This window comes from Abrus precatorius, unplaced genomic scaffold (genome assembly GCF_003935025.1).
Source record: "Abrus precatorius isolate BTA unplaced genomic scaffold, Abrus_2018 Scaffold3, whole genome shotgun sequence".
Taxonomy (NCBI): domain Eukaryota; kingdom Viridiplantae; phylum Streptophyta; class Magnoliopsida; order Fabales; family Fabaceae; genus Abrus; species Abrus precatorius.
Genome location: NW_020874373.1, coordinates 27,469,941 through 27,542,029, shown reverse-complemented (window position 1 = coordinate 27,542,029; position 72,089 = coordinate 27,469,941). Strand labels below are relative to the sequence as shown.

At 29.2% G+C, this 72,089-nt stretch overlaps 4 protein-coding genes across 8 annotated transcripts; 1 reads left to right on the top strand and 3 right to left on the bottom strand.

Annotated features, from left to right (window-relative positions):
- Positions 1-7,922: 7,922 nt before the first annotated feature.
- LOC113862409 (wall-associated receptor kinase-like 20) lies at positions 7,923-12,344 on the bottom strand. Its single transcript, XM_027495496.1, has 3 exons — positions 11,552-12,344; positions 10,803-10,865; positions 7,923-9,001 (listed from the first exon to the last, which is right to left on the bottom strand). The coding sequence occupies exons 1-3, from the start codon at positions 12,342-12,344 to the stop codon at positions 7,923-7,925; spliced, it is 1,935 nt and encodes a 644-aa protein (XP_027351297.1).
- Positions 12,345-22,661: 10,317 nt separating this feature from the next.
- Positions 22,662-23,059, bottom strand: LOC113863416. The gene has a single exon (XM_027496986.1). It carries the CDS (start codon positions 23,007-23,009, stop codon positions 22,746-22,748), a length of 264 nt encoding a protein of 87 aa, XP_027352787.1. The 5' UTR covers positions 23,010-23,059; the 3' UTR covers positions 22,662-22,745.
- A 33,826-nt stretch (positions 23,060-56,885) lies between these two features.
- On the top strand, positions 56,886-62,949 carry LOC113862780 (transcription factor bHLH155-like). 2 transcript variants are annotated; one of them, XM_027495976.1, is made up of 11 exons: positions 56,886-57,146; positions 57,400-57,883; positions 58,435-58,623; positions 59,208-59,301; positions 59,405-59,446; positions 59,670-59,729; positions 60,164-61,348; positions 61,430-61,531; positions 61,807-61,938; positions 62,045-62,170; positions 62,379-62,949. In XM_027495976.1, the coding sequence occupies exons 2-11, from the start codon at positions 57,786-57,788 to the stop codon at positions 62,466-62,468; spliced, it is 2,118 nt and encodes a 705-aa protein (XP_027351777.1). In that variant the 5' UTR covers positions 56,886-57,146; positions 57,400-57,785; the 3' UTR covers positions 62,469-62,949. The 2 variants fall into 2 exon arrangements, with proteins under 2 accessions (XP_027351777.1, XP_027351778.1); XM_027495977.1 differs by lacking the exon at positions 58,435-58,623 and having other exon boundaries at positions 56,913-57,146; positions 62,379-62,856.
- Positions 62,950-64,293: 1,344 nt separating this feature from the next.
- LOC113862781 (ultraviolet-B receptor UVR8-like) lies at positions 64,294-71,799 on the bottom strand. 4 transcript variants are annotated; one of them, XM_027495979.1, is made up of 11 exons: positions 71,440-71,796; positions 71,139-71,212; positions 70,956-71,040; positions 69,627-69,758; positions 69,296-69,526; positions 68,890-69,123; positions 68,621-68,664; positions 67,460-67,642; positions 65,432-65,522; positions 64,956-64,999; positions 64,305-64,880 (listed from the first exon to the last, which is right to left on the bottom strand). In XM_027495979.1, the coding sequence occupies exons 1-11, from the start codon at positions 71,651-71,653 to the stop codon at positions 64,758-64,760; spliced, it is 1,455 nt and encodes a 484-aa protein (XP_027351780.1). In that variant the 5' UTR covers positions 71,654-71,796; the 3' UTR covers positions 64,305-64,757. The 4 variants fall into 4 exon arrangements, 1 of the variants encoding a protein (XP_027351780.1); XR_003504490.1 differs by having other exon boundaries at positions 64,294-64,880; positions 64,956-65,522; positions 69,627-69,755; positions 71,440-71,786; XR_003504489.1 differs by having other exon boundaries at positions 64,296-64,880; positions 64,956-65,522; positions 71,440-71,786.
- Positions 71,800-72,089: the final 290 nt, after the last annotated feature.

Sequence of the window (72,089 nt, the reverse complement as noted above, 5' to 3'; positions counted from 1 at the left end):
TGCAGTGACATGAAACTATGGTGATTTGGTCAAAGTAATTCCATAAGTTAAAGTACCACATAGATATTGAAGAATTCGTTTTACTACTTGTCAATGGGGTTCTTGAGGGGTTTGCATGAATTGGCACACTTTATTTACAAAATAAAAAATCTTAGGTCTGATAATGGTAATATACTGTAGGCTGCCCACAATAGATCTGTACAAGGAAGGATTTTCAATCTCAATGACTTCTGTAGCACTTAGTTACAAATCAGCAGACATAGGTGAGTGAACACTTTTAGTGTCGAGCATATTAGTTTTCTTGAGAAGATCAGTGATATATTTTGTTTGAGACAGAATGAGTGAGCCATCAGTTTGGAGATTAACCTTAATACCGAGATCTCATACAGGAAATTGAGATTGGAGATGCTAAATAAGACTTTCAATAGCACTGGAAGAGGACCCACAAATGATGAGATCATCAACATATACTAGAATGTAAGTGATATGATCCTTGTGAAATCTAAAAAATAAGGAGGGATCACTTTTTGTTGATGTAAAACCCAAGAAGATGAGACATTGATGCAACTTTTCAAACCAAGCTCTAAGGGCTTGTTTGAGGCCATAGAGTGACTTCTATAATTTACAAACAAGGGTAGAGTCATGAATGAATCCTAAAGGTTGAGCCATATATATGTCTTCATGTAAGTCGCCATTCAAAAAGGCATTTGCAACGTCAATTTGTCTTAAATTCCAACTTTTTTGAAATTGTAATAGAAAGAATTGTTTTGATAGTTGTAGGCTTCACGACCGAGCTAAAGGTCTCTGAAAAATCAAAATCATCTCTTTGGTGAAAGCCTCGGGCTACAAGCCTAGCTTTGTACCGATTAAAAGAACCGTCAGAGTGGGTTTTCACCTTAAAAATCCAATTACATTCAATTTGATATCGGCCTGTAGGTAGCATTGTAGGGGTCCAGGTGTTATTCTTTAGTAATGCTGCATACTCATCTTGCATAGCCTTCTTCCAATGAGGTATAGCGTGAGCTTCTTGGACAGTTTTGGGTTCATAAAGATGGTCATGGATAGAACTGTTGGTTGTCACAGTAAAGGATTTTGGTTTATATATTCCAAATTTGGCTATATTTTGTATAGGAGGAGTATTAGTGGTATTAGGAAGAGGTATTGGAGATTGCGGAGCAAGAATAGGTGAAGGAGAAGTTGTCTGAGGTGTATCAGCAATAAAAGGAATAAGTGATATAGGAACTGAATTATATTCAATGCACTACTAGAAAACTTGAAAATATAGACGGATTTACAGACAGATTTTTTCACTATTACAGATGAATTTTAGCATTACAGACTGATTTATAGACGACTACAGTCCGTCTGTAATATACGCGTTGATAAATAATTATAGACATATTTTTAAATCTGTCTGTAATTTACAGATGAAAAAATCTGTCTGTGAATTACAGACAGAAAAATCTGTCTGTATTACAGACAAAATTCATTTATGAAATTTCAAAAAAAAATTGTTTCATATTTTTATAAACATAATTATTTCTCGCTGTTCCTAATTATCACAATTTATAAAGATAATAAAAACTACAAAATTATATATTTAAAATTAAAAGTTATTTATAAAATGTAAAATTAAAATTTCATTACAAAGGAAGAAGTAAACATCTAGAAAAATAATATAAAAAATAAAATAACATTGTATATCACTAATAATCGACGTGATTATCTTTTGAACAAGTATCGCCATCAGTAGAGGAGGAGTCAAAGGAGGAATGACGCATGGAGCTGAAGATTGGTGGTGTTGGAGCTGGTGAAGGAGGAGGAATAGGTGTAGAGGTGCTTGCTCTTATGAGCTCAAAGTATGCATGCATCTGCTGCATCTGCATATGTTGCTGCTGCACCTCCCTCTGCATCCTCGATGCCACCTTCTTTTCCATTTTCTTCGCCCACTTCTTCTTCCATGTACTTTCCTTACTCTTCCACATCTCTTCATTTTGCTTCTGCAGTTCTTCATTGAGGGCATGGACCTGAGTGCGGACCATGTCCTCCACTTCCTCAAGTACAAGAGAAGGGGCATCTCTAGTGACAGATGCAGGGGACATAGAATTTGCAAAGTGACTTCCCATGCCGTAAATGTCGCCTTTATAAAGGCCACCCACCGTCTTTAACCATATAGTATCATCATCAACTGACTCTGTATTTTGAGAAGAAGCCTCATCAAGCCTTTGAACATAGTCATCCTAAAATTTAATGCAGATAATTATATATTAGTCTCGAAAACTATATAATAAATCATTAATAATAACATATAGTGTCAATAAGGATAACTTACATATGTGGCCTGAGATCGTGTATCAACCCACAAGCTTTTGTCTCCCTTGCGAGTATGTGTCTCCTTGAACACCTCTCCATGTGTAGGTGGTCTCTTCAATGACTTTTCCTGCAATTTCAATTAAATCACCGTCTCACTCATCAATTATAGATTGAATAAAATAAATTTTAAAACAAAATTAAAAATCACATATCAAGTTCGCTTTAGTGCCAGCTAAAGTCATAGAACCACCAGTATGCAATGATCCTCCTTTTAAGGATGTCCTGTTTGTCTTGTTCTTTATGGAGAGATTTTTAAACTCATCCGTACCCCAATACTCCTGCAAGACATGAAGGAAGTTGGGTGCTATCCAATCAGCAGATGATGGATCTTGACGGGCCTCAATGTACATCTGTCTTAGTCGCTTTGCAGTGCGACTCTTCCATGCCTTGAAAATCATCTTTTCATCCTGGGGGGAATAGAGAAGTTGCTCTACATAAATACAATTTCATTAGAAGAATTACAAGAAACAATATCTAATTACACTTAGCTGGAATTAATTAACTGTTATTACCTTCTAATCTTTGAACTATTCCATCTTTGTATCCTTAGGCACCTTTGCAAAACTTGTGTAAGGCGTATCAAACATCTTCTTAATGGTATCTGTCACCTGGTGGAGACCCTTCTGTGGTGAAATCCAACTTAACACACAATAAAATAATACAATTATTATAACTTATTTAAAACAAATAGAGTTATTATTCATATTTTAAATTTAACTTACCAAGTAGACCCATCCCATCTTAAAGTTGGAAGCGATCTAGATGATGCTTGGGTCTATGATGATTGCTACCCACTTACAGCTGGGACAACAGTGGATCCCTCACCTGTACCCTATGTAGAAGGAGGTTGTGTGGCATGTGTAGTCGGCAATGAAGGGAGAGGAGCAACGTACCCAGGGTTGGACACCATGATAAACTGTTCTTGTCCCATATCCTGCGAGGTCTGCATAGTAGCTGGTGTGGAAGTGGAAGTGGAAGTGGAAGTGGAAGTGGTCGGTGAAGCAGTGTTGCCACGATTAGGACCCTGAGTAACACCTTTCTTACCTTTACCTGCCATATCTGAAACAAATATAATACATGTTTAGAGACCAAATACACAATATTGTATCAACCTTTTATTTTACATTACACAAATTTCTAATATAAATTTAGGTAGAATCTCCCCTAATATATGAATATTTTCTTATATTTTTTTACACTTAATAAAACAAATTTCTAATGTAAATTTTGACAGAATCTCCCCTAATATATGAATATTTTCCTATATTTGTTTACACTTAATACAACAAATTTCTAATGTAAATTTCGGCAGAATCTTCCCTAATATATTAATATTTCCTTACATTTGTTTACACGTACTTAATACAAAAATCTAAATTTTCTTTACACATAATCTATATATTATGTAATAATCTATTAATCAATGCATAAAAAACATACACATTACAATCCTAAACCGTTCTAGAGTACATCCCTTTATAACTTCACAACATGCATATTCTACAAACTCTGCAAACACAAATAATCCAATTTAACACAATAATCAGGTTCGGAAAAGGACCTCTACGCCCTTCCCCCTAGTCATACAATCTCCAATCCTACAACTCTATCATAGAAATTTTAAGTTTCTAAAACACATTAAAAATAAAAAAAAATTAAACCGATTAAAAGTTAGAGTATCATACCAGGAATATAATGATGCAAATTATCTTTTAAATGGATGCTCCAATCACTCGCAAAGGCCAAAAAACTGAAGCTCTTTGAGAGAGACAGAGAGAGGCGAGTTAGACAAAGATTTATGAAAAATGAGGAAGGGGAAGGGGGAGGCACGAATTAATGAGTTTTAGACATTACAGATGGGAAAATCCGTCTGTAAATGGTTTAATAAAACAATGCATTTTAAAGATCTAGTTACAGACAAATTTTTCTGTCTGTAAATTCGTCAAGTCCATTTACAAACGAAAAAATCCTTCTGTAAATTGCCACATGAAAAATCAGTTAAAAAGGGCAATATTTACAAACGGAAAAATCCATCTGTAACTCCCACTCCAAATTTCCCTCCCTTTTTCAAATTACAAACTAAAAAATTTGTCTGTAATTTCTGTCTATATTGTTTCGCGCCAAATGACGGACAAACTATAGACAGATTTTTATCTGTCTGTAATACAGATGGATTTTTCATAAAATTAAAAAAAAAAAACCACAAATCTGTCTGTAAATCCGTCTGTATTACAGATGGATAAAAATTTGTCTGTAAATTTGTCTATAATATCTGTTTGTAAATATGTCTGTAAATCCGTCTGTAGTCAGCGCTTTTCTAGTAATAATGTCTAGTGTAGTAGTTCGTAGTGTAGCATGTTGTTGGTGTGTAGTATCAGGAGGAACAATAACAGTAGGGATAAATTGTGGTAAAGATGAAATATACTCAGCGTTGCATAATTGATTGTCCTTGGAAAACTTAGTGTTGTCTCAAATGAAAAAATTGTCTCATCAAAATCAACATGTCTACAAATGAAAAGTTGTTTAGTTGACGAAAAACACATGTATTCTTTGTAAGAGGGCTTATATCTTACAAAAACACATTCTTCATATTGAAAACTCAGTTTATGTTTATTATAAGGTCGTAGGTAAGGATAACATGCACAACCAAAGACTTCCAAATTATTGTATTCAAGTTGCTTGTTAAACAAAACTTCAAAAGGAGATTTAAAGTCTAAAACAGGTGTAGGGAGCCTATTAATGATAAATACAGCAGATTGAAAAACCTCACCCATAAAGTTTAAAGGCATAGAAGCATAAGCCAGTAAGGATAGTCTCATCTCAATAATGTGTCGATGTTTCCTCTCAGCTGAGCCATTCTGCTCATGAGTATAAAGGCAACTAATTCTATGTATAATACCATTTTTTTTGCAAAAGTTTAGAAAAGGCAAGATATTCCCTACCACCATCTATTTGAAGACATTTGATTTTTTGGTCTAATTAGTTCTCCATCATATTTTTAAAGTGAATAAAGCATTGTAAGGCCTGTGATTTATTAGTAATAGGATAAATCCATGTAATATCCACTTCTTGTAGAAGATGGTATAGGTGCTGGGCCCTAAATGTCAGAATAAACAAGTTGAAGAGGAGTATCATAAATAAAAGTAGAACTAGAGAAGAGTTGTTTATGAGATTTACTAAAACAATATGTCTTAAAACCAATGTAGAAGTTTTAGAAACAAAAATATTATATTTTTGAGAAAATCTTGAACAACCTTGTAATTAGCATGACCTAAACGATCATGCCAAGTTCTATACAATTGAGATTTATAACAATACGCTGAAAGAGGACCAACATTTGTTTGTAAAGATATAGTGTTACACAGATTACTTAAAATATCTTTAGGTTGAATAGAAACATTGTCAAAAGCATATAACTCATTCCGTAGATATCTACGCAAAATAGGTTGTTTAGTGTCTTGACATTTAATACATGTGTCAGGATAAAATTCAAAAAACACATTATTATCACGGGCAAACTAAGATACGCTTAGTAGATTTTGCAAATAGATGGAACGTGTGATAATTTATTAAGATAGAGAGGTTTCAAAGAATTAGATGGAAAAAAGACAGAATTACATATATATTTTTTTATGGTAGATGACTCACCATTTGCCACTGTGAGTTTAGCATTACCTGTGTAAGGAGTTTTAGTCATTAGATTTGAGGGGTCAGCAGTGATATGATTGGTGGCACATGTGTCAGTATACCAAGAGGTATCATAGAAAGTTTCTAGAGCAATCATTAATACTGACATGCTAGATTGATCATCCAGAGATGTCTCAGGCATCATAACTTTATTAGTGGAGTCATTATAATTGGATGCTTATTGAGAAGACGTGTCTTGAAATTGAGGATTGAATCTGTGATAGCAATTAAGAGCTATATTGCAAGATTTGTTACAAACTTGACATTAAGGTCAGTTTTGGCTTCTTTCATTGCCACGGGCACTTCCTCTGAAATGTCCACGACCTCGAGAGTTGCCTTGGGCTTTGCCTATGAAATGACTTTGGCCTCTACCTCTATAGAAACCTTGATGTTTACCTTTGTAATTATGTTGAAACTGAGTATAATTGGCTTGTATGTTGACAGTATCTTGTTCCTCATGTTGTTGTCTTTCAAGCCTATTCTCCATAGTGATTAATAACGTTTCAATCTTAGTAACAGAGTAAGGGTCCATTCTTGAGATGATAGACATGACCAAAGAGGTTATATTCACTGGGAAGACCATCAATAATGATTTGAATATGCTCACTAGAATCAACGGGAGAACCCACAGACACAAGAGTATCTACAATTTTCTTTATTACAAGAAGATAATTATTCAAAGAACCTATCTTCTTGATCCCTTTTAATTGAATCTTGAGTTGAGAGATGCATGCACGAGTTTGAGTTTCAAAGTAAAAATGCAACATTTTCCAGATTTCATATGCATGATTGCAACCAACCATGCAGGAATGAAGACTTGAGGAACAAGATAATATTTGATCTTGTTGCTCCCAGGTAGAACAAGATACTATTTCAGTCTTGTCATCATCAGTCTTGTATTTCGAAGGTGTTCCACCATTATTGTCATGATCAACGTACTTCTGTAATTTGAATGATTTCAAAGCGCCAGTGGCTTGCATTTTCCACACTAAAAAATTATCATAATCTAGTTTCACTGAGAGTGGAATCATGGATTGCATATTGCTAGGTTAAGTCACGACCGCTATGGGTGGATCATGAGCTTCTGATATCATAAAGGAATCAGAGTACTAACATAAGAGAGAGAGAGATATATGATAGAGATGGAAAGAATTGTGAATGAATATTGTATATAAGATACAAAGAAGAGAAATATATATAAAGAAAAAATAAGCGTAATAACTGAAACTAATGGAAGATGATTATGTAATTGTATGTACATAAAATAGAGGAACTTAAGTGATAGAGTTCTCTCTTACAATTACCGATGAATTTCAACCCATTGGTATTAACTGGTTAGTTTTGTTAGATGTCTTGATCTTCTGGTCTTTAAACAACATGTAGCGAAGTCATCTTATATGACAAATCATTAACTTTATTTACACATCGTCAAAATTGAATGTATATATGTTTGCAGACATTAAAATTAAAAGTAATGACAATTCAAACGTCTCTAGACTCAAAAAGTACTTACTATGACAACACATAAGGGTTGGAAGATATTTCAAAGATTTGTATGCTTTTGCTTATTTTACTTGTTATTTGAGTTTGAACAATTTTAATCACAATTCGTTCCTTCTTGTACTGTAATTAAATTTGGATAGACTTTTCCTTATATAAAATAATTACTATAAAAAATAATAAAAAATATAAGTTATTTTTAATCTATAAAAAAAATTATTCTTTATACTATTTTTTATATATAAAAACTTCTTTTAGTAGTTTATCCAAATTCCAAACTAACAGTATCACAATTTATTTTTGGCAAAAAGAAATCAATTGAACTCAAAAGGCATAGAAGTATGAGTGATGAGTTTCCAAAATTAAGCCTCAACATCCTCAACCTTAACATTAGCGACAACACAAATAATGTACTCAATCTCATCAGCGACATCTTTCATTGAGGGTCTATTCTGCCTCCGATCATCTAGGCAAGCAACAGCAAGAGATCCGAATGCTTTCATACTCTCCAACTCCACTCTACTAGCTCCATTTTTCAGCATAGGATCAACTGCATCCATCAACCTCCCTTCCTTCAAAGCCCTTTTGATTAGAACCACCAAGTTCACATCCTCCTCTTCTCTGTTAAAATCAATAGCCTTCTTAGAAGTTAACAACTCCAACAAAACCACCCCAAAGCTGTACACATCACTTTTATCTGTAAGCTGAAAGTTCACATAATATTCAGGGTCAAGATACCCTAAGGTTCCTTGAGCACACGTTGTGATGTGACTTGCTTCACTCACAGCCAACCTTGAAAGGCCAAAATCAGAAACTTTGGCATCAAGGTTATCATTCAAAAGAATATTACTCGACTTGATATCTCTATGAAAGATTCTTGGTATAGATGCATTGTGAAGATATGCAACCCCTTCAGCAGTTTGGTGTGCAATTCTCAGCCTTGAATGCCATCCAAGACGGATCCATTTGCCAGAGTTGGTATTATGAAGGTGCTCAAAAAGGGTTCCATTTGGGACATATTCATATATAAGAAGAGGTTCAGGAAGCTCAACACAACACCCCAAGAGTCTCACAAGGCTCCTATGGTTTAATTGGCAAAGGATTCTAACCTCATTGAGTATTTGGTCAATGCCTCTTGTGTTGCCAGGTTTGGCTCTCTTGATAGCTGTGATGGTTCCATCATCAAGAGTTCCTTTGAAGACCTCACCAAAGCCACCAGCACCAAGGAGGTTACCTTTGGAGAAGTTGTTGGTTGCCTTTGTGATGTCTTTAATGGTGAATATCTTCGCTGATTTGCCACTGCTGTCAGCACTTAATATGTTGCGTGCTTTCCTTATGATGCTCTTCTGAGTTTCTCTTTTGATTCTTTGCTTCCGAAGGTAAAACATCAAAGCAAAAATCAAGCCTCCTGTTAGCGTGGCAGCCCCAACCAACGCCATGCCTAACATTTCATAATATTTAGATTTTCTTCAAGTTATTAATTTTTTATATACCATTTGAATTCATTGAACACCTAAGAACATTGTCAATTAACTAAAACGCAGTGCCAAAATTTCGTGATTATCACATGACAGTAGCTTTCCCCATCGTTTTTGTGACTATTTAGTATTGTGTCAAGAGTTTTGATTTTAGATCTTTTTAATAAATTGATACATATATATATATATATATATATATATATATATATATATATTCTTATTTTTACACTTTAACAATTTTATTTTATTATATTTGATTGTTATTTTATAAAATTAATAAAATTATAAAAGTAAAATATTAATATTATAATTAAAATGTACAAAATTAATTAATATATCAATTTATTAACGATATCTAAAATCAAATTAAGAATAATATTAATTAATATATTGAATAAATAGTACAATAAGAAGTTAAGTAATAATATGTTATTAAATTTAGCATACTAATATTTTTTTATTTTTATGCAAATTAAGTGATACTTAATTATGGGATGAGGAAATATTTACATATTAATTTAAATATACTTTTAGTATGTATAAATATAACAAGTTTTGTTTTTAGTCTGTGCAATTTTTGTTTTTCTATTTTCATTTTTTTAATTTTAATTTTTGGTTCATGTTGGTAACTTGTCATTAAATAGTCGCTAACCTTGTTTACAAATGTCCAGTTAAGCTTTGTCACACATGTAATAACTTCTCTTATATATTAAAGAGTCACACATGCAATTAACTTAGGAGAAACATAAAAATCATCTTTTATGTCACTCAACAATGAAAATCTTAATTTATATTATTTGTGTGGAATTTGTTTTACTATATACCACTGGCAATGCTCAATTAGACATTTATTAAATTAGTCAACAACTATCTAATAGCAAATTGATGATAGAGATCAAAAGTAAAATTTTAAAAAGCAAGATGAAAAACAAATTACAAGAAAAATCAAAACTTGCTATATTTATAGGACTAATAATACGTACTCCAAGAATAAGTCTTAATATATTGCCAAAAAAAAAAAAGAATAAGTCTTAATAAATTTGTGTCTGAATCAAAAATATGTTACGACAAAATAAAATCATTTCTATTATAATAGATTATCAAAATTAAAAGCTTTTAGAAGTCACATAATTTAAAAGGCCACGTGATTTAAAAAAAAAAGTCAAATAACTTGTATATTTTAATCTTAATAATTCATAATAACATTTAATAACTAATGTTTATTTTTCTTACTCATGTAACAAAAGGTGCAAATGAGAGAAGTTTTAAATGTAACAGTAAGAGCACAAAGTTAACTATTAAGTCATACAATATTTTAAAATAATCACATAACAATTAAAAAATTTTAATCTTAATTATCAATGTATAGTTAAAATTTATTTCTCTCACTTAAAAAATCTTTTGTTATATATATATATAATTTCAAGGTGGTATGCTATTTAGTTTAATGCTTTAAGAAACTTTTGTGGATGCCAAGGTATATTTTATTCACAACTTATTATTCGTGATAAGCTATATCTCATATAATATAGATTTATGATTTAATTACACCCTAAAATTTGAAACTGGTTATATGTTCATACTATATATATATATTGAGATGGATGCATTTCTTGCACATGCATGCTCAAAATTCGATAGATTTCAATGTCTCTGTCGAGGACACCTTGGGCAAAATATATATGAATTGTCAATTTATAATTCGTGGAAAAGATGTTTAATCTCTATAATTAAGTGTGTGGAATCTGGATCTGATGAAGTTACCTCCGGTAAGAGGAGTTTTCTTCTTACGACGATTGCATCCTCTTCCATTTTCGCACTTGATATCTGAAGGAACAAAACAGTAGAAAGGAAATATTGTTAGATCTATATAATAGACATTATATATATATAATTGTGTGTTAATTAAGGTAATAATATATTGAATACTTGACATATGATACTATTGAGTTTAAACTCTGTTAACTTAGATAACTCAAAGATAAATGTTAAAGTCATAAATAATTTTGTTATTCGTTTAATTTGTTATAGTCTAAATTTTAATAATAATTTTTTAGAACTAATTCAAACACAATAAATTCTATAAAGATTAAAAATTTTGTTTAATCTTTTATTTTAAAATATTTTTAGGGTCTTATTAATCATTATCCTAAATCTAAAATGACGAAAGCAACTGCATTTAAGAAATTGTTTTAAAAAAAATAAAATTGATTCCTTAATGCGTTGAAGGTGTTGGTTAACATTTGTCATAATTTTAAATAGTATGTATTGATTAGGTTAAAAGCTTGTCTAACATCTATTTGAATTTTATTAGCTAACTTAATATTTAACAAACAAAAAATAATGTCAATAACTACAGTTTTAGGCATTTAATTTACTACAGGGATGTGATACTTAATCAGTATCAATATTGAAATGTTATTAGCTAAAAGAAATTTAAAAAATTACATAAAATTAAAAATATTTAATAAACGTATAAAATGTTTATTAGAAGTTCCCATGCTTGTACTTACTTTGACATATGCCGTTTACAGGATCCCAGTGAAAGCCAGGTTTGCACAAGCACTTCCTCCATCCGCCGGTCACCGGATCCGGCAAACAACCAGAGTTAGCCAAATCCAAGCAATCTTCATTCACTTTACACAGCGGTTCCTCCGGCAACTCCCACTCTATCTCCACCCCAGGCTGCCACATACTCACAGGCAAAGAATAATCCAAATTGGGAAAGCTAACATACGCCGCACACCGTTCCTTCCTCACCCTTATTCTATAAGCAGTGACTGACCCACCAGTTTTGACGTGGCAGCATATCGGCGATACACGGTTGCTTGTCCCACAGATTTTTGCTGCCACGTCATTGTCTTGCACGTACTTGTGGCAAATGCTAGATAACGAGCAATTCCACAATGTCGTAAAGACGTCTTGATTGCAGTTCAAGAAGACCAGGGTGTTGCTAGAGGTGATGTTGAAGGGGGAGCTAGTGTCTAGCCACAACCCTTCGCTTTTGAAGTCGGTGGAAACGCAAGTGTCGTTCAAGAAACTTGGTGGGTGGAGAACGAAACGTTGCGTCGTGGGGTTGATGGCGGTGATGGCGTAAGAGGAACCGTTGATGGAGTCGAAGAAGAGTGTGCCAGCGGTGCAACGAATCTTGTAGGATTGGTCACCGCAATTTGCGGCAGTGCTTAATGGGTATGGCACTTGGGCTTGGCCACAATTTGGACAGCGTTTGAAAGCATTGATGGAGAATGATAGGGGGAGCATTGTTGTAACTGTGAAGACCAAAAGAGAGAGATTTATGATCCTCATGGAGGAATGGAATGGCTAGATAGGCTAATAGTTGTTGCTTGTTGTTGTGGTTCATGAGATGAAATCTTGAGATTTTATTAGGTGTGGTGTTGTTATAATTTGCATTATCGAAGAAATGAAAATGAATCTTAGAATGTGGCAAATGCACGTGGATAAGGGTTGCTGGGTTCCACTTGCTTAACCTCGTACTTGAAATATTTGTTTGTCTTTTTCCTGGCTCCAATGGCTGTATTGCAATTGTCAACAACTAAAACCGTGCGATGATACACATTGGTTGAGCAGTTCGAAGAGCAAAATTATGTCAGACAATAATATATAAATAAAAAATGTTAGCAAAATATTTTTTATTTTTAAAAGTTAAAATAATTTTATTTTTTAAATTAATTTCCTTTTAAAAATTATTTTAACCTTCTGAAAATATACTATTTAAAAAAATTTAAGAAAATATGGTACTATCATTTTTCTGTATAGAATAATAATTAATCAAAGTTAAAAGAGAAGAAATCTTTTCTTTACGTACCAAATGGAAACAATACCAAATCATTCTACCAAAACTATTTTTAAAATTTCAGCATATTCATTTTTATATGAAAAATGTTCGTTTCAAATAAATTAATCTCTTTATATCTCTATAAAAACAGAGATAAAAATGCTAAGTACTTGCAGAAAGAAATAATAAAGAATAGAAAAATTAACTTTTACAATTGATATTGCTTCATATTAATTTTTATTTTTTTCTCTGTCTTCCTCATTTGATCTAGTATTTATTTCGGTTTCAACTGGTATTAAAGAATATGGTTTAACTTGATAAATATATTTGAGTAAAATACAATTTCTATTCACAGTACTCTAACTATCATGTCTTATTATAATAAAATATACTTTTTATTCTATTTAACTTTACATTATTAAAACTTTTCTTTAAAATCTTTTAAAATACTTTTAATTTAATAATTATATAATATTATTTTTATTTTATTATTTTATCTTTATCCACCTAATTCTAACTTTTATTTCTATATCTTATTAAGACTATTTTTTTCTATTTGATGCTGAAATAAGGCTTATAAAAATAAGTATTTATAAATAGTAAAAAAAGTATTTATTCTTTCAAACTCGTTGAGCTTCTTAAAAATTTGATAATAAAATATAATATTTATTAAAAATTTATTTTTATAAAAAATATGTCAAAGAATTTTTTAATAATACTTTAACCAAATATTTAAAATAAATTAAACTATAAGATATTTTAAACTTTTAAAAAGAGAACTATAATATTTTAAAATAAAAGGAATAATAATGTAACATACTATAATATAAATATTAAAGTCTAATAAATTGAATTTGTATACTTATCATAGGTGGCATTGACTACAGAACTTCATCTCTCTGCGCATGATATTTTTAGTTCTCCACGGATCTACACAAGTCCGACAAAGAATCAAATCTTTTAAGATTTTGGTTTTTTTAAAAATATATAAAAATAAGTACAAAAGCAGGTGCAGAAGAATTTTTTTTTTTTCAAAAACATTTATAAAACATAGATTGGTTGCATCAAGATTCATGATTTATTTTTTTATGACATGAATTTAAATATATTAACCGTATAAAATTTTTTATATTATCATTTAATTATGAATTAGTATCTAAATAAAATTTATTATTTTTATAATTAATATAAAAATCATATTTATTATATATTAGTTAACGGTATAAAAAAGATTAAACTTTTTAGATTAATGAGATAATAAATATTGGACTTTTTTAAGAATTTAGTCCTTGACATTTTCAAATATCACATTAGTATCTAACTTCTATTTTCGTTAAATATTTTAGATTCTAAATTCAAACACTGTTAATAGACTATAACACAGTGCTTAGATATCACATTAAATGATATGTATGATTAATTATGTAATAAAAGTAACGTTACATGTGATATGATATATATTTTTATTAAATTTTAATTCTTGAGATTGTTATGTGTTAAGCTTCATTACTTTAAGTAACAAAGCTTTTAATTTAGTTTTTTTATTAAATTGTCACAAGTTTTTTATTAATAAGATCAATTTAGATGGTAATATTAGGGAAAATCTGGTATCTTTTAAATTCTAATAAGAGCAAAGTTTCAGTCTCAGTAAAATTTAATTTGTTTGTTCATTTGAAAATTAGTATTTATGGTTAATATGATTAGATCCTTTTTTCTACCCATGTTAGTCTTCAAGAGAGTTTGAAAACTACTTACTGAAATGAATTGATTAATTTTAATTCCTTTATTAACTCTCTTTTGTGTGTTATAGGGAATTTCAATTCAGTTCTTTATGACTCTGAAAAGGTAGGTGGCAGATCTGCTAACACTAATCTTATTAGAAAATTTGCTAATTGTTTACATACTTGTGGAGTCAATGATTTAGGTTTTAAGAGAAATTCTTTTACTTAGAGTAGGAGTGACTTGAAAGAAAGACTAGAGAGAGTAGTTGCTAATGATCCTTGGCTAGACTCTTTCCCCAATAGTTCTGTTATTCTCATACCTATTCCTAAGTCTGACCATGCTGGTCTTTGATTACGAATTAGGAGCAAGGACAATGATATTCATCATACTAAAATTTTCAAATTCTTGGCTCCTTGACTTTCATATAAGGACTTTTCAAATCAAGTTAGAAACTCTTGGATTCAGAATCCTGATCTTATAATGTATCTAGATTCAAGTTTAATTTTTCTTACTAGAATCAAGACACCTTTGGTCATTTTTTTGCTAAGAAAAAGTTGTTAATTAATAGGATTAATGAAATTTATCACAAATTAGGTGCTATCAATAACCCTTTCCTAACCAATTTAATGAGTTTCCTCTGGAAGGATTACCAGATGATACTAGATCAGAAAGAATCATTTTGGTATCATTATTATAGAACCAATTGATTAACTTTAGGGGATAGTAACACAAACTTTTTCTATAGAGCTGCTATTTTTAGAAGAAATAAAAACATAATTGAAGCTTTAAAAAATGACCAAGATAAATGGAAATATGATCCTGCTAAAATTAGACTTATTGCTCTTAGTTATTTCAAGAATATATATTATGACCTACTTCTTGCTGATTCTGCCATCCACAGTAGTATTTCCTTCCCTCCTCTTGATCAAGAAATTAAGGATAGATTATCCTCCCATGTTACCTTAGAAGAAGTGAGGACCTCTCTGTTCAGTATAGGTAATTTTAAATCTTTTGGTCTTAATGGTCTATATGTTCTATTTTTAAAATCTCAATGGAATATTCTAGGTCTCTTTATCTATAATTTTGTTTTGGATGTGTTCTGTAATCCATCTAAAATTGCCGAGGTCAATGAAACTTGTATTATCCTTATTTCGAAATCTTAAAACCTTGAGTATATTAAAAACTTTAGACTTATATCTTTGTATAATATTAGTTATAAAATTACAACTAAGATAATTGCTAACAGACTTAGAGACTTTCTCCCTCCTTTAATTTTTTCTAATCAAACTAGTTTTATTCTTAGCCGACAAAGTATAGATAACTCCTTAATTCTGCAAGATTTGGTACATTCTTTTCATTCTCTTAGAGGTAGGAATGAATATATGATTATTAAACTTGATTTGGAGGAGAAATCTTATGATAAAATTAGATGAAGCTTTATAATTGATTTGCTAAATCTTGCTGGTATAAGTTCTGATATTGTGTTCTGATTTAGCATTGTATTTCCTCTTTCCTTCTTTGTGCTTAAATATCAATAATGTGTTGTCCCAGGCTTTCAACTCCTCTAAGGGTATCCGTCAAGAGGATCATTTATCCCCATATCTCTTTGTTTTATGTATTAAGAGACTAGCCCATCTAATTAAGGATAAAATAGCCTATAATATTCAGCAAGCTACTCTTATAAATTCTGTGTTAGATTCCTTTTGCTCTGCCTCTAGTTTAAAAGTTAGTGTTAATAAATCTTCCCTATTCTTTTTCAAAAATATTGATTCTGTGTTAACTCAAATCATTAGTAATATCTTAGATATCCATGCCTCTTACTAGTTTGGCAAGTATATAGGCATCCCTATCAATCACCACAAACCTAGTAAACATCAATTTTCTTTTTCTTATTAATAAAATTAGGAAAAATTTGTCTCTCTGAAAACTGAATTATCTTTCTCTAGCAAAGAGAGTAACCTCAATCTTGCCTCAGGAGTATCTCCTCTTATGTGATGCAATCTGTCCTTATTCCCATTTCTATTTGTAATGAAATCGATAAGCTCTCTACATAGTTTATTTGTGGGTTCATTAGGAGGGAGGAAATGTCACCTTATAGCTTAGAAGGACATTTGTAAACCTAAACTTGAAAGTAGCCTTAGTTTTAAAAATCTTTATGGTTTAAATATTTCTTATATCATGAAGTTGTGCTAGAGGATACTTTCATCATCCACTAATTTGTAGACTCAAGTGATTAATAGTAAATATAATTTTTCTTTTGAGAAATCTCCTTGTATTAGGAGAAATAAAAAATGTTCTCATTTGTGGAAGAGTATAGTCTCTATTTGGCCTAATTTTCTCCTAGGATTAGGCTAGATAATTGGGGATAGTATGACCATCAGGGTTTAGAAGGATTATTGGTGTGCTCACGTGCTTGAATTGTCAAAAGTTTCTTTTACCTCTTGTTTCTAATTTTGATCTTGACTCTCTTGTTGCTCTTTTCTCTAATAAAAGTGGTTGAGATTGGAATAAATTAAATTATGTGCTCCTTTCTCAAATTTGTCATCATATTTCTCACATTATTCCTCTTCCTCAATCTAGGGCTTGGATTCAATTCTTCAGAAATTAAATCCAAATGGTATTTTTTTCATTAAAATCTATGTACCAACTTTGTTTTAATTTTGACCATAGTCATAGCTATAATCAGTATATTTTTCAATCTATTTGGAAGTGGCAAGAGCCAACAAAAATAATTTTTTCACTCTAGAAATTGGCTCAGGATAAACTGTTTACCAATGAGGAAAAGGTGTTATAGGAATATGATTGATTCCTCCCTTTATCCTAGATGTAGTGAAGCTCTTGAAACTATTATACATGTGCTTAGAGACTATTTTTATGCTTGGCAAGTCTGGAAGCATTTTATTTTTCCTAACCAATGGGTTCAATTTTACAATGAGTGTTACAAATTGGTCAGTTCTGAACTTGTCTAATAATAGGATTAGTAAATTTACTAATTCATCTAATTTATTTGGTACAATTGTTTGGCATTTATGGAAAGATAGAAATTCTTTTATTTTTCAATTTGTCTCTTCTCTCCAAGATCAAATCATATACAAAATTTTGGGTGATTTTGATTTCTAGTTTAGTTGTTGTAAGAATAAACTCAAGTCCCTGCCTAAGATTACTAAGGATCAAATTAGAGTCAAATGAATTCTTCCCCGATGGTGCTTCTTCTTGATCCTCTAAAGAAGCTTCCTATGGTGAGATTATTCAGGATAGCAATGGCAAGTCCATCTTTTGTTTCTGTAGCAATCTTATGGGGTGTTTCTCTTTTGTTGCTAAACTTTGGAACTTGTTTTTAGGTCTTCAATTAGTTTCCATGAAAGATATTCATACTATATCTATATAGGTAAAATGTGATTCCAAAGAGGTTTTTTCTCTAGTTGTGAACAATCAACATCCTAATCACCCTCTGATTCACTTGATTAATAACATTAGGAATTTGATTAAATTTATCATATTTGCCCACATTTTCAAGAAAGTTAATTCTTGCATTGATAGATTAGTTAAGTTAGGCCTTGAGACTTTTTACCCTTATCTTGTTTTAATGTTACTCCTTATATATTGCTCCATTTTCTTTATTTAGATACTCGTGGCAATAGGTCTAATAAGACTTTTGTCTAGTCTGTTTTATTTTTTGAGCTTTTAGCCTCATTGTAAAGCAAAAAAAATAAAATAAAATAACTTTTCAATTTTTTTCTTGTAATTTTGTTAATTTAACATCAAAATTAGTTTTATATTTTTAACTTAAATAATTATTTTAAACATATAAATTACTTAAATTTTATATATTTATTAAGGTAATTACTTTTGAATTTTTTCCTCCCAATTTTATTATAATTTAGTATTTATTAATTATAGATCTATTTTATTTTATTTTATTACTATAAATTATTTATTTTTATACAGTTGTAAGAAGCACCAATATTATATATATATATATATATATATATATATAATTAACAAGTGATTATACTGCAATTTATTAAATCAACATGGTTTACAATTTTAGATTATTAAAGTTAATCTTTTATTTTTAATTGATTAATGAAATAAGCATCTTAGTTCTTTATGAATTTGTCAATTGCATCACATAAACGCTGGAGGTAATAATACAAAAGAAAAAAAAAATATTTATTGTGTAATAATAGTTAGAATAGATTATTGACGATTAAATGAAACAAATTATAAAATATTTATGTAATGTATCAGTAACTACATAAGTATACTTACGTATAAAATTAAGAGTGTGTTTGTTTGAATGAAATATTTAAAGTGAATAATTTAATTTTTATTTAAAATTTTATGTATTAATTTTTTTTTTATTTAGATGATAAATTTTAAAGAATTCTAAAGAATTTTAATAAAGTAGTTAAATAACTTCCTTGTCTCTCTATCTCCTAGTCTCATGTTTAAATTCTTACGATACTCTTCTCTTTCTTAAGCTATCTCTCTCTTAAACAAAAATAATAATTACGTTACTAACAAAATAACAATAAAAGTTAATTAGTGCACAATTAAAAGAAAAAAAAATACTACTGCAGTACCAGCAAAAATCAACAAAATTTTCTTCTTATACCCCATGATTGATTCTTCAATCATTCTAGAATATCACTTAGTTTGATACTTTTATTTATTTTAAAATTTTGTATTTTTATGAAAGAAATTAATTTATTTAATTTATCCAAATAAAAAAGTGTAAATGAATTAAATTTAATTACTTTATTTAAAGAAAATATTTTAAAAATAAAAATTTAAAAGATGTAATTTAAAATTTTTAAATTTTTAAAAATTTAATTACTTTGTCCAAACACAATTGTTATAAGTTTTTCATGTTAATTTGTTGCTTATAATTATTTGTGCTCTTAAACTCTTTCTTTATATTTTTTATTCTTCTTTATAATCTTATTTCGACCCACCATCACTTTTTATTGTTTAAATAGCTAATGATTTGACTTGTCTTAATCATATGGATGATATTTGATTTGGATATCTCTTACTCACATTATTTGCATGCAGTTGCCCAAAGTGAACAATATATATGAATGATTTTATTCCATTTGACATTTGAAGATTATTATACTTATTTCTGTATTTATTTTATTTATTTTATTTATTTATTTCAAATAAAAAATAATTAATAGAGAAAAAATGTAATTCTACCTCTACATATATTTGGTTGAAAAAAGTGGAATGAAAAAATGAAAAAAAAAATCACATTTTTATAAAAACAACTATGTCTTGTCACCAATAATAATAATAAACTTTAGTCAATCTATAAGTCACTTTCACGCAAAATAAAAGAGTAATTCCTTTAAAACAATAGTTAGCCAGTTATTTTAGTTCGAAAATGATACTAATACCCAATCACAAAATGATGACAATCAATTGTAACATAACTCAGAATGATGACATAAAATTATTATAATTACAATCGTCTATATCATAAATATTGTCAATTACCATGAGTCCTTGACACACCATTCAATGATGTAATCCAAAAACATCGATTTCAACCATTTTAGATTTCACACTCAATCTCAAAGAAAATAAGAATGCATTGAAAATTTGAAAAGAACTCAATATTACAAATTCTTATTATGGTATGAGATAAACAAGGAAGCTTAACAAGTGAATAACTAACTACTCAATAGTTACTACCGACTATTAATAATGGAAGAAAGTTGAAAGCTAACTGAATTAATAAATTTGGATTACATAAAATAACTCCTCACAATCAATTGTTTACTAGATTAGAACATGGAGAATGTTGGGCAAATAATAGGATAATCGATTAACTAGCAATGTACAAAGTTGATTATCCTAACCTTTTATAGCATATATATTACGGTTGTTATTTTTCAAGCTCCAATGGTAGAGTACAAAAATCTTTATTTGCAGTTACCTTTTGAACCATTGTAAAAAGTTGATTAAAACATAATAAAACAAGTAGCCATATATCCATAAATCTCAAACATTTTTATCCCAAAAGTTTCTTTCCCTAAACAAATGGAAGAGAAATGGTGGAATGGAGGAAAAATGGTGTTCTCGACAAAATTGAGTGTTATGGCACAACTAAGTGCAAAGAACAAGTGGTTCAATCTAAGATACAAAGTAGTACCAGACAAAGTTATTAGTGGAATAGCACAAAAAAGTTATCTCTCTCATGCAGATTCTTTATCCCCATAATATTTTTAGTTAACCTATCACAGAAGATTTAGTTCTTCTTTCCTATTTTTCTCCTTTTATTTATTTTGTATTTCCTTTTAACCTGTACCAAAAATAGTGTGTTCAAAACAAACAAACTATGAATAAATAATATCAAAGACTAAAGTAATATATACCCGGTTGACTATTATGCAAGTCTGGTTAAAGTAATACAAGGTTGCAATTTTGTATTGTGGGATTACCTTCCATATAGCTCACGCCTAGGAACATACTGAATATGAAGCACATAGTGGACTGGCCATTAAGAAGTAGAAGGATGAGAATAGAAAAAAGTTGAACACAACTGAAAGAAAATTTCTTTTTATAATATGCCCTCTTTTTTTTATAATGCAAGAAAATTCTTTTTCTTTTTAAATTAAATTTCTGAAAGCCGTATCAAAAGGAATTACCTCAAAACAAAGGCTAAAGAAGAGGAGGTACCCCAAAGCCCAGACCCAGTCCTTGTTAAGAATCCACTAAACCCAAGAGCAAATAGAGCGAGGTCCAACAGAGGCTGAAGCATGAGAAGCACGCACCCAAATGGCCGAATCCATTTTATCTTTTTCTAACATAAGATATGTTTGTAAAATTATCAAGATGAAGATGTTGATTTAATAAGGAAGAAAGTCGGTTTCTTCAGATGATGGATCCAGTTTCTGAGTATTCATCACTTGGAAAGATGCTTTTGATTGGATTGGAGGTTCCATTTTGAAGAACAATTATTAATTATATAATCTTGGATCACTACGTATATACAATCTTCCTTAATTATCATGTATTATGCAATTGTGTTTTTTAATAAACAAAAACTTAATATTAAAATTTTGTCACAGGTTACAAGATTATTGATCGAGAGCATTTCGAACCATCTAATAGTTTCTCCATTGCTGATATTCTCCTCATTCCTGCACTAGAATTTCCCAATTTTATTTTGAAAAAAACAATTTCTTTCTAGTGTCAATCCTTAGACACAGCTCTCTGCATTTGGAATGCCTCCCATTTAGGAAAAATGTAAAAAATAATGATAATGGATATGATATAATAAAATAAAATAAAAAATTATATAAATCTATAAAAATAAAGACAATAATCTCGTTGATATTATATGGTTTCTATCGAGAGAGAAAACAAGAACAGGGGAAATTTGAAGTTTATGTTAAAATAAGAAAGAATTGCGAAAATTTCCAAGTTGGACGTTTTGGATTAGGTTGTTCAAACAGTTTGTTTTACAGCTGGTGATGACATTTTGCCTATAGGCAGCGCCGTCCACCAAACGTAATATTATTAGTTAAAACACATTTTTAATGATTATGTTGTTTGGATGGTAATGATCAAAAGGTTTGACCAAATCCCTTCTCCTCCAATTGCCTCAAAACAAACAATCATACTATTATTCTTCTGATTAGAACAAAGAATATTTTAACTCACTGCTAGCTCTTTCTCCTTAATTTCGTCAAGAACATAAAATCATATATGCTTATTGCAACCTCTCCTGACAATAATTGTCGCTGAACCAAACTTCGAATCCCTATAAAATATCGTAAGAAGGAATAGAACGCAGAACTCACAACATAAATAAACAATAAACTATTCCAGACTGATTACTTGCTTTATTCTACAATTAACACAAAACAATTTTCTTATTGCTTTTTCTAAAACCTCACAGTTCAAGTGACCATTTGGTCATAAAACACACAATTTCTTAAGCATCTCAGAAACCCATTTACAATTTACACAGTACCACCACTAAGTAAGCGTATGAGATCCTTTTGGTTTTCCACACGCTTGAAACTAAGAACCAAACTTCCCATGATTGAAATTAGCACAACCTTGAACACTTAAGTGTCTTCATATGGCAGTGATTACCAGAACTGTGTTGGTTGGTTTGCACCTTCAGCTTTCTTCAGGCACGTACCAATTGTTCCGTAGAGTGTTGTTCATGTTCATGCTGCAATTCGACGATGTGTCAAACACTGATGCGTAGATTGAACACCAGAAGAAACAACAATCTGGGTAGCAGAGGAAACAGGGTTGGAAGAGGGTGAAGGTGCAGAGAATGAAGCAGGGTTTTGAAACCGACCCGAGTCACCAGGGAGTCGCATGTATGAGTACGAAGGTGACTCACAAATCCATGATCCTATAGCAACTTCTTTGCCACTCTTGTATTGCATTATAGCCTTGTAAACAAAAGGAATAAGACCCTCCATTTTAATGTATTGGTTTGAGAGAAAACAGAGAAAGTGAAAAGGTTTTTGGTTTTAGGGGTATCTGAATTGGATTGAATGTGGGTGGAGAATGAGCAATTTCTTGGGTATAAAAAAGGGTTGGGAGGGGATGATGACGTTGAGTGCTAGTTTTGGATGAGAGTCCAGCTTTTCACGCAATGCCAGGAATTTTCAACGCAAACTCACACGTATGATCATGAAAGCTACGTGTTAACCAACACCTGTGTGCAATTCTTCACAGCACACAAGTTGAGCAAAATCTCTTCTTCTTTTACTGTTGTCTAGCTGGTTTTGTTTGATAGGTTTGAGCTTTGCCTTTTGGAACAAGATTGGATGGTTTGAGTTTTATTTTATTTCTTTATTCTATTCCCTCCCAAACTATTGACGGAGCATTGGTTTCTTCGTTCTTTTTCCAAAAAACAAATATTATCTAAACTCTATTTGTTTGTTTAGATGTTGTTTTAAATGTATGTTGGTGATAAAATAATTATTGTTCATTCAGTGGCGGCCAACTGTACCTGTATATGATGCTTGACATAAGATCTTAAATTAATGATCATGTTTTGCATATGAGAAATGATAGATGCATCTTCTCATGAAACATATCACTTCACATTTTATATGTACAAAATTAGAATGGAGGTTTATAAAAAGAAGATGAAATAACTTGTAAATAAATAATAAAAGATATCATATTTAAAGCTAAGTAACGTATATATCTGATTTATTTATCTTTTTCCTTGATCACCTAACTCATGTCAATCTATGTGAAGAGCTCATTCGGTTGTACCATGATATCATCCCCTTTTTTAATTAATTGATTTCTTCTTTCTTATGTTAGACAAGATTCTTTTCACAACTAATAGTTAAAATCACTTGTGTATGCTTTAGAGTACCAAAAAATATTTGGGAGAGAGAGGCAAAATCTTTATTACTTGGAGCAGCGACAATTGTAATCCTTTTTATCCACATGATAATCAAATTTTACATTTTGTTTACAATTTCAAATAGGTTTATTATTTTAAATATCATGAAGTATATTTTTAAACGTTTAGAATATGAGATTGATTGCTAATAGATGACTTGGGTTGAAGCCATATGATCCTTCCATTAGGTTTTGAGCCTTTATTATATAAACAAAGTCTACTAACTTAGGTTTACCAATCTCATTTTGACAGCTTGTTACCTTGATCGCCCTACTTGCACAAGACTAGTCAAAATCCTTTACCATTATAAGTTGGAATATCGGATTGGAAGCAGGTTTATAGCGAAACCACCTGCCCCAATGTGCACCCTTCATCTTTTGGTATATAACTATTTTGAATTGTTTTTCTTATATAAAAATAAAGTAAACAAGACAACATCGATTTGAATGTAAATCTTAAAAAATATACATTGATGTAATGAATTGATATAACAATCACATCCACATCTTTAGGCTTAAATCAAACAATTATATCCGCTAAGGTAAAAACTATCGTCACGGTGCAATGCTTATATTACTATTTGAAATATATTTTTAATTATTAAATATACCTAAATTCATGTTCTTGTTTTTTCTCTTTGTTCTAAATTATAGGAAGTAATCTTATATGACTCGAATACGATTACTTCAAATATTTAATGTAGTTATTTATTTAGAACTTAAACTTAATATTAGTTAAATAATTCGTTTGTATCAATACACTGTCAATTAGTTTAATCGGTAGATTAGTGAAATATCTAACGAAGGAAGTTTAAATCTGATAGGTAGGGTTAAGGAAAATTCACCCTCACCTCACATGCTCCATTGTCAAACATACGCTTGCAAGTCAATTGAGGTACAATGATTTCAGTTTTCTTACTTTATGATATATCACTGTGATTAAAGTATATTTTGATAAGCATGTAAATTAAGAATCAATTTACAAGCTCAAAAGTTAGAAGCTTCTGTAAGTGTATATAAATATGGGGATTTATACTTCTATCTTTCTGATAGACCTTCTAAATGTCATTCCTAAACCGTGTCAGAACTCAAAAGTCTATTACAGATAAGTTCAAAACCAATTTGCCAGCATACGACAGGAAATTCAAGCGATATCGTATGTTTAATTTAAATTTATAATTTAGTCAACGATTTTAAAAATAAACAAAGAGAAAGTCTAAATATAAACATTCTTAATTAGAGATTACCCTTTCTTCTCTACTATTCTGTTCATTAGATAGACTTTTTGTCATTATACTTGGGTTTCTAAAATTTATAAAATATGTTTGTGGTTGAAGTTAAAACGTTGTTATTAATTCAAATAGACTCCTTAATTAATCTGCTCTCTCATGAATGTTTGATCAAGTATAATTGGTTTTTTCAATTAAATTTTAAGTCCTGAATAAATAATGTCAACCTAATCAAAAGTTATAGCATTCAGCAAGCCGCGGCAACATTTAACTATAGTCGATTTTATTTTTTGGCAAAAGTATAGTCAAAATTAAATCAAATGGTGGCAAAGTGAAGTAAAATTTGCACCTTATTAAAAATTATAGCTTTTAGTTTGGGGTGACACTTGTCCATCATTGGTAAAGACTGAATATAGTTTTATAATTAATATTATGATATAAAATAAAGTTTCTGTAACCAGATGATATCATATCATTATATTTTTAAAAAAAAAATGATTTTTTAAATTATTTTAATTTATATGTTTATAATCTCCTTGAATGTTTCAATTTCAAACAAGATTTAAGGCAATTAAAGCATTCAATGCAATTAAACTATTAAAGTAATTATGCTTGCTTCATTCAAATACCCACTCCACTGTCTCGATCATTCATGAAGTCATGGTTTGCATCATGAGGAAAATCATCGATTTTAATATTTTGTGTTCATAATTATGATTCACTAACACGCCATATCATTTTCTTTCTTCACATCAATTTTTTATAAATGATTTTATTAAAATAAGTCTTAAGTATCTAAAAATAATAGTTTTTAAAATAATATTATATTTTCAATTTTATATAATAAAAATTATTATTTTTTATTATTTAAAATTAATCTAAAAAAATGAAGTTTACATTTTCGATTTATAAAAGAATGTATACCTTTAAAGGAGTAACGGTGGCTGCAAATGCCAAGCAAAAGCCATAAACTGCGTGCGCCAGAGTTTTGGGCGTTGATTTGTATACAAATGGGAGAAAGGGGGGGCTATGTGATGTCAATGGTCTAAGATGTTGTAATTTTTTTCTCTTTCTTTTTATTATTATTATTATTATTTGGAATATTTATACTTTTTAATATTTGGTAGGTTGCAAAAGAACAAAGTGTAGGCAACATCATATATTTTTGCCAAAACCAACGTGCAAGTGTTACACATCTTGTACCTTTCACTCATTTTCCCAACTACGAAAAATTGGATGTTTATTTCAATGCAGATAATATAAACTTTTGTTGGAGATAATTCATCAAATATCTTAATATGCGTTACGTTGAAATTTTGGTTATTGTGCTTTTATCAATACTATGGTTATATAACTAGCAAATCAAAATGTTCGAACAGTCAAACAAAAACAAATAATCAACCATTTATTTAAGTAATTGTTGATAGACTTGTGTTAATATAATTTTCAATCTACTTCAAGAACTCTATGATTAATGTATTTATAAAAATTGTGACCATTTACAGGTTCCTACAAATTATTCAAAACGCTTGTCAAAGAATTAGTATACTCCTAATCAATTTTATCATTATATTGTTTACCTTACTGTCACTCTCTCAGTTAAGTAATATAACTCTTTCTACTAAATACTTGAGATCCATAATGTAAAAAGCATGAGAATAAAGTATACAAAGCCGGCCCAAACATAAAACTAAGGCTTTTTTATTAAAAATTTCTATACAATCCCTCCCCTCCCCTATGTCCAAAAACCCTTTTATTTTTTTAATTATATAATTAATTATCAATACGATTATTTTTTAACAGTGTCTTTAGACATATATATGCTTTATAACTCAACCTGATTAAGATTGATGTAAAATAAGTTCACAAAAACTTATAAAAAATAAATGTTATCTATTTAAATATATTTTTGTGAGTTCAAATATTAAGACTTAGACTTTTTAATCTAACTCTCTAAAGCTTACCGTCCTCGACATATCGGCCTTAATAAGTCCAATAATTTGTTTTAGGAATTCTAGTGCGAGCTTCATATCATACATGGGCTAAAAAGATTATGGGCCCATATTCATTTATTCTTTTATAAAATTTAGTAAAAACCATTTTAGTCTGAAAACAGAAAAAAAAAAAAAGAGTGAAAATAACAAATGAGGAAAATATTTTAACTAATTAAAAATAACAAAACTTCATTAAAAAAATCCTTATTAATTTATTACATTGAAAATATAAAAAAATGATTTTAATAAACGTTATTCATATATAAACTACATTTATGAGTATAATAATCAAGACATAATTGTATTACATCATTGGAATATCTCACTCTAAAATGTAGCAAAAGTTTCTGAAGTTGTCGTGTGAGACACCCATCATGTTGGGATTGGACAAGGTGGTCCTGGATCAGCCTTAGGTAGCACCATTGAAGGGTCACTCGGTTGGTAAAATGGCGAGTTGAAGGCGCGTGTGCAAAATTTTTGAGAGTGCGTATGGGCCTTTAACTCTGGGAAACAGGCAACAAAGCAAAAGAAATGCAGTTTCAGAAGGCAGAAACACTGAAACAGTGAGAAGGTGATGACGTTGGGGCATTCAAGTGCCTCTCTTTTTCTGTCAAATTATGCACTTTTGGTCTGTGCCTTATGTTGCACTCCACCCTTCCCACACCCTTCTCACAACACAACACAACACAACAACCTCTCTCCAATAATAACCCCTCTGCTCTTTCATCACACATTATATTACTCATGCATCCCACATCACTTGTTAGAGACATAGCACGTTTTATTTTTTTTACAATAATTTATTTTAAAAATTGTTTTAAATAATTATATTTTTTAAATTATATTATATTTTACTTATATTTTAATATTTTTCATATTTTAATAATTCGTTAAATAAGATTGTTAACGAATTTTAAGTATTTGATCTGATAATAATAATAATAATAATAATATTAAATTAAAAATAATAAATATTTATTGTATTTTATTTAAAATTATAAAATTTATGCGAGTCTCCATTTTAGTTTAATGATTTTTAATTATATTTTTATAATTTTTATAAATTATAATCAATAAAAAATAATGTGTTGTAAAGATTGTGTAAAAATTATTTCTAACGCACATCTTTATATAAATAAAAGATATAAAGATTAAAAATTATTTTTTTATTATTATGTTGCATTCTTCTTATGTATTTTATTTTATATTTTAATTTTAAAAATTTATATTTTTAATTTGATTATATTTAGTATAATTAAGATTTATTATTCATAGTAATTTTTTTATTGTATAAAATTAAAAAATAATTATACAAAGTACTTTTATTTTGTATTAAATAAGTAATTTAATTTAGCATAAAAAAATCATTTGCATCGAATTTAAATAGCAACATAATAAGATTATTTTAAAATAAAAAAAAATATTCGATAAGAGATATTTTGTTCCACCATAATTTTTTAAATAATTTATTTAAAATATTAGAACAATATGTGTGTGTTTAGGGTTTAGGGTTGTGTGTGAGAGAGATAAAAAAAATTGACTATAACACAAAAGGGCTCACCTTGAGACGAGAAAGTAGGATGATCCCTCTTTTTTTTTTTTTACTAGCTTTGCAATTAATTAAGATAGTTGTTTGTGTATTTAGTAAAGAAAGAAATTGTATAATTATGTTAGAGTTCTTGTCTTTATCATTCGTTACCTTCACCCGAAAATAACTTACTTGAGATAGAATATAGTTTGTTTTTCTTTTAATAGTATTTTTAAGCTTACAAGTAATGTCGTGTCAATCAAAAGTTGATATCGGTGAGTTTAAAATTTTAATTTAATTTTTTTGTCTGGAGTCACTCCAAACTTGCCATTGCTGTTTTTTACAATGTCAATGACAACTTTTGATGCTCATTTTAATCTATAACAATTTTCAATTGTTTTGAGTTTTGATTGGCCTTTGAGAAAAAGTAGAAATATATTAGTATATTGTAGTGGTGATATTCTTGTAACACAAGTGAATGTGTAAAATTTAGATGCGAGAGACCAACATGTTTATACGTTTCATTCAATATATTCTTTTGAGAACTAGACATTGTGCTTTGTTAATATATTGGAGTTCAAAGTCTAAAGACAATGGAGAAAATCACATATAGATGTCCAATATTAATATTTGATAGTTTCATATAGTATCATGCAAATCCAATAAGCAATGACAATGATCTTTAACAAATGTTTCAAATTCATCGGCAACAACAATATTCTCCTATTCCTAATATTGAGTTATATGATATTTTTAAAGAAGTTCCTCGTAACTTTTATGAGCAAGGTGACAACAAAAACTTTAAATCATAATAGGAACAAAACCTAAGTAAAAGTGTTGACAAGGAGTTTGAAGCTGAATATGAAAGCGATAATGACACTACAAATGATGATTTAGATGATGAGAAGTTCCATTTTTTAAACCAAGGGAGTAGTCAACAACAACATAAATAGTGTAGATGAAGAGTTATATGTTAAAATGGAATTAAGTTATAAAGAAGTTGTCATACGGTTAATTAAATGTTACATTTTATTAAAAGGTTTGGATTAAAACGTGTTTAAGTTAGAACCAAGTACATTATATCGTAAACATGTTACCTATGACATAGATTGTGGATGACTTGTTCAAACTAGTTTGAGGAAGAATTAAGTACTATTGGAAAATAAGGAAGTACAATGGACCCCACACTTGGTTCAAATTTGTAGGATCTTAGAAAGTTAGATGCATAAATAATTACAAAATGTATCAAAGCAATGATAGAACTTGACCTTTATTTTAAGATAAAATTCGTTATTGTTGAGGTTAGGTCTCAATATGGATACATGACAACTATAGAAAACCATGAATGACAAAACAAAAGGAAATTGAAAAAATATTTGGTCAATGAAATATCTCATTTGAAGCTTTGTCATAGTGTGTAACAATGTGTGATGTTGCTCGAGGTTCAATTGTTTAGTTGGATACTGTAGAGGCCTATCACAATTATGAGTTGGTTCTCAATATTCGAACATTTCATCAAATGTTTTGGAACTGATTTGTGTATTAGAACATTTAGACATTGTAAACCATTTGTGCAAATTGATGTAACACATCATATGGCAAATACAAAGGAATAAAGGCATATGCACGAAAAAAAGGTGGACATATTCTTTGAATTTGTCACCACTCAACTTCAAGCAAATGTTTAGGCTTCTAGAAACCTTCACGTTAGTAAATTTGATGGACAAAATGAGACATTTCATGAGTAAGACCTTTCTAATAACCAAGATTATAGAGTTGATTTCAAACAAAGGTATTGTGATTATGATAACGTGCAACTGGATAGATATCCCTATCGTCACGTCATTACTTATTGTTCTAGTAAGAATATTGATGACATGCTTATATTGATAATATCTATACCATCAATGAAAATTGCAAAATTTACAATAAGAACTTTGAAGTAATTGAGGACAAAAACACATGACATCCATATAGAGGGTCAATACTATGTCCTAACCTTGCCTTAAAGGACATAATAAAAGGGTGTCCAAAATCATGTCGTTGTCTTAATGAAATGGATATAGAAGGTATGAGAAGATCATGACGGTGTATTGTTTGTTGAGGTGAGAACTACGGTCGAAGTCAATGTCTAAATGCTCTTAGGTCTAGTTCATAGTGTGTAATGTTTGACATTTTAGGGTTCCTTTAGTTTATATCATGCGTTTTATGTTGTTATAGATGTGTTACATTTGGTTGTTGTTATTTATGTGGTACTGCATATTTTTTTATGTCATTTAGATTATGTTTTTAAGGATAATTTCTATATTTTATGCTTTTATAATCTAAATATAAAGTTTAGAAGCAAATATGTCTAAATAAAATATAAAAATGGTAGTAGTGGCAATGAAGAAAATTGGTAAGAGTAATCTAGTACATTGTGTTAAATGATATTATTTTAGTATCCTAGGTGTCACTTAACATGACATTTAAAAAAAGATTTAATAGTTCTCAAACATTTATTAACGTCAAGAACTTAACTACTTTTATGTGTGTTTGTCTCATTATTCTTTAACTTTTCATTCATCTCTTTTTTATTATTATAATTTGCTATCCCATCAACTTTTTTTTTTAATTTCAGCAATCATGCTTTTAGTGGATTTAGTGCCCGTTGGAATAGTTTTTAATGGGGTCTTAAATCTGGATTTTTACTATATCTAACATGTATATTTGTAAAGTTAAGACTCTCAATATAAATGATAAAAATAATATTAATATTATCCAAACCAACAACAAACATTATAGGTCTTTATTCAAATACAATAATTATTAAATTCACACAAAAGAAAAAGAAAGTTTTAAGACAAACATCACAACACATTTTCTAAACTTTTCCTTACACTTGTTGTGTGATGGACAAGTGTACCCGTCGAGAAGTAATAAAAGGGTTCTTAAATTAAGTTCCCGAATTATCGTACTACAAGAATTGTTTTCCAATTACTAAGAATTTTCTAATTCAATTGTTTGAACTTCAAAGATATGAGATTAATTAAAACAAATTTATAAAATTAAGAACAAGGAATACAATGTACGTCTTGGTTAAACTTATTGGAGAGGAACCTAGGACATATAGGTTTTCTCATTTAATCCTTTATATTATTTTTCTATTTAATTCTAAATTTGATTTCCTTATAATTACTAATCATTTATCCAATTATTATTAATACCCAATGGTCATGCAACATTAATATTTTTTTCTCTAAATTAACATATTCAATGATCATGCAAGACATCAATTATAGAAAACATAAAACACTTATGAACTTTTTAATTTAATAACGATTGAAAGATAAAGATTTATTTGGTCCACTTAATCCTTTGTCTCATTTTATCCTATAGATCTATTTACTAATTGAGGTACAGTCGTCTGAAAATATAATTAATTAGAATTATATAATTATGTGTAATAGGATAAACACTAATCACATACGAAAATCAAACATAAATTCAAACTTCAAAATCCCTTTTAGTCCTAGCTATGGACTTAACTACTCATGTTGAAGAAGGAAACTAAAGCAATTGTAAACAAAGCTATAAACAAAGATGAAAAGCAAACTAGAATAGAGTTTCTATTCTTCAAGTCTGATCGCTTAAAGCTCCAAGTCCCACTGAGAATATGTCAAAGATCCTATGCAAAAGAGACAAGATGAAAGGTAGATGAAAGAGCAAAAATCAAGATATAAAACTCGATGTCCCATTAAGTGCCTGAGATCTCTCTTTTATAAGGTTTGAAAACACTAAAAGTTTTTATTATTTGGGCTTGTTGCAGATGAATACGGCCATGTAAGGCCATAGGCACAACTTGTGTATGGGCTTTAAGCACTCTGTGCTTATTAAAAGGGTTTGGGCATGCCACTAGTACAAAAAATACTTTTTACAACAAGATTTTATATCGATTTTTTGTGAAACGATATAGAAAAAGATGCGGTGACATTTTTGAAATTTTTGCAAACTTTTCTACATCAGTTGTCAAAAGAAATGATGTGAAAAGTACTTTCTACATCGGTTGTAAAAATAACCGATGTAAAAAAAATTATGATGGTATTTTTTAAATTTATGCGAACTTTTCTACATCGGTTGTAAATTTATGCAAACTTTTTTACATCGGTTGTAAAAACAACCGATGTAAAATATACATTTTATATCAGTTGTTTCTGGAAACCATGTAGAATCAATTCAAATTTTAAAATTTAAAATACGCGCCAGCGAAATAGTATAAATTGGAGACTCAAATACATATTTTTCTTAAGTTTCTCAAACTTCTATTCTGTTAGCTAGGTGGATAACGAACATGCAAAGGTTTTCTAGGTACATAAATTATTTTAATTTCTTTCATTTTTTTGTTGTTTCACTTTTGTTGTTTCTTCTTCCTTATTAAACGATTTGATGAACATTGCATCTTCTTTATATTTCAAATTCAAACAAAGATGAATAATAATAAAACACAATGAACATAACAAACACGATGAATACAATCAACACGACAAACATGACGAATATGAAAACTTGAAGAACACAATGAACATGAAAAACATAATGAATACCCAATGAGCATGAAAAACACCATAAACATTGACGTTTATGGATTTTAATTTAACTTAAAAAAATATATTGATAATATTGACGCGAACGTTAAAATTTTCAGAGAAGAGAAATACTGACGCCATTAACGAAGATAAACATTAAGAACATTTTTTACATTGATTATTATAAATAACCGATGTAGAAAGTGACACTTTTTACATCGGGTTTTAACAACTGATGTAAAAAGTCTTGAACTTTCTATATTATTTATATCTACATCGGATACGAAACCGAAGTAAAAAGTCTTTTTTCCACTAGTGTACTGACTATTGTGAAGTTCTGATTTTCTATCAATTTTGGCCCAAAATGCATCCAAAATTCACTTGTAGTCTCTTTATACTAAACTGCACAATTAACATGTAAATAGTGTAAAACTCAAATAAAATAAAAGAATATATGAACTGTAAAAGAGAGTCTAAATACAAACTTATCACTTTTACATAAAATTGTCTCTTCTAAATTTAAATTATGCTCAAATTTTAATCAATAATTATTTTTTAATATATTCTCTACAAAAATGCATTTAATTTTTTTCTCTTCAACCTTAGAAACTTTCCTATAAATCAATTTTGTTTTATAAGGTTAATCTTAGTTCTCCAGTATAACATTGAAATTAACCTGAATGGAAAGTTAATCTTTTCCTTAATACCATTATTGCCATGTAGAAGCCACGTTAAATATTACAACAAAAAATAGTTAAAGGACTTAATGGGTAAAAAAAAAAAAGTTTGAGAATCAATTAGAAATCTAAAATAAGTTAGGGGACAAATTATTAGTTTTGCCAATATATAATTACTAATAAATACTTTAGTTTGTTTAATAAATTTATGCACATCGTTAATAAAATCACACACATAGTACAAACTTGCTGTGTTATAAAACTAACCATGCTTCACTTGTTGTAGATTTTAATGGAAATTATATAGTATAATTCAGTTTGGGTAAACTTAAAAAAAAAAAAAGATTTTATGAGAAAAAATCAGTATAAAAATAAATTTTTTTATAAATTAAAAATAATAGCAATAATGTTTATGAATAATTTGAAATAACTATAATAAGTCATGCTTGTAGTCTAAATTGTTTGACTAATAAAGAAGTCTAAAGAAAAATTGTTCATATTAACAACCAATCGCTTGAAAAAGAAAAGAAAATAAATTGCAAAGTAATAACTAGATAAGTTATAGAGGACGATATCACTGTTGAATAATATTTTAGTTATTAAAGAAAAAAATTGAGAGAATGAAAATTTTAAACAGATAATATTATGTATTATAATATATTAGAATTTGATAAAAGACATAATACATAAACTTCTATTTATTTTAATATTAACTAAATATGCCAATGAATTATGATATATTAAGAAATTGAAATATGAAAACTAATCCTAAGATAAAATATAAAAATTAATGTTAAGTGATAATGTGATATAATCTAAATCATTCTAAAATATAATTAAAATTTCATTATATATTTTTTTAAACTGTCATTGAATCATGAATTAATATACAAGTAATATTTTTTTATTATAATTAATTTAAATTTTATATTTATTGTGTATTATAATGAATTAATGGCATAAAATTTTTTATACTATGAATATCTCAAAATTAAACTCATATATTATATTATGAGTTTTAAGAATTAATAAATAAATCCTGTTCATAAAACACGTTAAATATATTCACAATTATGACAAAAATACATCACAAAAATGTTTTTTTAAAAAAACTTAACTACTTAATTATCAAGTAAGGAAACTAATTTATCAACTCATGCAGTACATTGATATTTTATTTTAAAATAAATATATAATTTAATGATTAAATAATAAATTTTTATATTTTGTAAACAATAATACATATATAAGAAAATTATTTAAATAATAATTTTTAAAATATTTTAACTTAACTTTATAATCACAAATAGTATACATCAAATTAATAAAAAAATTAAATAAATTTAAAATAAAAATAATAATTTTACCGTATAATATCAAAATTATTTTGTATTTAAATATTAATAATTAATATATATTAGTAACGATAAATTTAAGAGATAAAATTATTAAAAGTAGACTTTAATTTTTTTTAAATTAAGATAGTTTTTATAAATGTAAAAATAAGTATTTACAAAAAAAAAACCAAAAATTCATATAGAATAATAAGAAGAAGTTAAATAACAACTTTATTTTTTAAAAATTAAAATAAAATTAACAAAAATATGGGTAAAAAGTAAAATTTTATACTGTTGCTTTCATAAAATATCAATTTCATTAATTTATTTTAATATTTTTAATTAAAATTATATAATTTATCTATAGAAACACACTTTTGAGAATAATAAATCAATATTTATTTTTACATGTGCAACAAAGTGTAGGCATGGCCGAAGTGGAGGTCAAGCTCCAGATTTTAACAAAGAAAATTATTTTCTTACCATCAATACAAAAAACTATATAAATTTTTCTAAAACTTATATATAGATATCTAATAAATAAATAAATGTAATAAAAATGCATTTATTATACATTACATGAATAATAGGTTAACTAGGATTAACTCACTAAATTATAAATTATTTTTTTTGGGTAAACTTGCATGATATAGAAGGAAGCTATCTGATAAAGTGTGAAACGCAGAATACACAATCATGGGTAAGTGTATATTCCAATCGACATGAGGAGTGGTTACCATCTTATAGTCAATCAATAAAAGGTTATTGTTACGTTAGAAGGATTATTTATACTGACGCATCAGAAAGAATCGTAAACATTAGATGAATTGCTAGAAAGAGGAAGCGACCGTTTTATTTCTTTTCGTAACTTTCTAAAATGCATGAAATTTCAAAAACACATTTTTACCGAAAAGAGATGATTTTAGAACTATCTTCTTTTTTTCGTGTGTTAATCTCTGTACATTAATATTTTTCGATGCATATTTTATTTTGGATATATTTGGGCCATTTCCGTTTGCTCTTTTTCTATGATTATAGTTGAAATCAAATTGTTTAAGTCGGCAATTATTTATTATTGGTTTCAAATAATTGAGTTAACACGACTTTTTTTACATAAAGAAAGTAACATTCAACGACGAGATGTGTTCTGCGAGCATAATTAAATATTCTTTGGTGCTAATATGATTATTTTATTGTTCTTAATTAGTCATTAAATAGATGAAATCCGCCAAATACCTTTAATTTTTTCTTATATATATTTCTTGATACAAGTCTTCTAATTACAGGTATTAAAACGATGGATTCGGTCAAATGAGACTTTGAATCATAATTAAATATAATTTTAGCTAAATTTCATTTGTTTTAAGTATACTAATTTCTCTAATTTTAAAATTGAGCAAATTTGATCATTTGTTAATTATTTCTTCTACTAAATTTACAATTTTTTCTACTTAAAGTTTTTATAAATTGAACCAAATAAATTATTTTTTACTAAAACAATTACTAACTTCAACATAAAAATTACACCCAAAATAAAATAAAATTCCTCTCCTTCAAACTCTAATTTCATAACTTATATAAAATTTGAAGAATTTTATAAAGTTTCCACTAAATTTATTTTTTCTAAACTGCAAAATTATTTTATATTTCAAATTCATAAGTAATTTGATAAAAATAATTACTTGAAGACTTAAAGTGAAAAATTGATCTAAAATTTACTTAGTTTTGAAAATAAAGGAATTTAATTAGTTCTAAAAGTTTAAAAAAATAAAATAATACATAAATTTAAGTGGATCAAGAATACAATTAAGCCTATAACTTTTTTAGATGCATCTATGGACGAATTAAGCTAGCTAGATGTGAGCATTCGGGTATGATAGGAATTGGATCTCCTACAGTTGGCAATTCATTGCACGGTTTTGAGTTTGCAATGGATGACAAGTAAATTCTATGAGTAACTTTTATCTTTTACCTAATATTAAATAAAGTAATTTTTAAAGGTTAAGATCTTAATTTGTAATTAAAATTTAACCGCAAAAGAGAAAGGAAGTGTTATAGATTCTTGAATCGTAAAAGAAAGAGGTATGCTTTTAAGGATTCTAATACTTGAGTAAGTTGATACTCAAGGTGAGGAGTTATAAGGTGAAATTCCCATGTGAGGCTTTGTGCTCAGACATGTATAGAGCTTGAGTGCTAGTTACTTTCAGAAAAGGATAACTTAATCTTAGGGATAGAATAAAGTGTTCTTTTATCGAATAAAGGAAATATTAGGCAGTAGATAACTAGTTAGGGTTATAATTTAACGTTTCTAAAAGATCTAGGTATTGGATCTGGAAATATGCCGCATAGCTAGCAAGGATTTCGTATATAGTTTAATTTGCCTTTGTTGTTATAATGTTTGTCAAATAAAATTAAATTATTAATATAGATATTAGGGTCTACATTAATACATATGATATATTATACTAATAAATATTTTTATTAATATAATAAATTAATGTAATTATTGGTATATATAATGCATTATACTATATAAAATCACAATGTTCACATAATCAGTTAACTTCAATTTTATAAACTTTCTAAGAATGGAAATAATGCTAATGTCTATTTTTTTTTATTTAGTATATGAATTTCTTTTATAGTGAATATGGATCACTTTGCCTTTGCACTAGAAAAATGAAAAAAAGAAAAAATTAAAGATGAAGAAAGATAATTACTTTTACGAAACTCAAACCTTTACTATATAATATTTGTCACAGTGACGAAGAAGTTTGGTGCTCTCAAAGAACAAGGGTAATGGTATATTTCATATTTGAAATAAAGAAATAAATATTAAATTGTTGGTGTAGATGCAGCTAATTGAACTTAAATATGTTGCTTTCATTACTAAGAAGTCGGTTTGTCTGCATTAAGGAGTATTTATTATACTAAACCTACATGCATAGTATGCTGATATAATATGTGTTAAGGAACTTATCAAAATTAGAGCTTATATATGTGATGCTGACCAATCATATCTTATCATAGTCGTATTAAAATTAAAGGATCATTTATTGAAAAAGTTCACAAGTTGCTCTTGAATAAATGCTCTAAGAGACCCCATAGCATTACCTTGCAGACAAGGATCAATGCGTCATTTGAAATATTTTAGGTCACGATTTCATTTAGGAGGACATAAAATTAGTGGGAGGGATTAAAAAGAAAATAATTCTTACCCATCTATGAAAATCAAAATCCATAATAAAGCACAAAAGGAAAATGTGAAGTATAATTAGCTACACGGCAAAACAAAGTATAGAAGTTTAAATAAATTTATCGATAAATATTTATGGTAAAAAAATGAAAACAAAATAAATCAAATTATTTTTATAAATTAGAAATAAATTTATGTTCTTTAATGTTTTAAAAAATTTTCTCGCTTAATTTCTTTAAAATTGGAGATACATAAATTTAACTAATAAAAAACTAGTTAATGTATATTTTTATAAGTATTTATCTAAAAGTTTTCCCCAATATAACTTAAACGAAAAACTAAGTGGATTAACATTCAAAACGTGCCTCTTTTCAACCAACTTTCTTTGTTGTTTTGTGGATTACAGATGCTCAGCAGGATGCAAAGGTTTTGGTAAATTGAGAGTATAAATTTTTAGAGAATACAAAATGTGAAAAAAAGAGAAGTATATTTGGTGGATAGGGTAAAAATGAAAAAAAAAATCAAGATAAATTTTTATTTTGAAGGGAAATTCAATACTACTTTGAAGATTTAAAAATGTTACACCATACACTAGCGGGATAAACAATTTTTAGGCTCCCAATTGATGCTTCTGTTTCAATTTTAATAATAATACTAATTATTATTTGTTTTACTCTCAGACGCCATGTTATGATGACAAAGGTGGTATCGGCGACACGTGGGGGTGTTGAAAAGGAAACAAGCTAGCGCCACCGTCATGGGTGATGCCAGCAAATGGTGACAACCATTGTACAAATTTCGATCTTCGTCTTCACCATTGTTTCAACGATCAGAGTTGTTTGTAAATATATTATTTATATGCTACAAAATTATTGTGAAATTTCAGACTCATGCTAGAGCTTCATAGATTACACACCAAGTGTTTGCGAAGAATCCCCAAGCAGATTCTTTTATTTTAAATGACAAATTTTATCCCATAAATTGTATTGAAGCAATACTTTCACCCTTTTTTTTAATTTGTGGGAGTACTAAATGTAAACTTTGTAAACATTCATCCCGAAGTCATTTTAACCAGAGTGTAAAACTACGTACGAAAGAATCTGATTTCAAAAAGAAAAGGAAAAAAAAATAACAAAAGGAAAAGTGTGACATGAGGGTTAGTGTACATTAACACACAAAGATAGTTGTAAAACCCATATCTATGTTCTATTTTACTAATAAATAATTTTAATATAAAAATTTAATATATATCATTGATAATTAATTGCTAATGCAAATCCAAATTATTGTAAGAGTTCAATTCTTTGTTATAAAACAATCCACACTGACAAATGTTAACCAAACAACAAGTCATTGGTAATTAAATAATGATTATTTTTATAATGTATAGATGTGTAAGTGTTTATTTATTCTACGTTATTGTTTATGAAACTGTTATTTTTTCCCTTTGTATAAATAAATAATTGATTTCTTCTATATAGTTACATCTATTTCTACAATGCATGTACAGCAACAAAAGCAAACCTAATTAATTACAAACTATTTGTAAATGATATTTTATGTAAAATACTGAATGAGAATTTTGTTTTTAAATCATTTAAACTTAACAGATCGAGAATTATATTTTTCATTTCTTCTGATATGTCAAGCTTTTTCTACTATTTGCAGTTTGCAAGTTCTTGAAAACTGATAGGTATTACATATATAGCAGTAAAGTCTGTATACGGATTTAAAAGGACTTATTTTTAGTTTCAATCAAATTATTAAAAATAAAAGGGATAAAATTTACGTGGAATGATTTAAGTGATGAGATATTTATTGAATTAAAAATAATTTATAGAATTATTAATAATCATAGCTGGTTTAGTAAGAAAGTTGATTTAAATATATCTCATTCTGATTTGAAAGTGACATATATAATTAAAATATTAAAACAAGTAAAAATGATTTCCATTATTTGAATAATGACATGTGACAAATTATATAATATTTAGATACATATTTTATAATCATCAAATAAAATAACAAGTAGTAACGAGAAAGCTAAGCTGAACTCGAAATAATGGGGTTGACTTTCATAAATTTTTAGGTGTCGGTTGAGAATGTAGCTTTCAAACAAGCCGGGTTGCATGGCTAATTGATATCATCATATATTTGTGATGTAACATATTTAAACTTCATATTGTAAATTATAACTAAAATTAAAATGAGAACATATATTTGCAGTAAGTTGTGAAGGCCATTCCGGGGAGATGAGTTTTTCAATTTTTCTAACGTAAATTTTAAAATAAAATATATTTAATAAGAATAGAGTTATAATTTTATTTCAGTTTTAAAGCTTAATTTGCTTAATTTTTAAACTAAAGTTTAGTTGTAAATTTTCAGTTTGTAAATTTTAAATATAAATTTTAAAATAAGATATGTTTAACAAAATTAATGTTGAATTAATTTTTAATTTAGTCTTTAAACACTTTTTTCTCATTAAAAGAAATGATTTTGATTTTTAGTTATATATTTTGTTGCAAGAGGAAGAAAATAAAATGATAAAGTCATTTTAAAGGTGCATAACAGTGCATTACAAAAAATTTCAAACATAAAATTCTATCATAAGTATTATATTTGTTGACGATAATTTAAACCTAAAATTTATTCTTGTAATATAACAATTGTTTAATTAATTTGTCAATCAAAGTATTATTTATATCACGAGATTTCCTCAAGTTAAGGCTTAAATTTAATAACAATATCCCAATCAATAAAATGTAAATCACGATTAGGGAAAAAAAATCTTTAAAAATAACATCCAACTTAATATAAATAATAATAATAAAAAAAAAAAAGGAATCAACATATTTTGCATATATAGTAAGGTGATGAAAAGATAATAAAAGAAGACAAACCTAATCTTTCAGCTTTATTAAGAGTTTATTTCACTTACAAAACCTATTTTGAATTTTCTTTTATAATAGAATAAAAATACTTCTTTTTTACTATACCATTAAAAATATAAAATTCTAAATAGTTACCTATATTAGAAACAAAATTAATACTAGTAAATTTATTAAAAAATCCTTATTATTGTTAAAAATATTTATAGAGCAAAAAAATTGATTTTAATTTTTAGTTATATAAATAAAAATTCAATTTCTCTTATCTCTCTTAAAACACTGATGTACTATCATTGTTATCTTCCATCCTGTTATTCTTGTTGTTTCCATTGTTATTATAGTTTATCATTATTGTTATTATTACTATATCGGTTCCTAATATCAAACAACCATTACCATTAGTAGTGGTAGCCATTATTACTACTATATTTTGGATATGACTCCTCTGTAATTTTGGTAGGAACTGCAACTTTTATGACTAAATTTGCTTAAGCGAATTTAGTAAAAAAATAATTTTCACTTTAGAAAAAATTTCGCTTAAGATAAAATTATGAAATATTTTAGAACTTCATCTTTTTCATCTTTAAATTACGAAAAATTTGAGAAACATTTGTGTAAGATCATTATTGCGCTTTGTAGGTATATTTATTACTATCATGTATGTACAAATGACTTTATTTTTTAAGAAGTTCATTAGAAAATGAAGAGTAATAGAAACCATAAGTATGTCAATCAAAAGTTTCTTAATACTTATGGTTCCATTATATCTTTTGAAGAAAAGGCTCGTCAAGTAGGAATTGTTATACCACAAAGACCAAAGGTCTCAAATAATATAATACTGCAATTGTTTCTCAACCAATTTCTCAAAGTCATCATCTCTATAATCTTTATCATTATTCTCAACAATTTAATTCAATTCTAAATTGTTACATCTCACCAATGCTTAGCACAAGTAACACACTAAGTAATACATTTGGAATATTTGGTGGAATGATATATGTCAAATTTAATCCTTCACACACATCTCTACTTCATCCCAATCATTGTTAGAATATCAATCTTGCTACGATCAGGAAGTGCAATATAACTCTTGAAATGCACTGATTTAGTCCTAAATCAAGATTCTCTGCTCAACAATATGACTAAGTTAAATATCTTTGTTGTGTGACACGTCTACCTTTTTTTATATAAAGATGAATTAGCCATATTTATATAGATAAAAAAGAAAATGTTAGAAAAGCAATTCATATACATAAAAAATATCAATGTAATTTTCTTAACAATATAAGACAATATAAACAATTAACTTGTAATATGTCATTTTTAGTTATTTTTTTATGTCCCTCCTTCATGATCATGTCGTGTGACATATACATCATCTACTTCATTTTTATCATTTAAAGTAGCGATATTTGATGAAAAAGAAGGATTCTAAGAAAGGTGAAGATATGACTCTTGAAGTTTATCATTACTAGACATTGATTTCCCTTAAAGGATTATCAACCAACTGTTATTAGCAGAATCAATGACACTTACTTTGCTTGAGTTGCTATGATAAATGATTTATCTTTATAACTCAATTTGCTAAAGTTGACTAATATAAATCTTAATTCATCAATTTAAATACCATTACTATTAACCCTATTACATTTGAAAACAAAAGCTCTAAATTTAGTGTAGTTAACCTCCTTAATCTCTTCAATAACTCTAAAATAAGAAAGGAATGTTATTACTTAATATTTATCTTTTGAACTAGAGAAGTGCATAAACTCAACATTTCTCATAAAACTATTATTTTGTATTATACTCTTGTTATCCGCTTAAATATATTTTAACTACCTCTAAACATGGCTTATTTCAAATTACTACCTATTAATTTTTTTTCATTTTAATGCCTAACTAATTTTTTTTTCAATTTTGTACCTAAAACCTCACTTAGTTAAATGACGACGTGACTCACAGTTTGCCACGTCACCCCCAATCTTTCTCCTCTGCCTCACCTTTAAATTTTCACCTCACAAATCCACATCAGCATTTTATTTTTTAAAAAAAATAAAAAAAGTAAGATTTACTATACTAGAATAAAGATCTAAGAGCAGTTCCGTTTTAAATTAGAGAGCGTTTAGAACTGCTCTAAAATCTTGCGCTATCTGATGTGTTATATTTAAGAGAGTGATTAAACAATTACTCTTAAAAGTTAAGATTGGAGAGCGATTCCACGCAGAACTGCTCTTCAAAGTATAGGTGTAAGATTAGATAGTAGTTCTACGTGGAACCGCTCTCCAAAGTATAAATGTAGAGCACGAATCTGAAATTTGAAATTTGTTTCTTTTTGAGTTTTCTGCTGCAAAGGAAAATTGATTTATTATTATGTTTAAATCAAATTTTGGAATTGATTTCTTTGTGAGTTTTCTTCATTTTTATCACAAATCAAAATTGAATTTTGAGTTTATATGTTTGGTGTTAACCAAACAGTCCACATCTACATGAACCAAACAGAAAAAAAAAAAAATAAATTAGTAGGATGATTTTTAACTTTAATAGAGAGAAAAAAGAAAGAAAGAGAAAATGGATGATTCACCGTTAACAAAGAGAAGAAGAAAGAAAGAGAGAATGAAGAAGTACCTACTGATGTGAAAAAAAATCAATTTGTTAGCGTAGAAAATATGAAGAGAGCAGGCTAATAAAGAATGAAGAGGTACCTACAGATATGAAAAAAAACTAATTGTTAGCGCAGAGAAGATGAAGAGAGCAGGAAAACAGAGAATGAAGAGGTACTTACATATGTGAAAAAATCTAATTTATTAGCGAGAGAAGACGAAGAGAGTAGGCTAACAGAAAAAGATGAAGATAACATAAGAGAGCAGAAAAGACGAACAAAACTTACAGTAAAAGAGATCAACTTTGTTAGCTAAAAAGAAGATATGTGTCAAACGTGTTTCATTTATAAACAACTTTAATAACTTTAGAGAACGGTTAATAGACAATCGCTCTTAAAAGTATAGTTTTGAGAGCAGTTAACAAAGAACCGCTCTCAATAGTATATATCTGAGAGCGATTAATAGAGAACCACTCTCTAAATATATAATTACAAAGCAGTTTTTACTAACCGCTATCTAAGTTAGCACTCCAAAAACTCATTTCTGGCGTAGTGATTGAAGCGCGCAGTGTTTCAAAATTAGGGTTCCCTATGCTTGAATCTTGATTTTGTTAATTAAAGGTCACACCAATTGTTTATTTCAAAATGCTTCTAGGTGTGCCTTTCTAAACTTTCTTATTAATGTCTCCCACTGCCACCACTCTCTCTCTCTTTCTTTCTTTCAAATTACAAAATTCTACAACACATATTATTTATTTCTATAGGTTGGTGGACTTATGGTCCAAATAACTAGCTAATAGTTTAAATGGGTAACATCTATTACTACTACTATTGCACATTTTTTATATGAACTTGAATCCTAAATAAACTTCTAGATGTCTTGCTTTTAAGATTGAAAACATAATGCATAAAAAGTTACATTAAAAAAAAATGTTTAAAGTCTTCAAGGATGTTTAATTGTATTTAACCTTTTCATCAAATATATTGTGTGTAGCAGTAAAGGTTACAAAAAAAATTAACATATATATATATATATATATATATATATTCTCAAACCCCAGAAAGGTGAGACTACTTTGTTTATCACTGATATGACAAAGGCTAATGTCTCTCTTCCTAAAATCATCAAATTGGATGAAGTTACTCTCCCTGAGAAATGGGTTATGGACAAGGCTACGCCATGTATCCCTAGACCTGCTCATCAAATTCAAGATATTTCTCAGGATAATTCTGGGAAAGTCGAAATAACCTTTGATAAGAGAAACTCTTTCTCCTCTAGGATTGATGCTTTCAGCAGACAATCGGCTGTCAATGTCATTTCCAAAGCTGATTCATAACAATTTTCTGAAATAGATTCAGTCTTAAATATCAATCCAGTACATACAAATAGTAAGAACTAGAAAACTTCTTCTAAACTCTATTATACTAGAGCTACTACTCCTGATCTAGTTTTAGAAGAAGGTCATGATCATAATATCCAAAGATTTAATTCAATTGACATTTATGTTTAGAACATAGATGGTAAGTCAGAGTATAACATTATCTCTACTCTGCAACACATGCCTGTTATGGCCATGGGCTATTATACTAATCATGATTATGCTGAAGATACCATTGTCCATATCTTAGTTGTAGGATTTTTTGGCCAACTCAAAGGATGGTGGGATAATTATCTCACTGAAATTGATAGAGAAACGATCCTCTTTGCAATTAAAATCAATGATAAGGGAAAAGTCATTGTTAATAATGACAAGCAGCTCCAGACCATTCCAGAAATCTCTCAGGATACATTATATGTTCCTGAAGAACAAAATAAAAGAAACAGTTCTGATTACATTATCAAGACTGTAGAAAATAACATGCAGAAATGCTAAACACTTAATAATATCTTCCTACCAAGGATAATCCAAATTATTTTGAATGGTATAAGCATGAAGCCAATCAAAGAAAGGAATGTTTTGCTCAACTTTTTCAAGAAATTTATAAAATTTCTCTTGGATGTCTGATCTATTACTACCCTCGTAATTCTAGAAAAATCATTCTCTCTGAGGTTTCCAATCCTCAAAATAGAAATCTTTCCTTAGGGTTTCCTTATCTATAATAAACTTATGAGACAATATCATAAGACTCATTAAGGAAGGAATAGGTTGGAGATTGAATACTTTGATTTTCATTTTCCTTATCAGAAGTTTGATAAACAGTTCTAAGGATTCTAGAAGAGGTATCTAAACCTTGTAGGTTTATATGAGAAGGATCATGGGTTACAGATCTAGGTATTTCAGATCTAAAGATTTGGGATCTAGAAGAGAATGATCTGTCTTTCTGTGAACAATTCGGTCTACCCCCTTGTTCAACCAAAAAGAAAACACAAACTCTTAAGAAGGAAGTTGTAGAAGCCAATAAGAAACCTTACAAAAAGAAGTATAATAGAAAACCTTCTAAGAAAACTAGAGAAGATGTCATCTCCAAAAATGTTCCTAGAAAACTCAGGACAAGTGTAACTTGTTACAACTGTGGTAAACCCGGCCATATTAGTAAATATTCTAGGCTCAAAAAGAAAATTAGTAATTTCAACCTTGATCCTTCTATAGAAGATCAAATTAATAATCTTCTCATTGAATCTTCTGAGGATAATTTTGTAAAAGAATCAAGTGAGGATGCCAATCAAATTCAACATGATGACTAAATTTCTTCCTCTGATAGTGATGAAACTCTAGAAATCAATGTTCTAACAAAAGAACAAGATCGGTCTTGTACCTATCTTCTTCACAGATTTAGATTTGTCAAAATTCAGATTTCATATCAATCTTTGAGAAGATCTTAGCAGAATTGAGTCTATTAAGAAGATCTTTTTTGTTAAGAATAGGATACCTAATCTACTGGAGAGCCTGATTGAGAGGTTTGTAGTTAATTACTAACCTGTGAGTTTCTCTTTCTAATTCTGCTTGTTTATTATAATAGAACGCAGAACAAGACCATGGACTTTTACTTTTTCTGATGAGATTTTTGTCTAAGAGATCTTTAATCTCTTTTTGACAATATTGAAGAAGTTCCTCATTCATTTGAATAGGTCTTGCCTTAATAGGAATTTGACTTTCTTTAAAATATGTCTCATAAGGAAGACTAATAATATGCTTCTTTCTATTCCAGAAAGCATTAGGAAAGTCAGAACAAATGGAAGATTGAATAAATTCTAACAGAAATTGAATTCTTTTATGAAGTGATGAGTTCTTCAACTGATTATCAATATTAGCAAAAGAAACTTCTTATTTCAGAAAATTAATTTGATTAATTTTGTTTTGAATAAAATTAATATTTCTAGTAAAAAGTTTGCTAGAAAATTTAAATGTTATTTGCTTACCTAAATGATAAGTCAAAATTCCATCTTTTGAAATTTAAAGTGGGGAAAAAACTTTAATAAAGGGTACTCCCAAAATAACTTCATTTTTCAAATTTTTAATGAGGAGAAAGTTTGTTTCTACCTTAAAACCTTGATTTTCAATAATAGCTTTAAATAATTTGTAATTAATCTTAAGCTTTGAACCACTTGTAGTGTTGAGTTTTTCAGAAGTTTTTTCAAAATACTTAGTAGAAATTAATCCTTCTAAAATGTAGTTTGAATCAGCACCTGTATCAAAAAGAGCTAAAGTATCAAGAACAAAATCATAAATAATAATTATGATGTTAATATAGAATTTTTGAATTCTGACCTTGTTGATCAAATTCATAAAAATCTCTTGTGGGTTTTCTGAATCAATTTTCTTAGAATCTTTTTTAAAAGTTGTTCTTCTGCAACTTCAGATTCATCATCTTCAAGTTACGAAAGAATAACTTGATGAATTCATTGTTGTTCTTTAATCTCTCGAATCTCCTTTTTAAGATTGTTAATCTCAATCTGAAGATCTTGTATAGTGGTTGATTTTATATTAGAATTATTTTTTAATCTTTTAAAAATATTAGTTATGTCAAATTTATTTGCTATAAAAAGTTCTTTTGGTTTTTGTTTGGTTTCAAAAACATCTTTGAATTTGTTTAGAGTTTAGGGTTTAGGTAGTAGCAGTAGCAGGACTACTAAAATAAAATACAAAAAATATAAATGCAGAAATTTAAAACATCAGAAACTAGAATGACAGTAGAACTGGCACAGATCTAGTAGAGGGGGAAGAGAAGAAAGTTGGACGATGGTAATCCGAACAGAACCAGCTAAGAAGGAGAAGAGAAAATTATAAATAAACAAGATTTTATTAAAACTGAAAGAAAAGCTTACAAGGGATTGTTTCACTCGGAGCTTCTCCCTCTAAAACTCTCTTGAATGACTAAATGAAAGGATGCCTCACAACATGGTCAAGGACTCCTTGTATAGAAAATTAAAATACTATTTTTTCTACAGTTTTGGTTGTTAACAAGAACTATTAGATACAGTACCAGTTACAGATCTTGAATATCTATTCCAAGGCAATCGTCCTCATTCTAATAAAAGTCTTCAGCAATTTTGCATTGAGAATCTTTCTTTGTAGAAGATTCAGCTTCATCTTGATTTTGAAGGAGAAGAAGAACATCTTTAAGATTGTCTTTTAGCTTCTCTTTTGAATCACATCCTGATAGTAAGGCTGCAATTTTTTATTTCTGATTTAGAAATTGGAATGTTGTTGGATCAGCAAATTTTAACAATTTGAGATTAGCTCCAAAAAAACTCATTGACTTCTAAAGGTCCAGCATGGTCTGCCTTAAATTAATTCCACTATTTCACAAAGGAATACATGTGAAGGATGGCGAGAACTTCTTTTTCTGTTTTGCTGTATCTGTATTGTCATGAGAATACTCAGGCTAGAGCAAAGACAAAATTATTTAAGATCTACAGGTATTCTTGATTCCTGTGAATATCTTTTGTTGAATTGAGTATATCCTTCTTTTACTGGAGTAGGAAAAATCTCTTCTATTGGTCCAAAGAAGTCCCACCATTACAAGAACTAATTTGAAAAATCATAATTTGTATTCTTTTTGAAGTAGATTAACCAAGAGTGTCGATTAAGCTTATTTTGAAACCAAAAAATTCTGGTTCAAGCATCAATATAATCCCAATAATTATATACTACTGGGTCAAAGTGTTGGGAAAATTTTTTGTAAGAGTTTAAATTTTTCCCAAAGTTCCTTGGACTTAACACTTTGAGAATTTGGATGGTTGAATGTGTGATGATTGAATGATCTTTTTTATCATTGTAATGTTTAATGGAAACAGAATCTGAATCCACTAAGATAAATTCATAAAATTGTCTGGTTTTATTCAAAGCATATGGTCTGAAATGAAAATCAGGAGGGAAGGCTTTAGAAATAGCTTTGTAAGGATTTTTGTCCTAAAATTCAAGCTTCATTTGTAATACTGAGAAAAACTTTCCCTTAGCAATATAATGTGATGGATTTTGGGGTTTTTTAGAGGTTTGAATCTGTTTATCCTTTTGGAGAGAAACAACTTTACTGGTTTCTCTAGGGAGGTTAACTATTTGGGTTAAAGATTGGACAATAGTATTTAGGCTTGTTAAGTCTAACTTTATTTCATCTTCAGAGGCAATATCTGCCCAGGATTTTTTAGGTAGACTACTCAGACTTCCTTGTTAGATAGCTAAAAATGTACTATTAGGTAAAACATAATCTGCCTTTGTTTGTTTGGATATTTTGGATTAGGAAGAATCGACCTTGTTAGTTGATTCATTTTTAGGAATTCCAGATTGTTGGGTAAATGACTCAACAATTTGGATAGCTTTTTGGGTTGATGACCCAGCTGGAGTGGATGACCTCGAAGAATCTGATTGGGAGTCTGCAGAGACAGACTTTGATTTTGCTTTATTAAGAGTCAGGGCTAACCTAACTCTTCCTTTTGAAGTTCCTCCACCCTGTCAAGGGGCTGTGGCCTTTTTAGGCATGTCACCTGTCTTGTAAGAATTCACAGGTAAGGTAATCAGGGAAGGAATTTGAAGTGCCTTTGAAATATTTAATTTCAAAATAAAAAATACTTGAATATATATATATATATATATATATATATATATATAGTAGAGAGATTTGTATTCCAAAAGTGAAAAACGACGCCAAGATCTTCAAAATTAAAGGAACATTTTGCTTGTATCAGTGACATTCTCATGTTTTAAACAAGCATAGAAATAAAATGTTGTGAAAATATAAAAAACAAATAGTGATTTATACACCAATGACGAGTTTTAAACAAGATTGACAAGAAGACAAAGTTGTGATGAAGATTCTATGTCTTAGACAAGAGAGAAATGGAAACCTTGAAGTGCTTTGTGTACTAGACGTGACAAAACTTAATTGTTCGAAAGTGTTAAAGGGCATTGATAATAACTTTTCTGCATTGGTTGTATAATACAATTGATGTCTCCCAACAAAAAAAAAAACATCATTTCTTACATTGCTTGTAGAAAACATTTTCTATTAGTTGTATGATAAAATTAATCTATGCTCCAAAAATTTTAAAAAATATTGTCTCATTTTTTATATCGATTCTCTTATAACCAATGTAACAATCGATATAATAAGTACTTTTTACATTGATTATGGGAGACAAGTGTAATTAAATTTATATAAATTTTAAAATATTATTGCATTTTTTTTACATCGGTTCTTTCTTAATTGGTGTAAAATTTGGTTATAAAAAGTTATTTTTGTACTAGTGACTAATAATTAAACTATGTTAATACTATGATAATATTATCTTTTAGGATGTGTTTTGGTAAATTTAAAATATTTGAAATTAGAAAGAAATAATAGAATTATTGAATCAAATTTAAATCTAAAGGAAAAAAGTAATGAACTAAATAATTATTAACACTTCTAATATAGAACTATATTTCACAAAAAGGAAGGCTTCATGATGGATTTGGATCCTCTGCAATTTAAGTGGGAACTGCAGCTTGAAGTATAAGTTTTCTTAAACAAATTTGACAAAAAAAGTAATTTTTACTGAAGTTAAAAAAAATTAGCTAAAGCGAATTAGTGAATAAGTAATTTTTGCTTAAGACAAAATTGCGAAAAAATTTAAAACTTCATCTTCTTCCTCTCTAAATTACAGAAAATTTGAGAATTCTTTGTGCAAGATTATGTTATGGTCATACCATAAAAACTCAAGGGTTTCAGAACATATAATATTGCAACTATTTTTCAATCAATTTTCTCAAAGTCATCATTCTCAACAATTTAACTCAATTCCAAATGGTTCTACCTTATTAATACTTAGCACAAGTAGCAATAGACAATATATTTAGAATATTTGGTAAGATGATATATGCAAGGGTCTTTGATAATTAGGTAGTTATTTTTAAATTTTTTATAGTTTAGAGAGGAAGAAGATTGAGTTTTAAAATTTTTTACAATTTTAGCTTAAGCGAAAATCACTTTTTTTATATCAAATTCGGTTAAGCGAATTTTTTTGACTTAAAAGTGAAAATCACTTTTTGTCAAATTTGCTCTAATAAATTTATACTACAAGCTGCAGTTCCTACCAAAACTGTGAAAGATGTGGATTCTAATGTGATGTGTCTGCTTTCAGTGTGTAGAAATATATGTACAAGGAATGCTAACAACATAGTCATTTTAATTCTTCTTACAAGGCAATTTTTAAAAACTTTTAATAAATATTTTATAAGATTTTTTATAATTTTATGAAATATTGATCACATATTTTTTATTTATTTTTAATAAATAAAATTAATAAAAACCTAAATTTAAACTAAAGATAAATATTAAAAATACAGTTAAATTTAATATTTAAATACGAGTAAAATTGATATGAATATGCTTTTTAAAAAAAAATAAGAAACTCAATTAACTTGAACTATTTTTATTAGCCTACGAAATTTAGTTAAACATATCTTATAAAAAGGATAAAAATCTTTTTACACACTTTTTAATATACTACACTTTTAATTATTAATTAAAATTTATAAAAATATGAGTGAAAATTATTAAATTAAAATAAAATTAAATATTTTTATATTTTTAATAAATTTTAATTAATAACTAAAAATAGGTTAAAAATATATAAAAATATATACTATTACTTACGTTAGCCCAGGTAGGCGGAGGAGCTTTAGTCAAATAATTTTCATAAAACTGAAAAAGAATCTCAATTTCAAAGTCTAAATACAAGAAGGTAATTCAACAATGAAAGTCAACAGTTTATAAAAAAGGGGAAAAAAGTCAGCTCCATAACTTTAAAGTAGGGAAAACAAAGTCAAACAATTAAATAGAAAATGCATCGTTTTCTAAAGAATAAGTAAAAGGGTATAATTCATCATATCTCATCACGGTACGTAAATAAAATAAAAAAAATTCCTAAATTAAATTGAATTAATTTGTCTCTAAAATGTATAAGTACAAGTATATTTATCTTTAATTGAATTTAAAATAAATCATAATCTTAATTCATTAGAATTTAAGGATAGATAAATGGATGCTCACATATATATTTTAGAAAACAAATATTGTTCAGTGAAATCTTATTCGAAAGTATCCATCAATGTGGAGTGACAATTCTCAATGAAATGAAAATAATTTGGGAACACTAATTAAAGCGAAAAATCAAAACATATTATGTCATGTTTTTGCATATGGCTTACTTTTGTAAACCTGACATGCATTTTGAAAGAAATATTTAATGGGGTTGACAGTGGCCATTATGATTGTGAAAAGTTCAGGTCAACATTGCCCTTTAAAATCATCAAAGTTAACTTGGGTTCCACGTTATATAGTTGACAACTTAAATAAAAAGTTTAGAAAATATTACTTTAGCTTAAATATTATATATATATATATATAATTTTTATTTATTTTATTTTTAAATATAAATTTAAAATTTTTATCTTTAATAATAATGTATTTAATTACAAAATTATTATATATCACTTTTTATATTACGTGTCAAATTTTTGTTAAGTTATATTACTATTAAAAATAAAAAATAAAATCATTTTTTATATCTAATATTAAAATCTTATAAAAACAAACTATATTTAAATCTATATTATTTTTTTTACACAAAACTGTTTCAACTTTTAATTCAACTTGTCTATATTTATTTTTTGCCCGGTTGCATTATTTAAAATGAAATTGCGAGAGGCTGTTTAAAGGAAATTGGACCTTACCCTAAATCGTGGCATGTGAAGTTGGAAATAGCATATTGAATTAGTTTTGAAAATTGTCAACATTAATTAATTTTGTTCTTGAATTTATGAAAAAGATCTTTCAAATTAATAATGATTAATTAATTTGGTCAGCAAAATTATATCACCAATTAATTTAATGTCTAATCTATTTCTATATATAATTATGGGTCTTAATTATTAAAAAGTAATATTTTTAAAAAATATTTTAAATTGAATATTTTTATGTGTTAGCTTTATCATGAACTTTCGACCCACCGGGTGAGAATTACACGTGTGAAACTTTAATAGGTTTACAAAGTCATTCAAAGATACTAAGTGAGAGCCACAAAAAGCCACCTTATATTAAATGCTTAATTAATTTTTTTAAAATTTATCATCTATAAAAAAATTATATTAAGATTTAGTTGATATTATTTTAAACTTATTAAAAATAATTTTTACTGATTTTTAAGTAATAATTAGTATTACATTATTTGTATTTTATAATTATTTTTAATATTTTATTATTTAAAAGATAAATATTACATAAATGTTCCTAAAATGTCCAATTCTTACTATAAAAAATATTTATTTAAATAAAAAGTGTTTAGCATTATTTGTATTCAACTTTTACTCTAAAGAAAATACTTTTAAAAATTGGTTTATGAATCTAAAGTTTGTATTATATTAGGATCATTTTGGAGTTGTGAGTTTTCTATTTTGGGTGATTATATGGTCTTTTCTTTCATTGAAAAAGTCATATAATTGTAAAGTAAAGTTGTTGTATAAGGAAATTTAAAAAGAACTAAGACCGTTGATTATATTTTGTATTAAATAGATGGTTGAAATTAAAACAGAAAAAGGAAAAAAAATTAGATGAGTAACTTATTTATGTTGTTAGTCATAAAGGAAAAAAAGTAAATTGTAAACTTTTATATATTTGGACTGTTGTCTATGAGTAATACAAGTTGTTGGTTTCATGGGTAATAATTCCTTTCAAGCATAAGAATTACAACATTGTTAACATTGATTATGACACCCCAAAAAATTAACAACCTATGTATTTCATTTTGTCTTATTTATTATGCACCATCGAAGAAGATGAAATGTAGACAGAAATTAGAGAAGAAACAAACGACGCTTTGTATCACATCTTATTGCGTCATTCTTGTTTCATCTCTGATCATCAACCATTAGAATTACTATGAATGACTCTTTGTATATCAGTTTTCACCCATAACCATCATAAAAGAAAAGATGAAACATGGTTGGGAGAAGACAAAAATTGAAAAAGATGTAAAAAATGCAACTTTCTACATCGGTTCTATCAAAGAATCGATGTAGAAAGTATATTAAAAAAATGCAACTTTCTATATTGGTTCTATGTAGAACCGATGTAGAAAGTTTTTGTTTCTTAAACTTTACTTTCTACATCAATCTTAAAGAAACGACGTATAAAGTTTTTTGTTTTAAAAAGCTACTTTATACTTTATACCTTGGTTCTACCATAGAACCCATATAAAAAGTAGCAAAATTTTTTGAATATTGTTGTTTTTAATGTTATAAACTTTGAAAATGTATAATTTTTTGTACATGACACAAATTTATGCAAATTATATGTCTATTTTATATAACTTTTCGAGTTGCGTAGTCACTAGTAGAGGGTAGAGGGTGAGCAAAGTCATGTTGTTTGAATGAGATGAGAATAAAAGAGGAAGAAAAAGGAAGAAGACGACAAAGATAGGAAGAGGAAGAAAACATGTAAATTCATTTCGTATAAAATTATCACTTTGTCCTTTCATACATGTAACTTGTATCATCAATTCTTTATCTTTCAATTTTAACCATTTAATCTTAATTAATGGTCCATAATGTTTAAAAGCTTTTTGAAAGGGGATTGTGGAATTACCCCTCTATCTTCTACTATGGATTTGTATAGCCATTTTGAAATGGATTCCTTGCTTAAAAGCTTTCAAAGATTAGCAATGCTATTGTGCTTTTGTTTGGAAGTTGTCTCTTCAACGGATGATTTTTCAACAAGTGCTCTTCTTAAGTGAATTTTGCTAGTTTAAAAAAAAAATATCACACAAAACTAAATCTATTAGTTGCTGATCTAAAAATTTACTGAAAAAAATAATAACAATAATAGTGGCAGTCAAAAAATAAAAAATGAAAAAAAATAAAATATTAATTAAATTTTTATGGACTATTTTTTAGTAGATATTAACCTTTAAATAATATAATATTAAAAACAATAATATCATGTAAGCAATAAGTTAGACACTTATTATTTAATTTATCAGTTAACAAAATTCAATTGATGACAAGAAATAACTTTTATTAGGTTTAAAATGTTATAGATTATATCTTAATAAAAACTTTTGTTATTTAATTTATCAGTTAACACAATTCAATTGATGATAAGAAGTAACTTTTATTAGGTTTAAAATGTTATAGATTATATCTTAATAAAAACTTTTATAAAGACTAAATTTAAAAAATGCAACTCATGAGATACTAACACTTACATCATTTAATAATTTAATTTGACTCGTAGTAAATATAAATATAATTTGAGTTTTTTAAATTAATATAATTTCTAATTGGTTTAAAATTCTGTAATTCAATAAATTAATTTTAAATTTTTAAATATAATTAAATATATATATTTAAATTAAGTTTAATTATTAGTTATATTAAAATATTTTATAAAAAGTGAAATTTATTTTTGAATATAAAATTATTATTTTTATTAGTATTTTAATCTGTATAACAATGTAGATAATATGAATTTATATATAACAAATTTTAATAAAAAATTATAGAATTTAATATAATCTAATATCTTGATATTAGTAAATAGTATACTTTTTAATAAAAAATATTATTTATTATGTTTTATTACAAACAAAATTTAATTTTGTAGAAGTTAAGAAATTGTACTTATATAAATGAACGAATATGTTATTATAAATAGTTGAAATTTTATTAAATATTTATAAAAATTATTTATTATTTTTGTTTTTTATTGAAAATTTTAATTAAATAAAATGTAAAAGAGATAATAATTATTTATTATTTTTAATTAAATTAAAAATGATATTATAAAAACTAATCATTCACTCAAATAAAAATTATTTTTAATAAATCAGATTAAATTTAATTTAAGATTGTTTTAAGAGAAGGAGAATGTATAGAATTTTTTGTTTCAAAATTCTGTGCATATAAGAGAATCACACTTTGAACTAGTCCCTTTGAGAGCCGTAGCAAGAACTTCGGAAAAATCATACCCCAGCACATGACAAGAAAAATATAACTTAATTAATGTTTTTAATAAAAAAAAATAACTTATTAAAAATATTTATAAAAATTACATTAAAAGAAAAAATTAAAATTTATTTTTTATATTTTTGTTTTTTTTTTATTCTTGTATTCGCAGTATCTGCACATTATGGAGTTCTGTTTCTTCGGGCAACGTGCAATAATGAGTTTTTGCAATTGAGAAAGAATCCCGAGGAGAAGATTCAACGAGAACAGAACTTGTCTCTGTTTCTGTTACTGTTAATGTCATCACAAAGTGGAAATTCCTTTTCCCACGCGCTCCAAAGTGCAGTGGAATCATAAGCAGCTTCTGTTACTGTCAGTGTCCCTGTCTGTGGGGTCCAGTTTCCACTTTGATTCTCCCCATTTTATCAAATATAGCTTTGAATCACTCTCAAGTCCGTAAATAACAATAAGAAGATGAAAGAGAATGCCCAAGAAGTTATTTTTATATAAAGGGTGGTGCTGTTGCTGTAGCTGTTGGCATGTAGAATAGTAGAAAACTAAAGCTTTGTGGTTTGTGTGGACAAAATTTAGTGCTAAAGACAAAGTGCCACCCCTCTCTCTTTTTCTACTTTCTTTGATCATTGATTATCCATCAAAATCTCTTTTTGTGTGGGAAATTTCACTTAATTGCTTTCTCATGGAGTGTAATGAATTTGTGTATGGTGAAATTCTTTGATTCCATAGTCAACAGTGAAAGTGGTAAGCTTACTTGTTATATAGATCAAATGTGATTGTTTGATTGCTGGGAAAATGAATTGGACAAATAATGGATTTTGAGTTTTGGGTTGGTTCTTTTACTCTAATTTGAGTGAGCAAAGTGTAGTAGCAGTGGTGGGATTCTTCATTTCAGAGTTGACTTGTCGTAATTTTCTTTCCCAGTAAAAATTTCCCGGTAATCAAAACGACTTTTTGGACAAATTCTCGATAAAAGTTTTGTGCTTTGGTTCTGCAGGATGTATTCTTCTCTATTGAGCTGCTTTTTGGCTTAATTTTAAGTTTAGAGGCTTTTCTTCTAAAAGCGCTTTCTTTGAGTTGGGCTGCAAGTTGCTTCAAAATGGCACAGAAAATGGAAATTGTGAGCACTTCTGGTCATCATTGATTGTGACAGCACGGCTCTACACATATACTGTCTCATAGTTTTGTGTTGGAGGAGCCTAGCTATGGTTGTTTTCATGCTTCTTAGTGCAACAGGGCCACCGATTAAAAGAAGAGCGGGTTTGAGAATTAAACAAGCGGGTAGAGGTTCATACAGAGGAAGCTAGGAGTGTGTTTGAAGTTATTTTTGGGTTCTCTTCTGTGTTTCTTGTTTATTTTGCAAAGTCCTGGAAAGTAGAACATATGGAAGCCACTTCTATAACGCAGTTGTTGAAGGGCTTTTGTGATAATACACTTTGGAAATATGCTGTTTTGTGGAAGCTTGACCACCATTTTCCAATGTAAGTTCTCTGGCCATTGAGTTGCTTCTATTTTTGGGCTCATATTGGAAAGAGTAGAATTGTTATTAGTTTTGTTGTTTTATAAATGAAAGAATGATGTTATGATTAGAATTGACATCTTAATGATGATTGTTTAGTTTTATTATATAGTTGGTCGTATTATCTGCATTGAATTTCTTTAATAAGGGTTGAAAATTAATTGGATTAATAGTTGAAATTTGTCTGCAAGCTTCTTTAGATCCTATAAGCACAATATGTCCTGAAAGTTTTTTCCTCCTACTTATGCTTTTTATGAGAAGTACAATCTAGAACCTCTGGTTCTAAATCCCTTTAGTCAATATGGAAATTAACCGTATTACCTATTAGTGACAGTTCAAGCCCACTATATTGGATGGTTATATATTAAGCCGATGAATCAATATTTTTGGTGTGTTACTTATCGTCTGATTGAGAAGCTAGTTCTTCCCTTGCTATATTAGTATGCTGCATGAAATTACCTTTGCTGTTTAGAATTAGAGATCTATTGTATAACACAAGTCTATTGGTTTTAGGACTTTGACCTGGGAAAATGGTTACCAGAAAAGAAATGAGGATGTGGAAAGTATGTGGGGTGACATCAGTTTCAAAACCCCAGATGAGGTATATTCTTCAAGCGGTGAAAGTACTGATGATTCAGGAGATTATTCTTTTCAACTACTCATGATTGAAATGTCTCATCGCAAATACAATTTAGGAGAAGGGTAACAGCTTTAGCTTTAGAGTTTATATCTAAATTTATTGTTGCAAATTACTCCTTGTATTCATTTTAAGTACATTTTCTAAGTTTATCCTTGTCTTCTTTGGCATCTCTTGAGTGAAATGAGAGGGCATTAGTGAAGTGAGCTGGTAATGTAGACAAATGAACTTGTATTGTCTTGTAAATTAAAATATTTAATGATTTTCTTTGTCCTTGTGCAAAACCTTAAGCTACAATTATTTTAAATAGAGGGAGCACTTCTTTAATTTCCGCTAGTTATTCTTGTACATATTCATACCAGGGATGAGCTCAATCATATGAAGATCATCTGTGTTCTTTATTTGAGTAATTCTGAATGTGTGTTTCTAGAATGAGGTCAGAACAATGTATATTTCTACTTTCGAGTAGTTCTGCATATTACTGTCCTTGTGCAGGAGATGTCATAAAGTGGCACCTATGTGGATTCTCTTAGAGGAAGGATAGGATGCTAAATCAATTATATTATTCTCGTGTACCAGGAAAATTTTTGTTTCATGATCTATAAAGATTATGCAAATTCAATAATTTTACTTGACATCATTCTTTCAGGGTTGTTGGCAAAATAGCTCTTGCCAGAGATCATTGTTGGTTTTCCTGTGAGGATATTCTCACTGGTAAATTTGACACTGATTTATTCCCTGAGGTGAGATTCCATATATACAATATTCACATAGAAGTAAAATTAATTAACCATATTGCTTTGAAATACTTAAATAACTGCAATCTTTTCCTTCTCCAATTTTCAGTGTCCTGATGAGTGGCTTCTTCAATTTGCATCTGGCATCAAGGTATTGTGTCTTGTCTTTATATATTATTTAGATTGTACTCCAAGATCTGATTTCCATTTCTAAGTTCTGGATAAATTATAAAGCATTTTGCCTGTGACTAGCATGCTAGTGACTGGTCAAAATAACTTAGAACTTAGAATAAGCTTTCCTTACATAATATTTCTGCAAATGATGATGGCAACTCAAGCAAATGTTAAGTTGATAATTTGAATTTCTTTCACAGACAATTGTGCTGGTACCAGTTCATCCACTAGGGGTTTTGCAGTTTGGTTCATTTGAAGAGGTGCGTATATATTTTATATTTGAATCCTGACCTAGCAGGCTGTAGGTTTAACAATTAGAGTGATATCATGATAGCATGCATATCTAGTAAACCTGTGCACTGGCAATTTCGTTTCACCTTAAACCTTGGATTTAGCTCTTCTAGGGGGGGAGCGGTGCACTTTAGGAGACAAACTGTGTGGAGTCGTAATCTTAAATTTTGGTCCATTTCTCCCCATCTATTAGCATTTTGGAGATCTGCTAGAGATCATTCAGGTGTGTTTGTATTGTTTTCATGGACCTTATAGGTTTATGTGCAAAAATTGGTGTTAGTATTAGCGTGTTAATTTGGTTGACGGTTTTTGTTGGTAACTTGTGAGAGCATGTGTATTTCTGAAACTAACCTTTGCTTTATGCTTAATCACAATGCATGATGCTCTCTTGTCCTGTTTTTAGATTGCAGAAGACCTGGAATTTATTACCAATATCAAGGATAAAGTCCATTCCATTCATTGTCCAGAAGCAAATACTGCACCTTTGAACTTGGGAACTGATTATCGAGATTGGTCATTCTCAACCCTAATGCATAATTTGATGGATATCTTGAACGAATCATCATCTGTTACAGATAGTATATTGAAAAGTGAGGTTTCAACTAGTGCTACACTCAATGTGAATGGTTCAAGGTTGAATCCGACAATGCTGTCATTTATTCAGGGCGACTGTTTCTTGTCTGGAGAAAATCTGGTAAAATCTCTGAAACGAGCAAATGAAAGTGTTATAGGTTCTTCATCAATTGAGATGTTGATTGATTCAAAACATGTTGGTAAGATAGAGGCAAACCCATGTCATATGGAAGAAGAGATATGGTCCTGGTCTCATTTGGTTAACAATGTGGGAGTGTTTGGCGAGATGTCATATGAATTTGGCTCTCACATGGGTAAAAATATGACGGGGAAAAAATTTGGAAGCACTGAAACTGATCATGGTGTTAAGAATGTGAATGACTTCTTCAATTTTCCCTTAGAGTCTGAATTGCACAAAGCACTTGGAACAGTTGCATACGGAGAGACAGGCAAACATATGTCAAAACATATCTCTGTGGAGGATACATACAGTAGCTCAACTTTGATATCCAATGAAAAAGAGCATGGTAATATTAAAGGTTTGGAGCTTTCCAAAGAAGTTGATCCAGAATATCTTTTGGATGCTGTTGTTGGCAGTTTATGCAGTGCCTCTGATGATACTTCAAGCTTATGTAACAGTGTTAGGTCTCTTATATCCATGCCAATAAAGTTTACAGGTTGCATTCAGCCAAAAATTAATTCAGAAGAAAGCACTTTGATTGTTGAAAATTCAGATATGAAAACAGATAATATGCCTGCAGTTATGATCAAGGGCAAAGATGAACGTTCTCACACTTATACATCATCTTTTGATGAAAATTCAAGCTTATTGGTTCATGAGGCACGGCAGGAAAAGGTTAGTAGTCATATGCAGCCTGTTAGTGGACCAAAGCCCTCTAGCGCAAGCAAGAAGAGAACAAGAGTTGGTAATAACCAAAAGTCAAGGCCAAGAGATAGACAACTAATCATGGACAGGATGAAGGAGTTGAGAGAACTTGTCCCAGATGGTGGTAAGGTAAGTTTTTTTGTTTCAGGACAAAAGCTAATTGTTTGATTTCCCTTTGTAATATTTTAACTTTGGGCTTATGATATGCAGTGTAGCATTGACAACCTCTTGGAACGGACCATAAAGCACATGCTATACTTGAGAAAGATAACAAGCCAGGCCGAGAAACTGAAACAATTTGCCAATCGGGAGGTAAGGCTCGCCTAGCCTGCTATGTTTTGTGAGAACTCCTATGCAAATTTATTCCCTAGACTAGGGAACTTGTTTTTGTTATCGCCTAAAACAATTTGCAATTCTTTGTGTTTGCATTCCATACCACACTAAAGCTACATAAATTTATCTTATAGTCAAGACATATATATGATATGGGTGAAACATGACGTGAAAAGAAATTGCAGATAGAAACTATATAAAACCTTTGTTCCGGCAGCTTCATTATTCTTGACATTGGACTAGTTGGTGTCTAGGTTCCTAAATGCAAAAGGCAGAAAATCAACGGCAGCCACCCAGGAAGGAGCTGCGCATTTGACTTTGAAAGTGAACTAGCATGGCCCATAGTCATAGAAGATCTGGAATGCTCAGGGAACATGCTCATAGAGGTGTGCTATTTTTCTCCTTGACCACTTGGTGGTTCTCAAATTTGTTAAAACAAACAATACCATACAAAAACTGCATTTATTGAACTGCTTTTCACTTTTGTAACAGATGATATGCAACGAGCATGGGCTTTTCTTAGAGATTGCTCAGGTGATCCGAAAGCTTGACCTTTCCATCTTGAAAGGGATTTTAGAAAACCGTTCAAGCACCAACTGGGCTTGTTTCATTGTTGAGGTAGAGAAACATGCCTAACATGTTATTTTGAGTGTATGCTTGAAAACAATTAAAAAAACTCGTAGATATGGATATAACACGAAAGTTACAACTAGTAGCATTGAAGTTGAAGTAAACATGGATCCATGGTCATTCAAATATGAATTTAAACACGCATTTTATTTGTTTACAGCGAAGTACTAAGATATATTTTCTTTGACATGCACAGGTTCCAAGAGGTTTTCACAGAATGGATGTTTTATGTCCTTTACTGCATCTTCTGCAACTTAGAAGAAAGCCTGTATCGTATAATAGCTGACCCTTGATCCTTAATATCAAGAAAATGTGGCCTGTCTTCAGTTTCCAAGGCAGCTTCTGTTTTGGCAAGTCTTATATAATATATACATCCACAAGAAGTTACAATATTTACAAGTGACTTGTGTCTAATAAAGAATGATTGTGTTTAGGGCTTTATGGCCTCGTTAGTGAAGTTGCCGCATTTTAATGGTAATGATGAGTTGTACCTAAATATGTAAACAAGAACACTTATAAGGGTTGTGGAAGAGTGACTAGCAGCTAGCTTTGTAAAATTTGTGGTGCGACATGATGGCATCGATCTAGTAGAGAACGAGAAGGGTTTCCTAAGACTGTAATACTAAAAGAACGCGTGAATGCTCCATTGACCATGAGATATTGTGCCTCGTTCGGTATCCATTTTAAATTATGGCAAGGTCATTTTAGGATTTGAATTATTTTTGTTGTCCCAAAAGAAAAGAAAATATAAGGTGTCTGCTCAATTCAGCAACAAAGTTTTACAAGTGGAAAACACTTTTGGGTACCTTTACGAGAATTACGACTAACATATCCTTTTAATATATTTTTAATTACTAGTTAGAATTTATTAAAAATCATAAAAAAAACGTGAATTTTATTTTTAATTTAATAAATTTTATTTATATTTTATAATATTAATAAATTGTAGATAATAATTAAAAGTGTATTGGAAAAATGTACATTAGAGAAAGAATGATAGTAATACTCTTGATTTCTATTGACTGGTGCTCAAAGTTGAGCAGCTAAATGAAATTGTGGAAACTCACGATCTCGATTCTTAATTCGTATTGAAACATTTTAAATGCTTTGACACGTACGTCCAATTTGTATTAATTTTTTTGTCATATCAATATTATGAGCAAATTGTCAACTCTTCATTAAATTAATGGGGCACGTCCTATTAGTAATTATAAAATTGACTTTTGTTCTTTTATCTTTTTGGGTAACGGAGGAAAAGATCCTGCTCACTGTTTTCATACGAAGTCTAAGTTATTAAATATAAGAAATAAAATAAAATATTTTTTTTATTATAAAAATAAATAATAAATTTAAGATATATTAATTATTAATTTTTTTATTTTTCGTTAGTATTATTAAATATATAAATTACTAACTACACTATTTAATATTATAAATATTTTTAAAATAAAATTTATATTTATAAAAAATATAACAGACTTAATTTTTTTTTATTTTAATAATTTAATTTTTTATTTTTTATAAAAAAATAGAAAAAAATAGTTAATCTCTTGATTAATTCTTATCACATTAATTTGAATAATGTTCATTTTCCTTCTTGACCGATGAGGTTTATATTTAATACATATTTTTTAATTTGGACAATATTTCACACAAAAAAAATTTTATAATAATTTTTAAAAATTATGATATGTTATAATATCAATGCATTATACTATATATAACTTTTTATAATCCATAATCGTCTATCTAATTGCCAAGTAAGAAATTGTTTCAACCTTTCGTTGTACTGTATATAGGAGTTTGAATCAAATTATACATATTTTATGTTAATAGCAAATCGAAGAAAAATGTCGAACTTTTAGCATTAGATCACGTTACATAAATCCAGAACACACAATTCTTATTTTTTTTCAATAATTTTAAACAATAATGAAATTAATTTAATTTATTAATATAATATTAAATAATTTACTTTTTCCTATAATTATCACGTAATTCCTATCTAAGACATAATAATGAAGATAAATAGTAAACATGTTCAAAGACACTTGGTTAAAAGAGATAAATCTAAAAACACGCAATTATGATATGTTTTGAGTTTGAAATAGAATTAATCAATTATTCAAACAAATTTGAACTAGTTTAATTGCTTTGGATTGGATTGTCTGGTTCATCGATCAAACCATGGACCCGTTACTTTATACCGGTTGTGGATCATAACTAGTTCCAGAAAAAGGAATCGCAGCGCTGTCTATTGGCAACGTAGTGCTTCTTCACAGGCACAAAATATTTATATTTTACACATTCATAATCAGAAGTCCATGAAACAGTCTTGCATTGCTTGGGAAGTCTATGCAAAACAAAAGCGAAAATCTAGACATGGAAAGCTAGAGAAAGGGAAAGGGAAAGCACTCAAGGTAGGCTGAGATAGGAAAATGAGAACGATGGATGAAAATAACAAACCAACATGTTGGGTGATTTTGGACATATCTACATTCCACTAGTGAAATGTCGACTAGTCAGTAACTCATCAAAACCGTGCAACCACCTTGAGGCTAAAGAACAAATGAAGTCAAGCTGGTTTATCAACCAGCAGCAGTGTATGCCACCAACCACAGGTAACATTTCTTGGTCTGCAATCAGCAATAGAAACTTGACACGGAATGTTTCTGTCAACAGAATCTCCTAGGCCAAGCTGTCCAGGTACACAATCATCAGAAATAAACCCAAGCACCAATTGTTAATTTGTACTTTCAGATATTGAGAATACCTGGCCATACTTGTTCCATCCCCAAGTAAATAGGTGCCCATCATCTTCAATATGAGAAACAGAAAACAATGACTGTAAGAATACATGTAAAACTAGATACAATTTGTAAAACACCATCATCTACAATACTTTTTCTTGTCAATAAACAATGATAATTTTTCATCAAATATTCTTGGATGCTTTGAAAATTTGTTCTGGCCTAGATTTGAAAGCATAAAAGATATTAGCTGAAGGATGAGACTAAGCAGCCCCATAGTTGAAGGATGAGCTTAACCACCATAGGTGCAATGACAATGAAATTAGCATAGTGATGAATATAATGAACCACCATAGCATGCTTGTTCCATATAATGATTGTTGGCACGAATCTCTCTTGTCAGTTCTTGAATATGAATAAGCCATAGCATTATCAAAGTATGCAGTCACTAAGCTTGGCTCTAAAAGTTTCCCTGAAGGATATGTTAATGGAGACATACCTGTTAGCAAAGCACTGTGACGAGCCCCACAAGAAACTATACTAGAATGCTTATTCTTAAAACAGGAAGCATCCAACAGTCTAGGTGAAATCTGAACAGATAAAAATTAATCTAGTTATCACAGGGAAAACAAGCAATTTCAGCTAATTGGAACACAGCTATATAGATAATGGCCAAACACTAATTCACCTTAATCCAAAATATTACCAACATGGAAATTTTGGGTTTGAAAACCAAAATTTCAGTAAGACTGACAGAAATCACAGTATTGAACACAACCACGTATAGGGACTATAGGCTGCCAAATACGAAAATTCATGTTAGAACTACATCATCTTATTTGTACTCTTTTTATGTTTTTGGCTTTAATTTTAACATAGAACTCCATCATCTTAACCATATCCAATGAGGGGAATTAAGGATGCCTTTAGATAATTGCTCATTCAATAAGCTCTTTTTAAAAGAATGACTTATACTATCAGTTTAACAATAAAACTTATGGAGATAAACTAAGAATAACTAATTTTTATAAGCTATATTAAGAAACTTATTGAAGATAAAAAAGAAACTTATGCGAGTCATAGGCAATTCTCTTATAAGCTCTTTCAAACTGGTCCTATAGGGATCAAGTATGTTCTTGTGAAAAAAAAAGACCATTGCAGAGCAGCAAAGCCCGCTTGCACTAAGAGCTTGAGGTGAGTTCCTACTCTTCTAATCTTTGCTTCCTTGGTGCCAAATCTCACACGCTGTGCTACATTAGAAAGGTGGGCTGGTACATTTTGGTGCTTTGAATATAATTCTATGCATTTGGGAGTTTACTATCATGTAACAGGAAAGCTATACCTTGGTTTGTCTTGAAAACTAACTTTATAATCAGGGGATTTTTTTCTATTCTTTATACTTATTCTTAGGTTACCCCTTCTTTTTTAAAAATTCATTCAGTGTGTTGGGATTTGCTAAAAAAATTATTTCAATAATTAATTATATCTATAATTGATTATTATGATAACTACGTAAAATAAATTTTGTTTGCTTGTGTTGAGAAGTGATTTTAAAACAATCTAGTATGTTGGGATTGTATAAAAGAATCATTTATTTCAAAAGGGTGAAATTACAAAAATAAGACATGAAGCTATGTGTAATAATTAGTTTTGTATAAAATAAAAGTTATTAATTATTAGGAATAAAATGAGAAAATAAACATTAACTAATATTTTTTGCAGCTTTTTCAGTAAAAATGACATTTTATCTGTAAGAATAATCACACTCTAAACACACTTAGCTTGAAATGTTTTGATTTTGGAGTAGTATTTTATTAGTTAATGGAACTTATTCTTTGAAGTCATAATACCTACTGGAGTGGGTAGCTTTTTAATCTAAGGAAATGGCAACAGGTCAAGAGTTGAAGATGATTGAAGGTACTTACGGACTCAAGGAAGGGTTTATAAATTTTAGTGAATTCAATTGTGCTATTTAAATAATATCTCTTCCTTCTGGTTGCCTCCTAATATTGATCTCTGTTAAATCTAGCCAAATATTTGTTATGCCAAGATGTGCCCCGTTGGATAGTTTATGGCACGTTAGCAGTCACATTTTATTATATTTTCAAGCTTATTGATTATTTCCCTTTATTTCCAAAATATATTTTGTGCAAGTATGAAGACTAAATTACAACTTCCATTGTCAATTTGAAATTATATGTTATATCACTTTTGTAAATTAGTATTTGACTTTCTTAACTATGAAGCATGGATACATGCATCTCCTTCAGATATCAGTCACGGATATGAAACAGATATGCATATACCTGGATGCTTCACCAATATGTATTTTGCGGATTATCTAAGACATTTTTTTTTCCTAGAGAAAAAACATGAAAATCTGATGTGGCTAACGTACAGACACCTAAAACCAGAAGATGCTACTGTTCGATTCAAGATAAAATTGAGTTAATGTGACATTGGTCCTGTTAAACACAAAATTTTGTTTAAAAGAAAATAAATCGATCTGACAGTTAAGTAAACATACCTCAGGCTGGTCACTACCGGTACCCAATTGTCCAAATTGATTCCCACCAAATGCATAAATTTGACCATTTTCAGTGACACACAATGTATGCCAAAGTCCAGCAGCTATTTTTTCCACTCTAGTTCCCAACAAAGAAGGAACTAGAGTTGGTCTCAGCTGATCAGCATTATTTCCTTGTCCACACTATACAGAATTAAGATGCAAAGTGGTAAAGAAACTTCAGATAAGCCAATTAAATGCTTTATGAGAATACTAAAATGTAATCACAACATCTCCCCCCCTCTTAGCAATGTTTGGACAGGAATTAAATTTATTACATTTGAAAGCAAGGTACTTCTCAAACCCAAGATCATATTTAATTCGTAAATCATTGTGGATGTATAGCATGTTTGAATTAGCATTAAATCCACTCAAATGTGAATCCGCTTCAATACTACAAGTTACTAATTTCACACCAAAACATGAATAAATCTCGGAAACGTACTCCACTCAATTTTACTTTTAGAGAATAAATTGAATAAGTAACCATTGAATCATATGGCATTTTTTGTATGATATTACACTGTTTAAGATAAATTAAACACATGTAGGTATGTAAATATATAAAAGATACTTATTTATATATTGAAAAGCATATTATGCATTAAAATGAAGTTGATTTATAAAAATATCAAATATCTTTCACATTATATGAAATTTTATAAATTTGATTTTCTTAATAAAATCTTTTAATTTAGTAATTAGATAGTAAAAATTACATGTCCATAAAAATCATTAAATAGAGTAAGTGTATGTTAACTTCTTTTGAAGAAATAATAACTTTTACTAGCTTACAGAGAGAGTTCTATATAACCCCCATTTAAAGCTATAATAAGCAAGAGAGAAGACGTTGAAACCTTTCTTTCTATAATACTAATTCAGTTTCTAATACTATCAACTTGTATCAAAGCTCTCTAGAAGGGAGCAGTACATGGTATGGCCAAGAATGGAAGCAAGATTGGCATCATCGTTTAAATACTACTGTTGTCTCAACTACATCCTCCATTCCGAGGCTTTTGCATATTCTATCTTACCCTTAGCAATAAAAATAAAATGCCCTTCGTTGACTTAGAAGATGAACATGGGAAAGTATTAGAAAAATTCCAACAGCAGCAGACTCACCTGACCATAAAGACCCCAGCCAAAAGTAAGAAGCGCCCCCGCATCTACGAAAGAATTTTTTTAAAAATTGTTATAAATTATGATTATTCTTCTTAATCACTAACAAAAACATGCGTCTCTTTCATCTACACTAACTGAATATTGACATTCGATAACTAATACATAACATTCTCAAACTGAATTAGCCTTTGTCGCATAAAGTTTCATACAACTTTTTAAACATCTAGAAATGCTTTTGCAAGACTATACGACAGCAGTAAAATGCTGACCTGTTATCACTGCACTATGCCGTCCTCCACAAGCTATTTCCATCACACAACTTCCAGGAACATTTGGCCCTTGGGCTCCAGCACTACTTCCTTGATGAAGAGTTGTTGACCTATCCTTCCCAGAAGCAGATTCAACACATGGTATAAGATGAGGAGATGATACCATCTTTACTCGAGAACCCAAACCTAGCTGTCCTTCACCTCCATAGCCCCAGCCCCAGACCTGTCCCACATCTGAAAACTTTGGTAAAAATATGATGCATCAGGTGTCTTGCTTTACATCAAAAACCTTCCATATCTTCGTACTTCAAAGAACCTACAAAACTATATAATGTAACCACTAGGAAGAGCCAACTAGCCCTAGAATATCATGATCATTAGTACTGATATACACAAAGTGAATTACCTGACAGTGCCAAGGTATGACGCCCACCAACTGCTACAGAGGTAATTTTCACTCCATGACCAAGGGTCACAAGAGAAGGGGACACGGTAAAGAATTCATCTCCAGATGCTTGACTGTCAGAATCCTGTCTAGAAAAAGAGATCTTCCTTCGCTTTACAACTTCCTCTCCAACTTTCTTGTTGTCATGATGTGAATCTGATCCACTACTTGTATTCGAACTTTGTGGGCTTCCTGTTTAATGTCCGAAATTCCATTAGCTCCCTGAAATGAAATCAACGAGCCCTCTTTTTGTTAAATTATTTTTGTTGTATGCGTAAGTGTTGATTAGCACCTTGTTCAGCTATTGATGAACTTTGTTTCCCAGCAACATCCTTTTGGAGGCTTCCCACAGTGATGAAATCAGTAATAACTTTTCCAGAGGGCACACATTCTTTCCAGCCCCATGCATACACTTCACCTTCTTCTGTACATAAAGCAGTAAATTCCTCAGCAAAGCGTATGTGTTATATGTTGGCCATTGCTTCACAGGGTAACCTATGAGGTCTACTCGTTCTTTGACATGCTATAAATCCCAAGTTGACTGAATCATAATAATTAGGTTTAAATGTTTTTGGTCTCTCGAAATATCATGAGTTTCTCATTTTGTTCCTCGTTTTTAAGAAGTTGTAATTTAGTTAGTCCTTCATTAATTTTTCCCTTTTCCATATAATCCCTCTATTAGTCCTTTTTTTATAACTCGTGATATTTAGAAAGATAAAAAAGGAAAACAAAAAAAGCTTAAATAAGTTTAGTCTTTTATTACATGGCTGGCCGAGTGTGGCCCATTTTCAATTTCACTGTTGTCTGAAAACACAATGTTCGAAGCTACCTTAGAATGGACTTTTGTAATTAAAAATTTTAAATGGTATCAGTCCAAGACTATTGTAAAAACATCTAATGATGCACTGAACTTCACAACCATATTCCATACACATCATTTGAGATATAGTGCTAAATATATGATACATATGCTTTAATAAATCATCGTTTTCAGACCATACATCTGCTTCTGTAATTTTCATACATAAATTTCAATTATATTTGGTTTCAGATCTCATCGGAAATAGATGAATTATTATCCCATTTTAATTGCCATTGGTGGGTAAATAAACTAAAAGCCGGTTCTATAGGCCCCCTGACTTTTTGTTAATAATATATTAATTTATTAATTAGATTTCATAAAATGATTAACAATTGTTTTACGTTAATACATTTGTAAAATTACTTTTCACTAATTTTCGTCTGTTTTGCTTCCATTCCGAATAATACTCTCATCTGCATTGCTCTTGTATCTTATTCTTAAGACACAACTGCATCTCTATGAAAGCAATTTCAAGTAATCAAGTATTCAACTTCACTAATCAAGTTATTTTGATTAGAAAATTTTAATTTATAATTTTTCCTAAGAGGTTAAAATTAAATGTTTAATAAAATATTACGTTAAAGTTTATTAAGTAAAGAGCAGTCTACACAATCACTCTCTTCTCCCGATATATTTATTAAAATATAAATCCAGACATATTAAAATCCAGTAAGCATCCTCAGATAATAAGAACAGGAAATCATATTGCTTTACCATTTGTAAACAACCACTAGATCGAGAATGTACTAGAAGCATTACCAGTGACAGAAGCACAATGAGCCCAACCAGCAGCAGCCTTCACCACTGAAGCCTCAGTGGGAAGCTGAAATGGCCCTGGCATCTCCTTCAGACACACATGCATCCAGAACAAGGCGCAAAATCAATTCCAACAACATATTCACAGCAAAAACAAGACCTATATTAGAACACTAACTGCATTACCCCACGCTTCCCGGACGTCAAGTAGCTCTGGCTTTCTTCATCCGTGGAGCCCCACGTTATAAGCTTCCCTTTCTCTGCAAAAATCGCACGACAAACACAGCTCAACGAAACAATCAACGTAAAAAACACAGAAAGAAACAATTAAGAAAACTTCTTCAGATTTTAAAGAATGAATCGGGATTAAGAAAATAAACAGTTCCAGGATCTGTTTCTAACGAAATTAGATCTAGAATTTCTTCAAAGTGGACTAACTTTTCGATCTCAATTAAGTCAAAGAATAGTCAAAGGATCGAGAATCAACCTGAGATGGCCATGGCGAATCCACAACCGCCGCCGCACACGTCCTTCCAGGAATCTCCGGCGAGTGAGGGATCGGAGAGATGTACCGGAGCCGGAGACAGTATCGGCGCTTTTTCCGGCGAGGCTCCGGGAAGGTATCCCCACATGTACACCATTTTCTCCGTGAACTCTTCCTCCACCACCTTCGCATCTTCGACGGCTTCGTTTCCGTTCATGGCGAGAGAATTCTCCGATCTGGAAAACGACAAGTGGAAGCTCCAAAACGCAGATGGAAATCCCCTATGCTCTTCTGCCAAAGAAGAACGAAACGACGACGCTCTATTTGTTGCAGCGAAAAAGAGGGGTTGAGAAATGGTAGGGCGTTGAAGAAAGCGTATCAATTACAAGGTTATAGCGTGCGCCACGTCGGATGATGACATGGATATTTGGACACGTGGCTCCATCAGGACCGCACCTGCGGATTGCATGCTTGCAATCACCAGTATGGTATGGAAGTTTCTGGAAAATGGAGGGGACCATTGCCTCAAGTTCGAGGTGCCTCGTTTAGCAGACGCGTGTCTTATTGCGCTCAAGTAAATATATTTTAAGGATTGAAATAATGATATTTTATGCAATGATTAGTGTCCGGAAATATAATTAATTAACAAGCTT

What these genes read in the sequence shown, in the direction of transcription:
- LOC113862409 (XM_027495496.1), bottom strand. Translation starts at nt 12,344, where the DNA reads ATGAGGATCATAAATCTCTCTCTTTTGGTCTTCACAGTTACAACAATG. An exon ending in TGTAAACGGCATATGTCAAA is followed by an intron (nt 10,866 to 11,551) that starts GTAAGTACAAGC and finishes TTGTTCCTTCAG; the next exon opens with ATATCAAGTGCGAAAATGGA. An exon ending in GAAAACTCCTCTTACCGGAG is followed by an intron (nt 9,002 to 10,802) that starts GTAACTTCATCA and finishes ATGAAATGTTAG; the next exon opens with GCATGGCGTTGGTTGGGGCT.
- LOC113863416 (XM_027496986.1), bottom strand. Translation starts at nt 23,009, where the DNA reads ATGGAGGGTCTTATTCCTTTTGTTTACAAGGCTATAATGCAATACAAG.
- LOC113862780 (XM_027495976.1), top strand. Translation starts at nt 57,786, where the DNA reads ATGGAAGCCACTTCTATAACGCAGTTGTTGAAGGGCTTTTGTGATAAT. An exon ending in TTGTCCCAGATGGTGGTAAG is followed by an intron (nt 61,349 to 61,429) that starts GTAAGTTTTTTT and finishes TATGATATGCAG; the next exon opens with TGTAGCATTGACAACCTCTT. An exon ending in GGGCTTGTTTCATTGTTGAG is followed by an intron (nt 62,171 to 62,378) that starts GTAGAGAAACAT and finishes TGACATGCACAG; the next exon opens with GTTCCAAGAGGTTTTCACAG.
- LOC113862781 (XM_027495979.1), bottom strand. Translation starts at nt 71,653, where the DNA reads ATGAACGGAAACGAAGCCGTCGAAGATGCGAAGGTGGTGGAGGAAGAG. An exon ending in TGACGTCCGGGAAGCGTGGG is followed by an intron (nt 71,041 to 71,138) that starts GTAATGCAGTTA and finishes GTGTGTCTGAAG; the next exon opens with GAGATGCCAGGGCCATTTCA. An exon ending in TCACAGTGCTTTGCTAACAG is followed by an intron (nt 65,000 to 65,431) that starts GTATGTCTCCAT and finishes CTCATATTGAAG; the next exon opens with ATGATGGGCACCTATTTACT.